The sequence below is a fragment of the Canis lupus genome, chromosome 20, assembly GCF_003254725.2.
Source record: "Canis lupus dingo isolate Sandy chromosome 20, ASM325472v2, whole genome shotgun sequence".
Lineage (NCBI taxonomy): Eukaryota > Metazoa > Chordata > Mammalia > Carnivora > Canidae > Canis > Canis lupus.
In genome coordinates this window covers 44,975,270-45,040,703 of record NC_064262.1, presented here as the reverse complement: position 1 = coordinate 45,040,703, position 65,434 = coordinate 44,975,270, and the positions used below count along the sequence as shown (strand labels likewise).

At 55.5% G+C, this 65,434-nt stretch overlaps 4 protein-coding genes across 11 annotated transcripts; all 4 read right to left on the bottom strand.

Annotated features, from left to right (window-relative positions):
- Positions 1–6,608: 6,608 nt before the first annotated feature.
- Positions 6,609–12,174, bottom strand: LOC112666955 (putative protein TPRXL). Its single transcript, XM_049097842.1, is given in 5 exon segments — positions 6,609–6,828; positions 9,063–9,175; positions 9,177–9,229; positions 9,231–9,383; positions 12,044–12,174. Coding segments are annotated over 5 exon segments (546 nt in total). The 5' UTR covers positions 12,131–12,174; the 3' UTR covers positions 6,609–6,688.
- Positions 12,175–12,966: 792 nt separating this feature from the next.
- Positions 12,967–27,714, bottom strand: IQCN (IQ motif containing N). Of its 8 annotated transcripts, XM_025458064.2 has the most exons (4): positions 27,591–27,714; positions 25,888–26,020; positions 21,013–24,729; positions 12,967–13,980 (listed from the first exon to the last, which is right to left on the bottom strand). In XM_025458064.2, exons 2-4 carry the CDS (start codon positions 25,969–25,971, stop codon positions 13,054–13,056), a joined length of 4,728 nt encoding a protein of 1,575 aa, XP_025313849.1. In that variant the 5' UTR covers positions 25,972–26,020; positions 27,591–27,714; the 3' UTR covers positions 12,967–13,053. The 8 variants fall into 8 exon arrangements, with proteins under 8 accessions (XP_025313849.1, XP_048954068.1, XP_048954070.1 ...); XM_049098111.1 differs by lacking the exons at positions 21,013–24,729; positions 25,888–26,020; positions 27,591–27,714 and adding an exon at positions 17,224–21,003 and having other exon boundaries at positions 12,967–17,184; XM_049098113.1 differs by lacking the exons at positions 21,013–24,729; positions 25,888–26,020; positions 27,591–27,714 and adding an exon at positions 17,731–21,003 and having other exon boundaries at positions 12,967–17,652.
- Positions 27,715–32,686: 4,972 nt separating this feature from the next.
- Positions 32,687–34,606, bottom strand: JUND (JunD proto-oncogene, AP-1 transcription factor subunit). The gene has a single exon (XM_025458065.3). It carries the CDS (start codon positions 34,440–34,442, stop codon positions 33,399–33,401), a length of 1,044 nt encoding a protein of 347 aa, XP_025313850.1. The 5' UTR covers positions 34,443–34,606; the 3' UTR covers positions 32,687–33,398.
- A 16,491-nt stretch (positions 34,607–51,097) lies between these two features.
- LSM4 (LSM4 homolog, U6 small nuclear RNA and mRNA degradation associated) lies at positions 51,098–64,297 on the bottom strand. Its single transcript, XM_025458067.3, has 5 exons — positions 64,073–64,297; positions 58,943–58,984; positions 56,651–56,749; positions 53,498–53,681; positions 51,098–51,737 (listed from the first exon to the last, which is right to left on the bottom strand). The coding sequence occupies exons 1-5, from the start codon at positions 64,073–64,075 to the stop codon at positions 51,646–51,648; spliced, it is 420 nt and encodes a 139-aa protein (XP_025313852.1). The 5' UTR covers positions 64,076–64,297; the 3' UTR covers positions 51,098–51,645.
- Between the last annotated feature and the right edge of the window lie 1,137 nt (positions 64,298–65,434).

The following is a 65,434-nucleotide window of genomic DNA, read 5'->3' as shown; positions in this document are numbered from 1 at the left end:
CCACTATCTTCATTTTATTAAAAAAATTTTTTGAGATTTTATTTTTAAAAGTAATCTCTATACCCAAAGTGGAGCTCGAACTCACAACCCCAAGGTCAAGAGTCACATAATCTACCAACTGAACCAGCAAGACACCCACCATTGTTCTCATTTTATAAACAAGAAAACTGAGACTCAGAGGCTAGGATATTGCCCAAGTTTGCTATTGATAAATACATCCTGAATTCTGAGCTTTGGGATCTCATTTTTTTTATTTAAAAGATTTTATTTATTTATTCATCAGAGATACACAGAGAGAGAGAGAGGCAGAGACACAGGCAGAGGGAGAAGCAGGCTCCATGCAGGGAGCCCGATGCGGGACTCGATCCTGGGGCTCCAGAATCATGCCCTAGGCCGAAGGCAAGCACTAAACCGCTGAGCCACCCAGGGATCCCGGATCTCATTTTTTTAAATAAAGATTTTATTTATTTATTTGAGAGAGAGAATGAGCAAGAGAGAGAACACAAGCAGGGGCAGAGGTAGAGGGAGAAGCAGACTCCTCTGCTGAATGGGATAGACTCCAGGTTCGATTTCAGGACCCTGGGATCATGACCTGAGCCCAAGGCAGATGCTTAACTGACTGAGTCACTCAGGCACTCCCCTGCTGCCTCATTTCTTGAAGGAAGCACTAAATAGGAGAAATTAAATGAGATGGTGTTGGCAATCATGCACTGAGTAAGCACTTGAGATGTTTGAAAATCAGACAGAATCAGGATGAGTTGATGAGTCAGCAACTCAACAGAACTTGAGTTTTTCCAGCTCAACAGAACTGGGTTTACTCCATGCCATGAGGTGTAGGAAAAGCATGCCTCAGTCTTCCTGTCTGTGAAATGGGATGAAAATGGTACCAATTACTTGGGATTCTTAATCATAAAAGGACAGACCCACATTTTCTGGTCACAAGCTGAGAGCTGTCAGTGGTACTAACCCCAGGACTTGGAATTCATGGCATTGTCGGGGGAGGGGTGCTGGGGGGAGGTCAAAGGAGCAAATGGGATGTGGAAGAGGTGGATCTCAGAGGGGCAGCCCACCCTTCTCCTGCTATGCCACTGAGCCTCACAAATTAATCTATCTCAGCAAACAGACAAAACAGTCAGATGGGAAAACCGAGGTCTAAGAAAATATGGCTAATTAGGGCCAGACCTAGGGCAAGGGGGTGCAGGGAAGAAGGTATGAGAAACACACATCTTTTGAGCCTCTACAGGGCATTTCTTCACAGAAGAAGAGGAAATGACTGGCTGAGAGTCACACAGCGAGGGGGCTGCTCGGTGTCCCCCATCCCCACTTAGCTCTGTGCACAGATCTGATCCTTCTAGGACCCAGGATACTTAACCGGTCCTCACTCCCACTCCCCCCCCTAACCTCCCAAGAGTGCCTGAGTTCTAATGTAGAAATCTAAGTGTTCAACACTAGGCATCCCTTGGGAGGGTTCCTGGTGGCTGGGAGGATGTGCAGGGAAAGCAGAGAGTGGGGTGTGTGGGTGCAGTGGCCCCTCCCAGAACAGAGGCCCACTTAGATGTCACCTGCCCACTGTCTTCTTGGGGAAGCTGAGTTCCAGATGGAGAAACCACTTGCCCACATTCATACTCACTCATTTATTCATTCCACAAATACAAAAAGATAGTTCCAGCACATAGTGCGAGAAAGAAAATTAAACCATGTAGGAGCATGGAGGGTGATGGGAGTGGGGGTCGAGAGGTCACTCTGATAATGTTGTCCAGGCCTAGATAGGACCCTTTCTGAAGAGGTAACTTGGGACTGAGACCTGAAAGTGAAGGAGCTAGCCAGGAGAGAGCTAGAAAAAAGAGCATACTAGGCAGAGGGAACAGCATGTGCAAAGGCCCCGACGTGGGACTGAGTAGGTGGGTTTGAGAAATAGCAGAGGGGCTGGAGTGGAGTGTGGGAGATGAGTGGGTGGGGAGTTGATGCCGGGCTTCGGGGGTTCAATAAGGAGCTGGGAGTTGATTACGGGAATGGACTGAGATCTTTTGAGAGATGTGATTTGTTTTATAGTTTTAGGAAGCCTCCTGCATCTGTCTCAGCAGAGGGGCTGTTGGGGGGGAGGGGCAGCATCTGGGTAGGTCATGGACTGTGGTGGGGCCCACGGGTGGATTTGGGAAGTGTTTTGGGGGCTGACACATGGGCCATGGCCATGGATGTTCAAGGGGATTCAAGGATAAGCCACGGTTATGATGAGTGATTAGTTGTTCACCAGATAACCAGTAGCCACGTAGTTACCTGGGTGGGTGAGGCCACCTGGGTGAGGAGGATTTGGGGGGGAAGCACCAAGATAAATAGGGCTAGGTTTAAACATCACCTGACCCCCAGCGGGCGCCAGTGGAGGCAGCTGGATGTTTGGGTCTGGGCTTGTGCAGAGCCAGGCAGATTTTAGGGTGAAACAGACAAGACAGGCCCTGTGGGGGGCGGTGCCCCCCCCATCTGGGCCAGGCCTTGGGTAAGGATCCAGCACTCTCAGAGCTGCCCTCGGGAGAGGGGAGGGTCCTCCCCGCCTCTCAGCTGCAGCATTAATCAATCTGCCACTCCAGACTAATTGCTTTCCCTGTTGAGAGGCTGGAGTGGGGACAGAAAGCCCTGGGAGAGTAGGAGGGGAAGAGGGGGGGCAGGCGGGGAGGAGGGGGAAGGGCTTGGAGGGAGGCTGAGAAGCTGCTTTCTGATTTGTCCATCTCGCCTGTCCCCAAGATCTCAAGATGTGCTAGCCCTGGCTGCGATGCCAAGTCCTGTCTCTAAGACAAACCCTAAACGGGTCCCTTGCCTGCTCCTCCCTGTCCCGTGGTTCCCAGCACCCCTAGAACAAAATCCACATCCCTCATAGCAGCTGCTGAGACCCTACATGCCCCCAGGCCCTCCAGGCAGGTGAGCTGCCTCTCACCTCTCACCTTCCTCCATCTCTCTCCTTTATCTCAACCTGCCTCAGCCCCCTCCAACCTGCCTCAGGGCCTTTGCATGAGCTGTGTCCTCTGGTGGGGAAAGCCCTTCCCCCAGCCCTCCTCCATCACTGGCTGCTTGTTTTCATCTACTCTTCAGCTTAAATGTCACCTCCTCAGAGAAGTCCTTCTTGCCAAACTGTGGGCAGTCTCATTTCTACTCACTCCTCCCCAAATTTTATCTTTTTTTCTTAGTTGAACATCAGTCTTCTGAACCCGTGAGCCTCTATGTCCCCCATTTCCAAAGTCAGGCCCCAAATGCAATAGGCGTTCCATGTACAAGTAGAATGACTGATGCTGTAAATTGAGTGCTTAGGGGGAGCTCTAGGGGATCCTCATTCTACAGAGGTGAGGCTCAGAGAGGGAGATGGCTGCCGGGGTTCACTGGGGCCACTGACCCGGGCCCCAGCACATCATGTTAAGAAGGAGGATCTTGGGTGGCTGAAGTGGTATGGGGGACTCAGCAGTGGGGTTCAGAGCACAGACAAGGGTCCTGGAGGCCCAGGTTCAAACCTCAGTTGGCCACTCACTTTGAGGGAGGACTAGCCTCTCTGTGCTTCAGTTTCCTCACGTGTAAACTGGGACTACCCTCATCCTTATTCTCCACCCACAGGCCTTGGGTAAGGATCCGGCACTCTCAGAGCTGGGGTGTGGATAAATGAGTCCACACACATGCGGGACCCTGCCGGCTGCAGGGGACCAGCTCATCCTGCCCTTCCTCAAACCGCACGACGTTAGCCCTTTTCCTTTATACAAACAGGGTCAGTCAGTCAGCCTGGGATTCAAAGTCAGCTCCTGCTGGCTTCTCTCTGCTTACTACCTCAGTTTCCTGGAATGAGGTCACTGGCCCTGCCCCAAAGGTGTGACGTCATGCCCTCCCTGGAGAAGGCACCCAAGCCCCCTCTCCTTGGGCAGTCAAAACCTTACACTCAGACCCAAAGGGACCCTGCTGCTCCCCGCTCTGCTCCCCTGATCCCGAAAGCAGTGGCTGCAGCCCCGGAGCTGGACAGCAGGGATGAGCCCCAGACTCCTGGTAACTGCTCTGTGCCTCAGTTTCCCTATCTGTAAGTAGGTCCCCAGGCAGCTCTGGGTGTTTCCATTAAGGGTGGTACTGTGAGCCCCTCCCGATGGCCTGGACAGCCCAGCCCACCCCCCCACACACCCCCACTCACCTCACTCAGCAGGAAGGAGAGCGCTGTTCCACTGCGCCTCATGCTGCAGGCATCTCTGAGCCCCGGGAGATAGATGTGAGACCCCTGAGGCCCTAAGAGCCCAGCGATACCCCAATAAGACTCCCCCTCGACGGGGAGCTCATCCCACACCCTGCGCCCTTCCTAGAGCTGCAGCTGCTCAGTCAGGGTAGCCTGGGCTGTACCGCAGACACCAGTGTGGGACGCCCACCCAGAACCTTGCAGGGGTGCCCTGGTGCCTTCACACACTCCCCAAGCCTCCTGCCGCGCTGCGTCAGGGTCAGCAGCCTTGGAGCATCAGGACCTTCAGGAAGAAATCCCGTGGCCCCTGGCTCCTAGCCCAGTTCTGATGGGTTCTGGGACCCCAGTCCACTCTCTGAGAACCGCCCTGCCCACCCCAAACTCACACAAGCTCCACTAGGCTCAGGCAAGCCTGGCACTCACTGCCACCGCTGAGTCCTGTCTGAGTCCCATGACCTCGTGACCTCGCTGAGGAGCCGAGGTGGGGAGGACTGGACCTGCCCAAATGGGCGGCCCAGGGTCCCCCCCTTCCCCCCATCCGTGGAGCCCCTTAACTATCTGAGTGCCAGGCTCAGACAGGACACACCCACATACCACCCTTGGGATGGAGCCAGGAGGTGGCAGGCTGAGTGACTGACGGGGGAGTGTGTGAGAGTGTCCCCAACATGGGTGTGAGAGTGGCCAGGAGTGTGACCAAGTGTATGTGTGTATGAAGGGGGAGGTAGGCTCAGGGTGGGCGGGTGTTAAGTCTAATTGTTCCTGTGCTTGTAAGAGAGGGAGAGAGATGGAAAAATGAAGAGCCAAAGAGAGAAAAAAGAAAGAAAGAAATGGAGAGACTCAAAGACAAAAAGAGAGAGATAAGGGAACAGAGAGACAGAGACAGAGGTAAGTGCAGATTTAAGGTAAGAATGGAAAGATTTTGCCAGTTCCGGGGCTGGGACACGGTGCTTCATAGAACAGCCCATGAGGTGTGGCCTCAGGAGTTTAGGGGTGGCCCTCTGGGGTCCCTGGAGGCTCCAGGAAAGTTGGTCACCACGCTGTGCCACCCCAGGCAGATAGATGACCCTCTCTGGCCAATGCACTCTTCACAAACAGCAGGGACTGGAACCATAGTGGAACCAGAGCCCCCAAGAGGGGCTGGGGGGGCGGGGGCAGTGGATGCTGTGGCCCAAGGGAAGGGCCTTGTGTGGTGTAGCCACCTCCTGAGCTACAACAAGTTAATGTTTCACCAGAATGGCTGCCTGCCCGGAAGGCCCCGCCGGTCCCTCTGCCCCCAAAAATCATTAAAGCATGACCCTCCTCCCCATGGCAGGCTTCATCCCCATGTGCTGTGTGACCTTGACCCCCCACCTCTGTCACCACCCATTTCATAGAAGGATAAGCCCAGCCTTGAGGGGACAGCTCCCGCCAGAGTCCCAGCCAAGGCACAACCTGGAGCCTCCTCGTCCCCACTCTGGTAGAGAAGCCTGGAAGATCCTGGGGACAGGGTCGGTGGGAAGCAGGAGGAACCCACTAACCCACCAAAGGTCCCTAAGCCCAGGCCTGCCCCTCCTTGCGCTATTTTCCCTCCTATGCAATGGGAGGGGAGAAAGTGGGGGCCCCGGGCTCAGACCCAAGGAAACAGAACTGAGACAATCAGGTGGGGGAGCCATTTGGACTCCCCATTCTCAGCCTGCTTCTGGTGCCTTCCTGCCTCCAAGCCTTTGCACAGGTTGTTCCTGCCCCAGGAAAGCCTTCTCCCCCTGCCGATCTGCCCTCCCAAAGACTTGAAGGAAGACCTACCAGATTGTGGAACTTACTGGCTGGTGATGTTTGGGCTAAAACCCCTAGCCAGTGCAGTGCCCCACTCACCTCTCCCTCACCCTACTCTGACTCCACTCACTTCTTTGTCGTTTCCCAAATATTTCAAGTTCTTCCTACCACAGGGCCTTTGTGCTTGCTGTGCCTGCTTCCTGGGACGCCCGTTCTCTCAACTTTCTCCAAGGAGGGTCCTTCCCACCTCTCAGGTCTTGGTTGAAATATCAAGCCCTCTCCACCCTCTCAAAAAACCTGCACACATAGGCCCTTGGGATGCGGCCACAGCCCCAATCTGTGACTCCATGACCCTCTGTGCCATCTGAAATGATGTCATTTGAGCCCCTGGCTATCGTCTGTCCCCACCTTTGAGACTATGGGCCCCATGAGGGTAGAGAAATGGTCCCCACTCTGACCCCAGCACATAGATGTTTGTCACAGGAGTCCATGACTCAGGAGGCCACAGAGGAACAGTAAGGGCTTTATTCTGGCAAGGCTAGCCCCTCCCAGGTGCGCCTGCTCCATCCAAGCGCCCCTCCTTCTCAGCCCCATGGAGATCACTCTGGTGGGTGATGGGCAAAAGATGAGCTTTGGCTCGCAGCTCCCTGGAGGAGGAACGCACACACGAGGACATTCAGGGCCTTGGGAGGGCCATCCCTGTAGCCCAGCCCCACCTCACCACGCTATCTCATGCCACTTCTAGGACTTAGACACACCCCGGTGGTGGCACCTGACAGCCATTAGCACAGCCCCAAGGAGCAAAACAGACACCAGCAGACACACAGCCACCACCACGCCTGGGTTCCTGTGCAATTCAGGGGCCCCAGTGTCACCTGGAGCTGAGGGAGGAGGCGAATCAGCCCTAGTCCCTGTCTTCCCAAGGCCAAAACACCCACCAGGGCCCAGAATTTTTCAGAGCCTCCTTCCCAGGAAGCCGTGCTCATTTCCCTCTCCTGTTGCAGCTGTCACTTTTTTAAAGCACATTTTTGTCCTTTTCATTTTGAGTATTATTTGCCAATAAGGCATTCGTTCCATTCTCTGTGTTTTTGCTGCCCTCGTTGGCCACTCTCAGGTGTTCTTGCAAAGTGAGAAAAATCTAGTCTAGAATTCTGTACCCAAATGCAGCAAACAAGCTGAGGACACATGCAAAAGTCAATGCTTTTCTGAAGATGGTTCATGCTCTGCGACTTCAAGCATGTCATCACCCTTTGGACATTTAGGAGACAACATATGGGGCAGCCCGGGTGGCTCAGCGGTCTAGCGCCTGCCTTTGGCCCAGGGCGCGATCCTGGAGACCCGGGATCGAATCCCACGTCGGGCTCCCGGTGCATGGAGCCTGCTTCTCCCTCTGCCTGTGTCTCTGCCTCTCTCTCTTTCTCTGTGTGACTATCATAAATAAAATTTAAAAAATATATATATATTTAAAAAAAAACTTTCAATCCTAGCATGCAACTCTTGATCTCGGGGTTGTGAGTCCGAGCCCTATGTGTGGGTAGAGGCTACTTAATAAATAGAAGTTTTCAGGGACACCTGGGTGGCTCAGAGGTTGAGTGTCGTCTGCCTTTGGCGCGGGGGGTGATCTCGGGGTCTTGGGATCAAGTCCTGCTGCATCGGGCTCCCTATGGGGAGCCTGCTTCTTCCTCTGCCAATGTCTCTGTTTCTCATGAATAAATGAATAAAATCTTTTAAAAAAAAATCTTTTTAGGGAGCCGGGTGGCTCAGCGGTTTAGCGCCGCCTTCGGCCCAGGGTCTGATCCTGGAGACCCGGAATCGAGTCCCACATCAGTGTCCCTGCATGGAGCCTGCTTCTCCCTCTCCCTGTGTGTGTGTGTGTGTGTGTGTGTGTCTCATGAATAAATAAATAAAATCTTTTTTAAAAAATTTTTTTAAAAATGGGGGGAAAAGGGCAGCCCCTGTGGCGCAGCGGTTTAGCGCCGCCCGCAGCCTAGGGCGTGATTCTGGTGACCCTGGATCGAGTCCCACGTCAGGCTCTCTGTATGATGCCTGCTTCTCCCTCTGCCTGTGTCTCTGCCTCTCTCTCTCTGTCTCTATGAATAAATAAATAATTTTTTTTTAAATGGGGGGAAAGACCATTCAATCAGCTTGTATTTGCATTCTGATTCCTTATCCTGTTTATTTTGTTCTTTTAGAAACAAGTGTAGGGATCCCTGGGTGGCGCAGCGGTTTGGCGCCTGCCTTTGGCCCAGGGCGCGATCCTGGAGACCTGGGATCGAATCCCACGTCGGGCTCCCGGTGCATGGAGCCTGCTTCTCCCTCTGCCTGTGTCTCTGCCTCTCTCTCTCTCTCTCTCTTTGTGACTATCATAAATAAATAAATAAATTAATTAATTAATTTAAAAAAAAAGAAAGAAAGAAAAGAAACAAGTGTATAGGGATCCCTGGGTGGCTCAGCGGTCTAGCGCCTGCCTTTGGCCCAGGGCGCGATCCTGGAGACCCGGGATCGAATCCCACGTCGGGCTCCCGGTGCATGGAGCCTGCTTCTCCCTCTGCCTGTGTCTCTGCCTCTCTCTCTCTGTGTGTGACTATCATAAATAAATAAAAAAAAATTAGAAACAAGTCTATAATTTAAAGATTTCATTTATTTATTCATGATATATATATTATATATATTATATATTATATATTATATATTATATATATATATATATATAGAGAGAGAGAGAGAGACAGAGACAGAGACAGAGAGAGGCAGAGACACAGGCAGAGGGAGAAGCAAGCTCCATGCAGGGAGCCCTACCTGGGACTTAGGCCCTCGGCCAAAGGCAGGCACTAAACGGCTGAGCCACTCAGGGATCCCCTAGAAACAAGTCTATAATTTACTCATAATCTGTCTCCCAACAAAGCTGTGTTTCCAGGATCTGATACACACTAGGTGCTCAATAAATGTGCATAGAATGAAGGCCTGAGGGCTTTAGGTGACACCGGGCAGAGGGTGGGGAGAAGCCCTTCTTCCACATATTCGCAGGTCTGTGTCTCTCCCTGGTGGCCGATCACAGAACTGCAGCCTGGTACCCCCAACCACTCCCCCAACCCCCAAACCTCTCAGCACTCACCAGGGCCAGTGGCCACAGAGGTCCCATCAGTGGTGTTGGAGGGCATGGAGGGGGGCTCTGTTCTGGGGCTGGGAGAAGAGGAGCTCCAATGCAGGGTCAAGTTGGTGGAAATTTGCGGAGTGGGAGGTAGTGGTGAGCTCTGAACTGGGGGAGCCAGAACTGGGAGGGGGTGACTGTTTCTGGTTGTGGGAAGGTGGGCGCCAACCCTGGACTTGTGGAGCTGGAGCTGGGCTGGATGGTGGGGTTTGCCTCTGAACTTGAAGACCTATGGGAGATCATGGAGTCTTCCCCTGAACTAGGGGCGCCGCTCCATTGAGTCTGCTAAAAAAGAAACAGGTCCAAAATGGAGTCACTTGTGCTAAGCTCCACATCAGCAAACCAAGACTTAATACCTGATCGAATTGGGGTTTCCACACCTCCCACCAAAGTATGACCTTTGCCCCATCGATCTGGATTGATCTGGTCAGCCCTTGGGAGATAATCTGCCCAACAGATGCCTCTCCTCTGCTTTCCCCCAAAGGAAGGTAAACTTGCCTTTGCTAGAAACTTCCCTTCTCTTCCTATAAGAGGCTATAAGAGGCTTCTGTTCTGTACAGCTCCTCAGAACTCCTTTGTATCTGCTAAGATGGGATGCTACCCAATTCATGAATCATCAATACAGTCATTTAGATCTTCATATTTTACTCCATTGAATTTTCTGTTTTAACAAGCCTGTCTCCAAACTTGGGGTTCTGGGATGGATGGTCGAGCCTGTCTCTGAACTCAGGGGTGCTGAAGTGGTTGGATGTTTCCACTGAACTGGAGGAGCTGTACCTTGGAAGTTGGCTTCTCCACCCCGCTCTCCAAGAGCACCAGCAAAAATAACCCAGGGAAGGAAACCACCATGGAGGGTATGAGGAGGAGATGGTCGGGAACGAGGGTGTGCAGCCCCAGCTCCGGCCCCAGCCCTGGCCCCAGCCCTTCTCTGGATGTCAACTTCCCTATTATCCCAGATAGCAAACACCTGCCTCTCAGCAAGACCTGGGGGATTTAGTGCACCATGCAAGTGCTCAGTGGAAAACAAGGCACCCTTGTCTGAAGTCCCACAGCCGGGGTTCCAGGCCAGGTCAGGCCCTCCCAGCCCCTATTCTTGTTTCAGGGCTCTAGAGGCCCTCTGAACCCAGGCAGCCTGCTGGGGAACTCTTTCTTTAAGTAAACCCCACCCTCCCAATGTGGGGCTTGAACGCATGACTCTGAGATTAGGAGTTGCACACTCCACCAACTGATCCAGCAAGGTCCCCCTGGGGAACTCACTTAAACTTTCTGGGACTCAGTTTCTTTGTCTGTCGAATGGATATCATCATGAGGCAGAGCCTCTGAGTGCTCACATAGGTTTGGCACCTAGTAGGTATTCAGTGGTGCTCATCTGCACGGATCCACCTCCGAGCTCTCGGGGGTGGGGTGGGGGTAGGAATCAGCCCTAATCTTCTTCACCAGATACCTGGAAGGTCCCCAAGGCTAAACTCAGAGTCCTTAATGAGGGCCTGGCTTAGAAGTCTGGGCTCTGGGAAGAATCAGAGGATTGGGTCTCTGGAAATCTACCCTGCTTTGTTCCAGCCACTCCCTGGCTCCTACCCCATCCCAGGCACTGAGCCCAGGAGCTAGACTGAGGGTGGGTAAATGTTTTACTTCCCAGTTCTGGGCTCCTAGGCATTTTAGCAGCTTGCCAGTTCATCCATCAACGGCTCCCTGCCCCACCCCATCCACTCTGCCCTGGGTGAGTCTGTATGCTTCCTCTTTTGCCTCACCCCAGGCATCAAAAATGCAGAAGTAACATCCAGTGCTGGCCCCAGGAGGGAGCTGGGTCTACACACAGACACCTCACCACCACCACCACCGCCACCGCCAGTTCTCTGTCCAATCTCCCAAGCTCTGTGGGGAATGACAGAGAAATCTAGAAGAGGCACCATGCACTGGCCTCATGGCATTCCCAGTTTACACATGGGGAACAGAGGCTCAGAATGGTACGAGTCTGGCCCCAGGTGACTGGGAAGATGGTAAGAGGGCCCCTTAATGACCTCCAAGGAGTCAAGGACCAAGAGGCCAGCCTCCCCAGACTGCTTCCCATCACTGAGGAATTTCTGCTGAAATCAGAAGATTACTCAGGGCCGCAGTGAACCCCCAGCCAAGCCAGGACCCTAGAGAGCCAAACTTTTCACGTGAATGGGAGAATAGCAGTGGGCCTTGAAAGAAGAGGCGGAGGAGGACACAAGCTCTGCTGAGCGCCCAGCACAGAGCCGGCAGGTGCGCATGAGCTACGGGAGACCTGACCGGAAGGTGAAGGAGGGGTCTTCCCAGGCACTGTGCCAGGAGTTTGCTTTGCCCAGAGAGTCCTAGACTCGGAGGCTGGCAAGAGCCAAGTCATCTGGTTCTAACCTGGGCCTGGCACAGCTGGGAGACTCGGCTTGCCTCCGCCTCGGTTTCCTGGGCTCCGCAACGAGGGTAAATGTGCCTTCTGAGCGAAGCCCTTGCCTGCAGGAAGAGTGCCATGTGTGGTGGTGTCCACTGGATATTCCAGATTTGGGGCTGGGACATGGGGTCAGAGAGAGCAATGGCCTAGTGGGAGATGGAGGGCGGGGGGAGGAGGATCCGAGCTAAACCATCCTGCACTCTGGGAACCATCCTAGGGAGCAGCAGATGGAAATTAAGTCAGGTGCCAAGAAAGTCTCCTGGGAGCCATAAATGCTTTGCGGCTGGGAAGTGAGCTCTCGTGTCCACCCCCCCCACCAATGCCCTGGGTTCCTCACTCCTTTCTCTGGGGGAGCTGGCTAAAAGAAACGGACTTTTGAAATCCAGCCCTTCAAGTTTTGGGGGGAGGTGGGGGGGGCGGGGTAGGCTGCCCAGTGTGGCCTGAAGGAGGGCTCCAGAAGCCAGGTGTGCAGCTGGGCCCCATGTCTGCTCCAGCTTCCTGGAAGCCAGGCCGCCTCCTTCCCTGTTCTTACCTCTGGAGGTGTCTGTGAAGAGAAATTCCCCAGCAGCAGCACCAGAGCCAGCAGCAGAAGTGGCGGGGGCAGCTGGGAGCCTGCCATTCCTGTGTGGGAAGGACAAAAGGCGGGCTCTTCACAGGTGTGTGGCCAGGTGCTCTTTACACCTGCAGGTGCACACGCACGCTGCTCTCGGCACGTGGGGCTGTGCACATGTGGGGCCTGGGGACGTGGGGCCTCTGGGCGCTGCTACTGTTGCATGGGATGCCACTCCCCGCCGGCTCTCCACCTGGACCCCCTACCTCTCCTAGAAACCACTAGAAACCACGGTCCACCCTGAAGCCCTCAAACTCTCCCTATCCCCTCAAGACCCTCCTGCCCCACCTGCTCCCCTGCCCCTTCACTCTGTGGCTCCCTCTGCAGCTGCCCCAAATCCATGCCACCACCCTCCTCTGCCCCTCCTCCTCCCAGGCTGCCCCCTCTGGAGTCGCCCCCTCCCTCTCTCTGTGCCCCATTATATGTGTGTCCCGAATCAGGAAGTGGCTGGATCCGCCTAGCATTTCTTGAACGAGGCACCCACGCATGCACCTGTAGGATTTTTCTAGGGCCAACAATCTCATGGCAGCCATTTTAGGCCAGCTTTCCCAACACTGGCTTCTGGAATGTACTGGGGACAGCTTTCATCTGGAACTGACTGGACTCCACCCCATTAGGCCCCAATAGACACAGTAATATATGTGGGGCCACATAGTTGGCTCTGAGCTCTGGAAGAGGCTGAGGGTTCCGATCCCAGCCACAGACCTCATGTACTAACTGCATGGCTGGAGGCAAAATTTAGGGCCTCTCCCATCCAGGATGCTCCAGACCCTCCCAATTCCCCTGCCCCCCCACCCCGCCAACCATGCCCAAGACACCTTCATGAACACAGGTGGACCAAGACCCAGGCTGTGGAGGGCTTTATTCATTAGACCCAGAGAGCCACACTGTCCCTCCCCTGGTGTCCCCCGCCCCACTAGTCAGCCGATGTTCTAGACACCTGGCCACTGCATGTGCTGCGAGCTGTCCCACGCTTCCGGCCCCAAGAGCGCATCCGTAGTGAGGGAGGCCCGGGTGCGATGGCCGCGCCAGGTGGCTTGAAGCATCTTGGCTGCCATCTGTTGCTGCTTCAGACGGCGGCGTACGCTGAAGCCTCTCCAGGCCGACTGGATGGCCGTGGCCGCCTTAATCCGGCGACGGGACAGCCGGGGGCTCCGGGAATTCATCTGGGTGGCGCAGCCCCACGGCAAGCCAGCCTGGACTATGGAGCCCCGGCCCATGCCGTGCACCACCCGAGTGGGCAGCGTGTGGCCACACATGTGGCACGTGCGGGGGCTGGAACCCACGAGCATCACCACGCTGGGCGGGCTCCCCAGCCTGGGACTCAGCGACTGGCAGAGGGCGCAGATGTGTGGCTGGCACGACTGGAAACAGCGGTGGTCGGATCCTGACCTGGTCCTGCTGCCCATTTTGCACCACATGGCCGGGAGCATGGTTTGCTGAGTCTCGGGCCGGCGAGTGAGGAAGCCTCGCCACACAGCCTGGATGGTGGTGGCGGCTCGAGAGAGCCGGGCCAAGTCCCGCCGCACACGGTAGCCGCGCCAGGCAGCCTGGATGATGACGGCCCACTGGTGCCACACCTTGACGGTACGGCGCACCAGGTAGCCACGTGCGCATGCCTGGATAGTGACCACAGCATGGATGATTATCTTCTCCACAGCCTGCATCGATGCCACCAGCTCCCCCGACTGTCTGGGATCCGCCGCTGCCTCTCTGCCCACGGTGTCCCATGGCACAGAAGCCCTGGCCAGATCCCACACGCCACCAGGGGCCACTGCGCTGCTCATGGGCCCGACCGCTACACTGGGGACGGCAGAGTTCCATGCTTGGCCACCAGCTATGCCAGCATCCACGGGGCCCTGGAGTACAGTGGGAGTCAGGGATGCCCTGTCACTGTCTACAGGAGCCCCGGCGCTACGGAAATCCAGAGACCCCTCCATCGACTCCTGGGCTAAAAGGGGCCTCCGGGAGCCGTCAGGAGAGGACTCATAGCCCAGAGACACCCTCCGAAGCCCTGGGTGCAGCCTAGAGGTGGCCGTGTTGTGTGCCACCTCAGTGGTGCGGATGATTGGTGTTACGACCGGTGGCGCACTCTTGGAGTGTTTGGGACTTTCCTGTGAGGACCTGTAGGTGTGCTCCTGCACTTCATGCAAGGGCACAACCTTGGCTATGTTACTGTCTAGCATGTCTGAGACGGAATAACCATGCATGGACCTATAGGATTTTCTAGAGCCAAGAAACTTGTGGTTGTTCTGAACCAGGTCCCCAGACACTGGCTTCTGGTGTGCCCTGGGGACAGCTGCTACCTGGAACCCATCAGATGCCATTCCACTAGTGCTGGATGGATAAAGTGACACATGGGAGGCCTTGTGGGTGGTTCCTGACCTCTGGGAAGTGCTTGGGGTCCCCATCCCAGTTATAGATCCTGGGTGCAAGCTGAATGCCGTAGGACTGCTATGGGCCAGCTTGGGTGACCCTGAAACTATAGTAGAAGCCCCCATATTATAGGCAGGGCTCTGGGGCACCTGAGTCACTGGGGGGTCCTGGGACATGATGTGAGTCACTGTGGGGCTCTGGGGTATGATGTGAGCCACCGAGGGGCTCTGGGGTATGATGTGAGCCGCTGGGGGGCTCTGGGGTATGATATGAACCACTGAGGGGCTCTGGGGTATGATGTGAGCCACCGAGGGGCTCTGAGGTATGATGTGAGCCACCGGGGGACTCTGGGGTATGATGTGAGCCACCGAGGGGCTCTGGGGTATGATGTGAGCCACCAAGGGGCTCTGGGGTATGATGTGAGCCATCGATGCCTGTTGAGCCAAGGGGGCACCAGGAGCCCTGACAGACTCCATGAGCACACTGGGGACCCTGCTACCAGTCACAAAGTGGGAGCTGGGGGGCCGCCAACTGGTTGCTGACCTCTGCTGCAGAGTTGGGGTGGCACTACCAGCCATGGAGTGGTTGGCAACATTCAGGGGCTGGGGAGGGACAGGAGCCATGCCACTGGTCAGAGATTCGGTCTGGTTGGGAACTACCTCCTCCAACAGTGGTCTTTGACTGTCGGGAAGGAATTCGTGGCTGTCATTAATGTCACCTGACAGGGGACTATGGAACATCCATGGGGTTGCATCAAGGACCATGGAGTCCCCACTGGATATGGACACCTGGGACAGACCCTTGTCCAGGCCCTCTGGCTTCATCACGGCCTGGTCATCTGTGGCCTCAAATGGCATCGTCTCAAGGGTGTGGTTCAACTGTGAGGCTCTTTGTAGAACTGTGGGCACTTGGTGTCCTCTCCTGGTTGTGTCACTAGCTTCCAAGCCCTGGGGATGAAGCTGAGCCAGGCTAGTGGTATGGGATGCCTGGAAGGGGGCTATAGACCCTTCTCCAGCCAGGGCTCCATGGTAAGGACGGGGAGTGATCCCAACCAGCATGGACCCCTGGGGAAGGCTCTGGGCCACATTTCTGACTGTGGAGGGCACACCGGCTGCGTTAGCTGTGGACCCCAGAACCAGTCCCTGATTCAGTTCTCCAGCCACAGATGTTGGAAACACACTAGAAGCCACAGACCCAGGAGAGACATTTGTGTCCGTCTCGTTTGACACTGAACCTGGGATTAGGCTTGGAGCAGTGAAACTAACTGAGGGTCTCATGGAGAGGTTTTGTCTCTTCCCACCACCCCCAGATGCTGCCGTCAGACTAGGGGGCTCCCTACTAGCCGCAGAACCTGGAGGAAAGCTCGGGGCCACAGCACTGGCCATGGGTTCTGGAGGAAGACCCTGGCCCATGCCGCTAATCACAGATCCCGGGGGAAGGCTGTGGCTGATACTACAGATCACAGACCCTGCGGGAAAGGTTGGAGCCACACCACTGATCACGTAACTGGGCGGAAGGCGGGGAGGCACACCACTGATCACCGGCCCTGGAGGCAGGCTCTGGCCCACGCCCCTGATCACAGACCCTGGGGGAAGGCTGGGGGCCACACCACTGGCCGCAGTAGCCGGGGCCAGGGCTGCGGGCATCCTGGTGGCTACAGAACCTGGCACCAGGCCGCTAGCTGTGCCCATCAGGGGCTCCTGGCTGAAAGCATCAGCTTGTTGGTAACCAGATGCCACAACTGTGGACACAGGAGGATGCTGGTGGTTCAAAGATACTGGTAGATCAACATTGACCTGAGACATGGTGGGGTCTGCGTTGGCTTGAGAAAACCTGAATGGCCTCATACCCAGTCTGTTGGGCACTGAAGCCCAAGAGAAACCAGGACCCACCTCTGTGGCTTGTTCGTGAATCAAAGGGGCCCCTGCCACGGAGGCTGGGAATGCAATGGGAGCCATGCCGCTGACTACTTGAAATTGGTTTGGGCCCATACCAGTCGTCACACTCCCCTGGCACACACTCCCTGTCATGCCTGGAGACATAGGTCCTGGAGACATACTGAGGAACATACCAGCAGCCAGGGTCCCCCGAGACATATTTGGGAACATGCTAGCAGCCATAGCGCCGGGGGAGATGCTTGCAGCCATGCCCCTGAACAGAGCCCCCGGAGATATACTGGTTCCTCGGTCTAGACAAGAGTCCTCTCCACTAGCACCGGATGTCTGGTAGATATTTGGGGCAGAGAGAGTGACAGCAGAATGTTCGGTTATGTTTGGGTGCCCCCCACTGACACTGAGTGGCTGATGAAATGCCAGGGGCACCTCATTGAACTCAGGGGCCTGGGGGTTTGAGGCCACCCCATCAACCATTACAGGCTCTTGACATAGAGCCGTCTCGGTGGCCACAGATGACTGGTTCAGATCTTGGCCCATGCTGCTAGTTGTAGGGGGACATGATGTACCCGCAGGGATTTCAGTCACAAATGATGGATGATGCAGGCTAGAGGCCACTGCATCCACCCTTGATGGTACATTTGAACCCACCTTAGGCATCCAATCTGACTGGCCAACAGTGCAACCAGCACCACCAATTACAGATGGCTGGAATAGGCTGAGGGGCCCTCTATTGGCCACAAATGGCTGGGCTAGGGTGGAGACCACCACACAGGCCACTGATGGCGGGCCTAGGCTGGGGGCCACCACACAGGCCACTGATGGCTGGCCTAGGCTGGGGGCTATCCCACCAATCATAGATGGGTGTGCTAGGCTGGGAGCCACTCCACCGGTCACTGCTGGCTGGCTTAGGCTGGAGGCCACCACACAGGCCATGGATGCCTGAGCTGGGCTGGGGGCCACTGCACCAGTCACTGGTGGCTGGGCTACGGTGGGGTCCACCCCATCAGTCATAGATGGCTTAACCAGGCTGGGGGTTACCCCACTGGTCACAGATGGCCGGGCGAGGCTAGGAGTCACCCCACTGGCCATAGATGCCTGAGCTAGGCTGGGGGCCACCCCACTGGTCACAGATGCCTGGACTAGGCTGGGGACAACCCCACTGGTCACAGATGCCTGGGCAAGACTGGGGGCCACCCCACTGGTCACAGATGGCCGAGCGAGGCTGGGGGTCACCCCACCAGTCATAGATGCCTGGGCAAGGCTGGGGGTCACCCCACTGGTCACAGATAGCTGGGTGAGGCTGGGAGCCACCCCACCAGTCATAGATGCCTGGGCGAGGCTGGGGGTCACCCCACCAGTCATAGATGCCTGGGCAAGGCTGGGGGCCACCCCACTGGTCACAGATGGCCGAGCGAGGCTGGGGGTCACCCCACCAGTCATAGATGCCTGGGCAAGGCTGGGGGTCACCCCACTGGTCACAGATAGCTGGGTGAGGCTGGGGGCCACCCCACCAGTCATAGATGCCTGGGCGAGGCTGGGGGCCACCCCACCAGTCATAGATGCCTGGGCAAGGCTGGGGGCCACCCCACTGGTCACAGATGGCCGGGCGAGGCTAGGAGTCACCCCACTGGCCATAGATGCCTGAGCTAGGCTGGGGGCCACCCCACTGGTCACAGATGCCTGGACTAGGCTGGGGACAACCCCACTGGTCACAGATGCCTGGGCAAGACTGGGGGCCACCCCACTGGTCACAGATGGCCGGGTGAGGCTGGGGGTCACCCCACCAGTCATAGATGCCTGGGCAAGGCTGGGGGTCACCCCACTGGTCACAGATAGCTGGGTGAGGCTGGGGGCCACCCCACCAGTCATAGATGCCTGGGCGAGGCTGGGGGTCACCCCACCAGTCATAGATACCTGGGCAAGGCTGGGGGCCACCCCACCAGTCATAAATGCCTGGGCAAGGCTGGGAGCCACCCCACTGGTCACAGATGGCTGGGCAAGGCTGGGGGTCACCCCACCGGTCATAGATCCTTGGGCAAGGCTGGGGGCCACCCCACTGGTCACAGATAGCTGGGTGAGGCTGGGGGTCACCCCACCAGTCATAGATGCCTGGGCGAGGCTGGGGGTCACCCCACCAGTCATAGATGCCTGGGCAAGGCTGGGAGCCACCCCACTGGTCACAGATGGCCGGGCAGGGCTGGGGGCCACCCCACTGGTCATAGATGGCTGGGCGAGCCTGGGGGTCACCCCACCAGTCATAGATCCCTGAGCTAGGCTGGGGGCCACCCCACCGGTCACAGATGCCTGGACGAGGTTGGGGGCCAACCCACCAGTCACAGATGGCCGGGCTAGGCTGGGGGATACCCCGCTGGTTGCAGATGCCTGGGTGAGGCTGGGAGCCACCCCATGGGTCACAGATGGCCAGGCGAGGCTAGGGGCCACCCCACGGGTCACAGATGGCCAGGTGAGGTTGGGGGTCACCCTGCCAGTCACAGATGCCTGAGATAGGCTGGGGGCCACCCTTCCAGTCACAGATGCCTGAGATAGACTGGGGGCCACTCTTCCAGTCACAGATGCCTGAGATAGACTGGGGGCCACCCTTCCAGTCACAGATGCCTGAGCTAAGCTAGGGACCACCCCACAAGTTATAGATGGCCGGGTTAAGCTAGGGGCGATCCCACTGGTCACCGATGGCTGTGCTAGGCTGGGGACCACCCCACCGGTCATAGATGCTTGTGCTAGGTTGGGGGCCACCGCATTGGTCACAGATGGCCGGGCTAGGTTTGTGGCTACCCCACCAGTGATAGATGTTTGGCCTAGGCTGAGGGTCACCTTACTAGCGATAGATGGCTCAGTTAGACTAGGGGTGACCTTACCAGACACAGGTAATTCAGATGGGCTGGGGGCAACCCTACTGACCGTAAGTGGCTGGCCTGGGTTTGGAGCCACCTTACTGACTACCGATGGCTGGGATAGGCTTGAGGTCAACCTAGTGGCCATGGATGTCTGCTCATGCGTGGTAGGGACATTATCCAAAGACAGACTTCTGGTCAGTCCTGTCCTGTAGGATTTCTGAGATAAGCTTTCCTTCAGACCCATGGAGCTTTGACCTGAGGACACATCCCCATCATCCTGATCATCTGAGCCCCAGTGGACACTCAGGGTCACGCGACCGGACACTGAGCTCTGGTGCAGAATGGGGATCAGCTTTGAGCCTGCAGAGGGCTGGTGGTAGAGGCGTGGGGTCGTGTGGCCCCGGCCCACTTTCTTAGTTTCTTCCCTATCTCTAGGCTTCTGGGGCCTCCCCACAGCCTCTCCAGAGAGGAGGGTATCTAGATTAATTTCCCCATCCAAGTTGGCCTCCCAGGACTCCTCCTCCACCAGGTCGACAGCAGTCAGACTGGCCACAGACATGCTGGAGAGGCTGAGCGAGCTGCAGCTAGGCAGGGAGCTCTGGGAATTACTCACATTCAGGCCATAGTCTGTGGAGCCTTGAGAGAGGCTTCCAGGCAGGTCATTGTCTGGACCCTGGGGCAAACTGGCCACCAGTTCAGTGAGTATATGGCCAGTCACTCGCTCCTGTGGGCAGTACGTACTGGCAACGGTGCCCTGGGTTCGATTCCTCTCCTGCCTAGGGACTGCCAAACGGGTAAGAGTATGTGCCAACTTATTGCCTGGGGGGGCTGGGAACACACTGGGATCAGCCTGAGTCTTGAAGGCCCAGCGATGACCAGGAACCATGGAGCCAGGCAAGAGACCCAGGGTGATGTCACAGGCCTTGGGGATCTGTGGTTGAGTCAGGGACATTTTGCTCATACTGGCAGCCCTCAGTGGACCTGGGGTCGACTTGTTGGTTCTCTCCCTGGTAGCCGCGGAGGCCCGTTTGTGATTTGGGGACGGGGTTTTCTGCGTGGTCTCCTCACGGGCCACAGAGGGCTGTTGTGACACCTTGGCAGCTGAGGATCGATACACACCGGGGGGCACCCTGTTGATCCCGGAGGGCTGACCCCAGCAAACAGATCTCCCGTAGGTAACGGTACACTGCTGGGAATGGGCAGCCCTCCCACCACCAGCGGCGCAGGGAAGTGTACCTGAGGCCCCCTTGCCCTCCCCGGTAGACGCCCACCGACGTGAGGCCACCCTGCTGACCACGTGTGGCTTATGGGCGCTTGGAACTGTGCCACCAGCCACCGATGGCTGGCTGGTGCTTGGGCCCACGCCATTGGCAATGAGCAGCTGCCACAGACTGGGGGGCAGCTGCAGGTGGGGTGGTTTGGGCAAATTAGGGCCCGTGTCACTCTCCATGGGGTTGAGATCTGATGCCAATTCACTGGTGCCTGGGGCCAGGCACGCATTTTCTCCACTGATCTCAGAGCTCAAATAAAGGTTTGGGGAGGCCCTGCTGGGCTCCACCTCCCATGACAGAGTGGGGTCCAGGGCAGCAATCAGGGGATACTGATGAATCGTGGTGATCACTCTACTAGCCAGGGAGGCACCCATAAAGACCACTGATGAGCAGGGTGACCTCCCGAGCATGGCCCCATCCCCCATCTCTTCCAAGAACCCGGCAGGCCAGCCTGTGACGAAGCCCTCCCAGGCCCCGTCCTGGGGAACCCTGACCTTGCTGGGCTGTGGTCTCACGGGGCCTAGGTTGGGCCCCCATGCGGCCGATGGGCTCCCCCTGTAGTCCACCTCCACCGGGGCGGGGACCATAGTCATCCTGCTTCCTGCGGTTTTCGAGGCGGCCTTGGGGAAGACTCCAGTCCTCAGCGCTGCCTGAGACAGAGACTGGCTCAGGACAGCGCCCAGCTCCCCCTGACATAGGGCTTGGTTCAGAGCAGCCCACTCCTCCTCTGTCAGGGCCTTGCTGAGCACGTCCGCCAGTTTACCCTGCTTGGCTTTAGTGAGTTCTGCCCGCAGCTCGCCGGGGGACAGGGTGCGCGACAGGGCGAGGCCCAGCTCGCCCCAGGACAGCACTTTCATCAGCGCTGCACCCAGCATGCCCTGGGGCAGGGCCTTGGCCATCGTGGCGCCCAGAACTTTCTTGGACAGAGCCTGGTTCAGGGCTGCCCTCACTTGCCCCTGGGAAAGGGCTTTTGCCAAGAGGGCACGGAGGTCCTCCTGGGAGCCCAGCTCGGCAGCCAGCTCCGCACACAGGGAGGCCAGCTGGGAGGTCGCCAGGTCTTCCTGGCAGGGTGTGGCAGGGCTGGCCATCGATGACTGGGTCCGGGTAGCCCCGCTATCGCCCCAGGATTCCACGTTACATGCGGGGTGTCCGGCAGACGCCAGCAGAGGCACTAGCATGCTCTGGGCCTCAGAGACCCCCTGGCGTGGGCCCTGGGTGGCTTTGCCTTGCGCACAGTCATGGGGCTGGATCTGGGTCAGTCTGTCCTCTGGTGTGGGTCGGGGCAGAGGGCCAAGAGCACCAACGTGCTGGCAGGGCTGGGTGGAGGCCTTGAACCCAGCCAGGAACGGCTGCGACTGGGTCTTGTTGCTGAGCTCAGCAGGTTGGTGGGCTGCGTAGAGGCACTTGGCTGTTTCTGTGACCAGCTGGGCCTGGGATTGCACCTTGGTCAGCCCGGTGGGCAGATGTGCCTGAGATTGGACCTTCATCACTCCTGTAGCCAGATGAGCCTGAGACTGTGCCTTGGTCAGACACGTGCCTAGATGTGCGAAGGACGGAGCCTTGGTCAGCTTGGCGGGCGAATGTGCCTGGGACAGGGCCTTGGACAGACAGGAGCCCAGGTGTGCCTGAGCCTGAGATGTGGTCAGCTCAACAGGTGGATGTCCCTGGGACAGGGCCTTGGCCAGCTTGGCCGATGGATGTGCCTGGGACAGGGTCTTGGCCAGACAGGTGCCCAGATGTGCCCGAGGCAAAGCCGCAGTCAGTTCGGCGAGCAGCTGTCCCTGGGACGAGGCTGCGGTTGAACAGGTGGCCAGCCGTTCCTGGGGCAGAGCTTTGGCCAGACATGTATCCAGATGTGTCTGGGGCAGGGCTTTGACTGGACATGTGGCCAACTGTGCCTGGGGCAGGACCACGGCTGTTTCTATGGGCATATACACCTGCGACTGAACCTTCACGACATCCGTCCTCAGGTGTGTCTGTAATGAGGACTTGCTCCTGTCCTCAGCCACTTTTGCCCAGGGTGAATCCCGGGGCATTCCAATGGCTATGGTGGTATTAGACATTGTTTCTGTTTTCACCTGCTTCTGGGAGACGGCCTTGAGTTTTTCAGCTTCCAAAGGTGGCCTCGCTGTAGCCTTGGGGGCCCCAGCTCCCAGATGTGAGGACAAGTATTTGACCTTTCCATTAGCCAGGTATGAGTGAGAAGAGATCTTGACCATGCCTGCTGTCTGCTTTGTGCTCACCACAGCCTTGGCCTTTGGTCCATTCAGATATGTGTGGGATGAGGTGTTGGGAATTCCAGCTGCTGCCACTGCTGGAGGCGAAGACTTCAGATTTCCAGCTGCTGCAGGTGGCAGGCAGAGGGTCCTGAGGATGGCAGCCATTGAGCGAAATTGGGCTGGGGTTTTGGTGACCATGGCTGCCAGACGCGTCTGAGGAGGGGTCTTGGTCACTGTGGCCCCTGGGAGTGTCTGAGATGGAGTCTTGGCCACACCAGCTGCTGGACACGTCTGCAGTGGGGTCTTGGTCATCGGGGCTGCCGGGCGCATCTGAGTTGGAGTCCTGGCCACAGCAGGCACTGGGCACGTCTGGGGAGGAGTCTTGGTCGTCGCGGCCACAGGCCTTGCCTGTGTTGTGGGCTTGATCATAGAGGCCAACAGGCATATCTGTGGTGAGATCTTGGCCATCATGGCTGCCGGTCGTGTCTGGGGTGCAGTGTTAGTCGTTGAGGCTGTTGGTCGCATCTGGATTGGGGTCTTGGACATCGGAGCTGCAGGGCATGGCTGGGGTGGGGTCTTGTTCACCATGGCCGCCAGGCATGACTGAAGTGGGCTCTTGATCATTGTGACTGGCTGGGATGCCTGAGGTGAGGTCTTGGCCATTGCAGCCACCGGGCATGTCTGGGGTGGGATCTTGGCCACTGGGGCTACCGGGTATGTCTGGGGTGGGGCCTTGGTTATTGTTACCAGGGGCACTGAGCACGGCTGGGGTGGAGTCTTGTTCATCATGGCTGCCAGGCATGACTGGAGTGGGGTCTTGGTCATCGCGGCTGCGGGGTATGTCTGGGGTGGGGTCTTGGTCATTGCAGCTGCTGGGTACATCTGGGTTGGGGTCTTGGTTATCCGGGACACTGGGTATATCTGGGGTGGGGTCTTGGCTATTGTTACCGTGGGCACTGGACATGGCTGGGGTGGGGTCTTGGTCACTGCAGCCACCGGATACATCTGAGGTGGGGTCTTGTTCATCACAGGTGCTGGGCCTGTTTGGGGTGGGGCTTTGAGGACCTCTGCTTCCATGTGGGCCTGGGTCTGGGTCTTGAGTGATCCATGAATGGCCTGAGCATACCTTCCACATGGTGGAGGCCCTGGGGCTCCTGCCTTGTTGACTCTGGCAGTTACTTGCTTGGCCTTCACCATGTCCCCTTCTACATGGACAAGGCAGGCATTTCTGACAGGTCTGGTCAGCAGGCATGGGTGGCACTTTGTGTCTAGACTCACTGGACATGGAAGTCTGATGGCAACGGTCTGGTGTGGCAGGAAGGTGACGCTGGGGCCCCTAGTGGCACAAGGAGCCTGCATGCCAGGCTGTAGAGTACTCTGGCTCTGGAGCAGGGCCAGCTGGTGGGTGTAGGCAGCCAGGCTGTCAGAGGAAGGGAACTGGGTCTCTTTGCTCACCATGACAGGCTGGGTCAGAGGGGGCTTGCCCTCTCCAGGATGCTGGAACCGCACCTGCTGGGGGGCATGGTAAGGGATGTCCCCCTCCTCCATGCTCACTTTTTTTTCCACCAACTTCCCGGACCGGAGGAGACGCCTAGTGTTGAAGCGTCGCCAGGCCTCCTGGATGGCTTTTGCTGCCATCATCTGGGAGATCAGCTTTTGCCGGAGCTGGTAGCCTCTCCAGTTGGCTTGGATGAGGGTGGCTGCACGGGAGAGCATCATGTCCATCTCATCCACCAGGACGTTCTTGAAGGCCTGGCTCTCAACCATAGCCCGTAGGTGTGGGATGTGACGAGACACCATCTTGTCCTTGTCATGCTGTTGCAGAAGGGTCTCCCTGGACACAAGTGGCTCGTGCTGAGGCTGTGGACTCAGTGTCCTTGCTCTGTCTTGGATATTAGAGACAGACTGGGGCTGGTAGAAGCTCTGCCCATCAGGTGACAACTGTAGCTGTGTTGCTTCCTGCATTGTCTTGGTTCCTTGGGTCAGCTCTGCCTGTGGAGGGGGGCAGAGAGGTGGTCAGAGAGTGGGACCATAGAGATGAGAGGTTTCCTGGCTGGAGCAAGCGCTCCAGTACCTACATCTTCTTGTTTCTGACACCTTGCAATCTTTCTCCTCTCCTCTGCAGGCCCCCCTCTCTCCCTCATCATCCTGTGGCTACTTCAGTGCTGGCAACAATGCACATTCTCAGCTGAAAGCCCAATCACCTTCTTGCTTTTTGAACTTCCTTTATATCTGGAACATACTGTGAATATAGCTCTGATCGCACTATTTGGGAAATTTCCTCTGTGTGTGTGTGTGTGTGTGTGTGTGTGTGTGTGTGTGTGTGTGTGTTATTTGCCTCTCCCTGTTTACTGTGAATTCATAGAGGGTAGGAACCAGGTCTGAGTCATTTCTGTGTCCTCATCTCAGTCAAAGGGCCTGGGTTCCAGACTGTGGACAGGTGAGTGTTGGGTGGGTGGCTATATTCATAAATGAATGATGGAGGGGATTGGAATTTGGGTAGATAGATACTGAATGGATATATCTGGATAAATGAATGGTGGATGGGTTAGAAAGATGGATAAAGGGTTGTGTGGAAGAATAAATAGGTAAATGAAGTAGACGAATGAATTGATGAATAGATCAATAAATAAGGAAATGGACACATGGATGGATGGACAGATGGGTAGGTGGATGGATGGATGGATGGATGGATGGATGGATGGATGGATGGATGAGTGGGTAAATGGATGAATGAGTGGATGGATGAATAAGCAGGAGGGGAAAGAAGGGTGGAATGGATGGATGGACAGACCAGTGAGTAGAGGATGGACGAGACCTGAGTAGATAAATGAGTGTGTGGATGGAGAGAGCTGAAGGAATTGGTGAAGAGATCAATGAATAAGAGGTGAACTGATGAATGGCTGGATGGATCAGTGCATGGATGGTGAATGATTAACAGGTAATGGGTAGATCACTGGCAGATGGGTGGGTAGAAGAATGACGGGATCACTATGGCTTCCAAAAGCACCTTGGCTCAGAGGGAATTGGGGTGGATACTGCCAAGCATCCTTGATATGTCACCTGAAGCATAACATGTTTGTTGGGCAGAAACCCACCCCCAACTTTTGGCTGAAACAGCCGATTCCCCTTTCCCAGCCATCTTCATACCTTGGAAGGCCATAGAGTTGGAGGAGGAACAGGAGGAGAAGGTGCAATCTCAGAAGCCAGCTTGTAAGAGGAAGCAGCCTTCATTCAGCCTTTCATCCCATGCAACGTACAGCAACACTGCCCTGGGCTGGCTCTGTTTTCAAGCCCAATGTGAGGAGACATATTAAAAGAAAAACAAAAATAAAAAACCCTAACATTTCAAAAAAAAGCCAAAAACTTTTAAGTCCACAAAAATGAATGCAAAAGGAATTTTACACTAGTGTTCTTTTATACGTAAAAGCGGATCAACTAGAAATAACCAACAAGGTGATTGCTAGGGAGTCAGTTACAAGTGCATAAAGGAGAGTGTTCAAGGATGTTCATCACTGTATTATTTATGAAGAGTAAAAACTAAAAATAACTTAGGAGGTGGCTTAAATTAAACAGGACATTCATACAGTTGTATGCTATCCGGCCATTAGAAATGGTGTCCAGATCCACAAAAATGGCTAAAATTGAAAGGGTGGACACATCATGACCAACTGGGGAAACTGTCAGTCTTGAAGGTAACTTGTCAATTCCACCCTAACATTTACATTTAAGAGGTACAAGTGTTCATACTCACCCCAAACCAGAAACCATCTAAAAATGCCCATTAACAGAAGACTTAAATTCAACCATATTAGTAATTGACATGATAAGAGATTAAAAACTTCAAGACAAAGATGATCAAAATAGATTTGTTTTAAAAGACCCCTGTGCTGCCTCCTTTCATGGTGAACATTCTAGCTTCACTTATTTGATGGCCTGAGTGTCCTGCCCCTTCCCAGTCTTCATCCCAGCCGCAAATGGGCTGGGCCCATTCAGAACAAGCATCAGTGTAATGGGCCTGAGACTGGTTCTCCAGGAGGCGGGCACAGTCATCGTCTCCACTTCACAGAGGAGGAGCCTGAGGCCCAGGGAAGCCAACATACTATATTTCATACTTCTTTACTTTATTTCTGATTTGCCTCCCCCATTGAACTATGAGCTGCCCATGGGTAGGGATGTCTGTCTCTTTTATTTGCTGTTGAATCCCCAATGCCTAGAACAGTGTACACAAGAGGTGCTCAATATGTTTATGGATAGATACATGGATGGATAGATGGATAGATGGATGGTTGAAAGAGGATGGATGGATGGATAGATGGATGGATGGACAGATGGATGAGAACCACTCAAGCTAAGTTCTGAAGAATTTAGGGAGAACAGCTTTAGGATCTGAACTGACCTATCCTAGAGTCTGCGGTTTCACCAGCCACATGGTTTAGTCCTTTCAGTGAACTCAACCAGAATGAGTGAACAAATAGACAACAAAGTGAGAGGAATGTGATTACAGGGGACAGGAAAAAGGATTAGGGGCCCCCAGACATGTAAGCCGAATGGCTGGCTTGGCGATTTTGAGTAAACCCCTCTGAGTCTCAGTTTCCTTATACAAGCTAAAACCACTTTCCCAGCCTCCCAGGGAAACATGGTAGGCTCTCCAGGCTAGGACCTCAGGCAGACAAACCCACCATCAGTTTTTACGGGGGTCCCAAGTGCCCCTGTTTTGAGGGGCTGAGAAGCTGACCCACTTTTTAAAGTGGCCTGGAGGGCCCAAGGGGACTCTGAGGATGCTGGGGGGCAGGGGAGAACAACCCAGCCTCCGTGTACCCCCCACCAAACCCTCCACCAGCCCCACTCACCTGCCCCTGAAGCTGAACCCACCAGCCCGAATGGCCAGCCTTGGGGCCCTGGTGCCACAATGGCTTTGTGACTCACGGCCAAGTTCCAGCCAATCCCCACCAGCTCCTGGGGGAAGAGAGTTCTAGAAGGCCGACCCAGGGATGCCTGGGTGGCTCAGTGGTTGAGCGTCTGCCTTCGGCTCAGGTCATGATCCTGGGGTCCTGGGATTTAGTCCCCCATCAGTCTCCCTGCAGGGAGCCTGCTTCTCCCTCTGCCTATGTGTCTGCCTCTCTCTGTGTCTCTCATGGATAAATAAATAAAATCTTAAAAAAAAAAAAATAGAAGGCAGACCCAGTGTTGGGGGCAAGACCTAGATCAGACTAAGGGTCTTGGTGGTTGCTACATACTGCCTGCCTGTCCTGAATAGAAAACTAGGGCTCTGAGCAGAGGGGGCCTCAAATTCTTCCCCTACATGTCTCAAGGCAAACTCAGTCTCACATACCTTGGGCATTTGTTGAACACCTAACTTTTTGTTTTTGTTTTTAAGATTTTATTTTTAAGGGCGCCTGGGTGGCTCAGTCGATTCAGCGTCTGCTTTCAGCTCAGGTCATTATCCCAGGGTCCTGGATCAAGTTCCCCATCAGGCTCCCTGCTCCACAGAGAGCCTGCCTCTCCCCCTCTGCCTCTGCCTCTGCCTCCGTCTCCTCCCTCTCTCTCTCTCATGAATAAATAAAATCTTTAAAAAATATATTTTAAGTAATCTCTACACCCAACAACCCCGAGATCCAGTCACATGCTCCACCAAGTGAGCCCTCCAGGTGCCTCTGAGGAACACCTAACTTTGCCTAGCGACACGGCTCAAATAATTTGGGGGTGTGAAACTGCTAGGAAGGAATCAAAGAGGGGGTGGATGGGCTGAGTCCTGCAGGAGGCGCAGGAGGCGAAGGAGTAATCTTAGGAGAGCTGGGGGAAGGGCACCACATGGCCCAAGGTGGGAACAGGATGGGCATGATTAGGGAACACGGGGGCTGAGGTGGTTGGAGGCAGGAGAAGAGGGCCAGGAGGTGGAATACTGAATTGGGAGGAACTCAGGAGTATGAGAGTTTGGGTTTTATCAGGAAGGCTCCGGGGAGCCTCGAGAGGGTCTAGAGCAAAGGAGGCACAGCTCTTATACTCTGGTTCACATCCTAAAAGGCCAGGTGGGTATCTGTGTCTGGCTCTGAGGATGGGCCATCCTTAGAACAGAGCTGGGCCCAAGGTCCCTTGGGATCCCCATATGGGCCTGGCAAAAGTGGGTATTGACTCTGAGCCACAGTCCTAAAGGCGAAAGTGAGGCCACCGTCCCCATCCACCTCCTGGGGCTGGGCTGATGCCTGGGCTGAATCACTGCTGGCCAGGCTGGGGCTGACACACACCTTGGCCTCAGCTCAGCAGGGTCCTGCCAAAGCCACACAGCCTGGCCCAGCAGCCTCAGCCTGGCTTCTCTGGGGAGCCACTGGGAGGCACCAGAGCAAGAGGCAAACAGGGACACCCAGCCCCACTCAGCAGAGGTCCCCTCTTCTTCTCCACGCTGTTGGTGTAGCTTCGGGCAAAACCGGGGACATGGCAGTTGGACAGGATCTATGTCCTTTGTTTCAGCAATGACAAGGACAGCTCCCATCCAGGCTTTCAGTGAGCTAAACACAAATCCAGTGGTCAGGGCAATAATGGTGGAAGCACAAAGCTCTGTGGGAACGCAAGAAGGCCCCAGCCCCGCTTGGGGGTTGTTGGGGGCCAGGAGGGCAACCGCAGCTGAGTTTGAGCAAAGGTCATTTGGGTAGCTGAGGGAAGAAGTGTTATCAGACTTGAAGCTGTGCAAAGGCCCTGAGGCCATAAATTAAGGAAACAGAGTTTTGATAGGGAGGTGCCTGGAAAGACATTGATCTTTCTGGGGCCAGATGCACTCAAGGACTTTTTTTCAGGAAGGTTTCAAGTAGGGAATCAGATCTGTGTTTTCCCAAAAGCCCCCGTGTCACATCCTTGTGAGAAGATAAGGCCTCCACTTAGACCCAAGGCTCCTGGGAGGCAGGCAACGGTCCAGGGTTCTAGCCACTACTCTGCCATTTAGCAGGAGTGGGATACAATACGATATATTTGGTCTTTGTCCCTGGTTCCTGGCACTCAGCTCCTAAAACTCTTGGAATCTTTGAGAGGGATGTTCCTTTCTTTTTTAAAATATTTATTTATTTATTTGTTTGTTTATTTGAGAGAGTGTGCGAGAGGGCAACTGGGAGGGGCAGAGAGAGAGGGTGAGAATAATCTCAAGCAAACTCTGAGCTAAGTGTGGATCCCAATGTGGGGCTGGATCTGAGGATTCTGAGATCATGACCTGAGCCGAAATCCAGTTGGATACCTAATCCACTGTGCCAGCCAGGTGCTCTGTAAGTATCTTTTGTATGTTAGTAAGATGCATGGTGGCTGGGGACCAGGATGGTGGCTGGTCCCCAGAAAAGCGGAGCCATTAGAGGGTTGGAGGTTTGTCCCACCTCCCAGAGAGGACAGGGGCTGGAGATTGAACTAATTACCACAGGCCAATGATTCAACCAATCATGCCTGTGGAATGAAACCACTGGGGTTAGGACAACTGGATGGCTCAGCAGTAGAACGTCTGCCTTTGGCTCAGGACCTGATCTTGGAGTCCCAGGATCGAGTCCCACATCAGGCTCCCTGCAGGGAACCTGCTTCTCCCTCTGCCTATGTCTCTACCTCTCTCTCAGTCTCTCATGAATAAATAAAATCTTTGAAAGAAGAAAAGAAAAGAAAAGAAAAGAAAAGAAAAGAAAAGGAAAGAAAAGAAAAGAAAAGGAAAGAAAAGAAGAAAAGAAAAGAAAAGAAAACCACCGGGGTTCAGAGAGCTTCCGGCTTGGTGAATATATGGAGGTGCTGAGAGGGTGGTGCACCCAGATGGGGCATGGAAGCTCCAGGCCCTTCTCTGTACCTTTCCCCATGCATCTCTTCCACCTGGCTGCTCCTGAGTGGTATCCTTTATAATAAACCAGTAATAGTAAATAAAGCACTTTTCTAAGCTCTGTGAGCTCTTCCAGCAATTTATCAAAACTGGAGTGGAGGGATCCCTGGGTGGCGCAGCGGTTTGGTGCCTGCCTTTGGCCCAGGGCGCGATCCTGGAGACCCGGGATCGAATCCCACGTCAGGCTCCCGGTGCATGGAGCCTGCTTCTCCCTCTGCCTGTGTCTCTGCCTCTCTCTCTCTCTGTAACTATCATAAATAAATAAAAATTAAAAAAAAATAAAAATATTAAAAAAAAAAAAAAAAAAAAACTGGAGTGGAGTGTGGAAACCCTTGGTTGAGGGCTTGTTGTTCAGAACCTGAGATTTCCGAATGGCATCTGAGTGGCAATGGTGTGGTGGGACTAAACCCTTCACCTGTAGGGTCTGCACAAGCACAAACTCCAGGTAGTGTCAGAACTGAATTGTAGGACACCTGGTTGGTGTCTAGAAAATTGAACTGGTTGGCATGGGGACCCCCCCCCCCCTCCGCCGCAACACACTTGGCATTGGGATTATGAGTAAAACAGTTCGGGGGAATTGCACGGATCTCCCAACGTCCTGGGCCTCCCCTTCTCTATACATTGGGGGTGCACAGGGAGCACAAGTATCATTATTATCCATCCACCAAACTGATACGGGAGCTGTTACCTGGACATGAACATACCCATTTCCAAAGCACAGAAGGTAGAGGGGGCAGGGGAAGAGGACTTGGTTGAGGCTATACAGCGGCAGACTGGCACCCAAGTTGGGACTCGGTCTCCTGAAGACTGAAGCTCTGCTCCCCCATACTGTGGTTCTTGGTCTCCTGTGTCAAGACACCCCCACTTCAGCTTGGGCCTCTCACTGCTGGGTCCCCTTCAGAAACATCTGCCTGAAGGCGGTGAGGTCACATGGCTAAAAACCAAACCCCAAAGCAGTTCTTGAAGCCTTGAACAGTAGGCAGCCAGGGTGATCAGAAGAGGAAACAGGTAGGTGGTGAGGCCCCACCTTTTCAATGGCAGAGGGACTACGGGTACACGCTGCTCCTTCTTTGCATCCCTGCTTCCCCATCTGTAAAACAGGCACAATTCACCCACCTTTCCAGGTAGGACTGGTATACTGCTGGTGCTCCACACATGCCCACCAGCTGGACTTGCCCTGTGTCCTTGGCCACCAATGCCTAAGTCCCTTCTGGGCCCAAGTGAGGCAGAAGCCCAAGGCCCGGAGTCTTTTGCTCAACAACAGCAAGGGCCAGAGTAGGCAGGGGAAGAAGGCAGCCTGGCCATCCAGCTGGAAGTGAGAGGCCTAAGGTCCAAATGTCCCTGCAAACTCCTAAAAATTTCAGGCTGTGAGACCTTCAATCACTCAACCTCTCTGAACATTAGTTTCCTTAAAATGGGAGACTAGGCTGTTGGAGAGGAAGAGGTCTTCGGGGAGTACTTGGAAAATCTGGATTCCAAGTCTGTGCCCTAAAAGGAAGGTCCCACAGAATGTAGACACACCTCCAGTCCTGGAGGCAGACTGCCTAAGTCGGATCCAACCTGGGCCACCTTCCTTCTGGTCCTGAGGCTCAGCATCCCCCATTCGCCAGCCAATAGTAAAAGCTTACACTGAGCACCGACTGTGAGCACCTGTAAGCCAAGCACTGCTCTGTGAACAAAGTGTTAATCCTCCAACTTTATGGGGCAAGCTTACAACTGTTCTGCCCATTTTACAGACAGGGTAACGGAGGCCCAGAGGTTCAAATTTCTGCCTTTTCCTACCTGCCTCGGATTGTCCTCTTTGCATCTTCTAGCCTCTCTTCCCCCAAGGTGACACCCGGGGGCTCGCTACTTCCAAACGCCAGTTGGAGATCCTAATGTCCCCCACCTAACCTGGACATTAGTCGGCCCCAGGCCCAGGAGCGCCTAGATGGCGCTCGCCGCGCGCCAGATGTGCGAGGCCCCTCCCGTACGCCCGCTCTCCTCCTCTAGCAGGGGCGGAGAGAGGAGGGGGAAGGAGGCAGGGGAGGGGGGAGGGGGAGCGTGCGAGCCAGGCCCTGCCCAGCCCATCAGGCCCCGGCGGGGGAAGAAGGAGGCAGAGAGCCGAGCTGGCGTAACGAGACTTTACTGAAAACAGAAAACCGGGCGAACCAAGGATTACAAACAGGAATGTGGACTCGTAGCAAAACAAAACAAAACAACAGAACAAAAAGGGCGGGAGGAGGGATGTCGGAAGGACGGAAGGGAGGGAGCAAGAGCAAGGAAAGGGAAGGGAGTTCTTTTTTTTTTTTCTTCTTCCCATTTCTTTAAAAAACCAACACAAGAAAAAACACACACACACAACCAACGTTTGTTCCCAAGTAGAAACATAAATAGGGCAGAATCGAACACTCTGTTCTTCTCTCTTCCAAAGGCAAAAAAAAAAAAAAAAGTAAAAGGAAAGGCAGGGCTTGAGGCTGCGCCCCCTCGGAGTCCCCTTCGGCGGCGGTGTGTACAAAGGGGCGGCCGGGGCGCGCGGGTTTGTGCAACACTGGGTGGCCGCGCTCGGGGAACAGAGGCAGCGCGAGGGCGGGGGGGTCATGCGCTTGCCCCCCCAGGAGCAGGGGGTCCAGCTTGTCGAGTCTGAGGCGCCCTCTCCGAGTCCTGGGCACCCCCGGGGGGGGGGTCCTCCGGGACCGCGCCCTCTCGGAATCCTGGCACCCCGGGGGTGAGGGGGGGTGTCCCCGGGGCCGCGCCCTCTCCGAGTCCGGGGCGCCCACGCCCCCCCCACGCGAGCCCGCCTCCCGGGGAGGGGGGCCGCGCATGCGCCCCGCGCGCGGGCTCAGTACGCGGACACCTGGTGCTGGGGCAGCAGCTGGCAGCCGCTGTTGACGTGGCTGAGGACCTTCTGCTTGAGCTGCGCCACCTGCTCGCGCAGCAGGCTCGCTGTGGACGCCAGCTCCGTGTTCTGGCTCTTGAGCGTCTTCACTTTCTCCTCGAGGCGCGAGATGCGCTCCAGCTTGCGCTTGCGGCACTTAGAGGCAGCGATGCGGTTGCGCAGCCGCTTGCGCTCCGCCTTAATGCGCTCCTGCGTGTCCATGTCGATGGGCGACAACGGCGGGCTCTCGCCGAAGCTTGGCACGTCGGGCACCGTCTGCGGCTCATCCTTGAGCGCGGTCAGGCGGGGCGGCCCCAGCGCGCCTGGGGGCGGTGGCGGAGGGAAGGGCACAGGCTCCGCGGCGAAGGCGACCGTCGCAGCACCCCCCGAACCCCCGGTGCCGCCCGCGTAGCTGCTCAGGTTCGCGTAGACGGGCGCCTCGGGCGTGGCTGCCGCTGGGGCCAGTTCGCCAGGAGGCGCGGCGCCCGCAGCCGTGCCCGAGGGTCCTCCGGCGGCCGCGGCTGCCGAGGCCGCGCCCGTGCCCAGCTGGTTCTGCTTGTGCAAGTCTTCCAGGGCCTTGACGAAGCCCTCGGCAAACTCCTGCTCCTCGCTGGCCGCCACCTTGGGGTAGAGGAACTGAGTGCTCGTCGGCGTGGTGGTGACCAGCCCGTTGGACTGGATGATTAGGCGCTCGAGCTCGGGCGAGGCGAGCTTGAGCAGCCCCAGGTCGGGCGAGGAGAGTAGGCCGTCGGGGGGCGCCGTGCCTGGGGCGCCGTCGGTGCGCAGGGGGGCCGGGGGCGGCGCGGCCGCGGGCTTGAGCGCCGCCGCCACCTGCTCGCTCAGGCTCAGCGTCAGCGCGTCTTTCTTCATCATGCTGCCAGTCGCCGCCGTCGGGGGCGCCCCGGGAAACAGGCGACCCGGGGACGCGAAGCTACCACCGCCGCCACTGCTACTGACGCCGCCGCCCAGGCCGCTCAGCGCCTCATCGCCGTAGAAGGGTGTTTCCATCCTCCGCCTCCCCCGCCGCGCCGGCCCGGGGGGAGGGGGGGAGTGGCCGCGGCCGCCCGGGGGGCCTGCGCCCCCCCGTCCGCTCGGCCCTGCGCCCGCCCCGGCCGAGGCCGCTGCGCCCGGCCCTCCGCTGGCGGCGGCTCCTGCGCCGCGCAGTTCGCGCGCCCTCTTATAGCCTCGGCCCAGTGCGATGAGCTCACTGCCCCCGCTCGCCATTGGGTGTGGGTGACGTCGCTCATTTGCATGGTGGGGCGGGGCCAAACCACCGACGCCCCCCTGGCGCCGTTGCCCCGGTGACGCGCGGTAAACCGCACAACAGCGCGCTGCCTTGTGGGTTGACGTCATGGAGGCGGGCCCCACTCCTGGACCCGGTTACCCCGCCCCGGGAGCGCAGTGTACGACCAATGCCCCCAGCGCTGCCTCCCGCCAAGGCACGTCCCGGGTGGCGTGATGAGCCCGGCCACCAGCCTCCTGCCCGTCCCAAAGCCCCGCCCCGTATCCGCGCGTGGGGCCCCGGCTGGGCGGGGGTGGGGGCGGTGCCGGCCTCCGGGGACCGGCGGGGGATGGGGCCCGGATGGATAAATAACTCCCTGGCACCTCCCGCTCCACTACGTCTACAAGTGCCTTCCTCAGCGCACCTCTGCCCTGGCTCCGCACGGGCTGGGGGCAGAAAACTTTAGGGAGCTAGCTGTTCCCGGTGGATCCCTGGGCGTTTGGGCCAGATCGGCCTCTGTCTCACCCCTACCCCCGAATCTCCGGTGGTGTGTTTGCCCCAGAAAGACGAGGGAGGGAAAAGGAAAACTGCCAGAAGTTGCTGGAAGCGCTTTGATCCTGATACTTTTCACTGAGGATTCTGAAAGTATGGAGTCTGGCTTCCTGACCTACAGATGGGAAACTGAGGCTCGGCAAGGTGTGACCAGGCCAGACCTCTTATCCACCTGGTAGAACCCTGGCCTCTTGCTCCTGGGCAGCCGCCTATATTTTTACTCTGCATCTGCCAGGGTGTGCTGTGGGTCCTGAGGTGAAGGTGGTTGCCTGTAGGTCCCCACAGTTTCCTCCTTAGCAGCCCTCCCCTTCCTGGTTGTTAGGCAGGAATCCTAGCTGGTAATTGTTACCTACTTAATACTGTTTTGTCAGTGCTCCAAGGGCCTCCCTAAAGGCTGGCTGGAGATGGACTATGAGGGAGGAGGAAGGGAACAACCTGTCCCAATGCTCCCTAGGGATTCTTGGGACATCTGGGTCTAGCTGACAGCCCCTTCACATGACCCCTCCATGGCTCCCACCACACTCAGAATGGAGCCAGTTTCTCAGCCAGATGGTGGAGGCTAAGGCCCCTTCTTCCACTGACCCCCATCTAACCTTTCACCTTCTCTGAGCCTTGGCTTCTGGGCCCACTGATGCCTCAGGGTCTTTGCATATGCTATGTCCTCTGTGTGATGCTCCCTTCCCCAGTGCAAACTTGGGGTTAGAGGCCCCTCCCACTCACCTTATTTCCATTATAGCCTGGGAAGCATTCAGAATGACTGGGTGGACCCAAAGATCCTGGAGGGCAGGGACCTTGTCTATCCTGAACTTGCTGGGTCTCCAGCATCCTGTACAGCACTTGACTTGGCATAAACAAGAACACTGCGTGGCCTGGTTGCAGTGGCAGTTTCTGGCCTAGGTTTGTCTGACTTGCCTGTGGGCATGAATGTTCCCAGCCCCCAACCCCCCTCTTCTACTTCCCAGCCTCACCTGGCCCTGCCCCTAACTGGGCTGTGGAGCAAGAAGGCAATGAAGGAAACTGTCACCATGAGCAAGAGACCTGGCCTGGTGGGCAGTGACCCAGGGGTGTGAGTATGTGTCTATGTACACACAAATGTCTGTGCCTGTGTGTGTTCATGTATGGATCCCTGTACCCAGATGTGTTCACACATGAGGGTGGGGTCTATGTGCCTGTGTGGGTGGGCATGTAGATCTGTGTGCCTGTGTGTGTATACATATATGTATACTGGTGGATGTGGATGTGTCCATTTGTGTGTTTCCAGGCACGTAGGTCACTGAGTCCTCCAGACCTGCCCTCGCAAGGTGGGATGCAGCCCCCAGCCTGTTGCTAGCCTTGCCCTGGGACCCCTCTCTGGGCCTACGCAATGGGGCTCGATCGGAGCAGATGGGGCCATGCATCTCCCCAGGGCAGGACATGAGTGGGTGGCCTAAGGAGCCTCCGCCCTGACCTTGGGCCTTCACCTTGACAAGTGGGTGAACGGTCTGGTGAACTCTGGGCAGAACCTGCCTTAGCTGAAAAACTAACCAGCAAACAGACCTTGGGATATGGAGGCACAGGGAGCCCAAGGCCCGTTACCCCTCTGAGTCTCCGTTTCCTCCTCATGAAAATGGAGTGAGTAATCTCACCCACCTCTTGGAATCTTGTGGGGTTTGTTTTATTTTATTTTATTTTTTAATTAAGTAAACTCTAACTCCATTATGGGGCTAGAACGCACAGCCCTGAGATCAAGAGTCATATGCTCTACTCACTGAGCCGGCCAGGTGCATAGAGTATTGTGATTTGTATTGGATGTGAAGAAATAGTAAGAGCTCATAATTGTTTTCTCTTACGTGTTTTACGTTATTATAATTAGGCCAACCTTAACTGTGTATGTTTGTTTGGCCAGGAGTGCCCTTCCTTATCCTCCAGGCAAAATTCCTACTCATTCTTCAAAACCCAGTGTCTCCTCCTCCAAGGAGCCTACCCTAACTATCCGGCCTAGAGGTCCCCTAAGTAGCCCCTCCCCCCCATGCCGGGCTGAGCCTGCCCACTGTCTTTGTTGGCCTCTATCTCTCCTAGTTGCGGGAGGGGAGGAAGAGAGGACCTGTCTTAGCCCCTAAAGTATGGGGAGCTGCCCTGAGCAGACTCTGCCGGCAACACTTTTCAAGGCCTGGCTCATTTGGTCCCCACTGCTGTGTACTTGCTCTTCCCTCTGATCCAACACCTTTTCCTGCCCTCTCCTTCCTCCTAGCCAAGGAGCCGTCTGGGACACCCCAGTCCTGCTCTATCATTTGGATCAACCCTATCCCCACCTCGCCAGGCAAGTTGAGGGAGCCCTAAATCCACCAACCAGTCACAGGCAGTGAATTAGGGATAACTCCCATTCTGTCATTCATTCATTCCTTGTACACAGGGACACCTGGGTGGCTCAGGCACCCTTTGCCTTTGGTTCAGGGTGTGATCCTGGAGTCCCAGGATTGAGTCCCACATCGGGCTTCCTCCATGGAGCCTGCTTCTCTCTCTGCCTGTGTCTCTGCCTCTCTTTCTCTCTCTGTGTCGCTCATGAATAAATAAAATATTTTTTAAAAATTCCCTGTCCACTGACTGAGCACCTATTATGAGCCAAGTGATGGGGACACACATGGATGTCACAAACACCATCACTCTCCCAGCACACGATCTGAAGGAGGAATCTAACACAACTTCAAGGAGAATGTGCCCCCTCCACGGATGGAGGTATGTCTTAGTGTTGGGTAATCAGGAGCTAATGCTGAATGAAGGAGGAGCTGGAGCAAATCGAACATCCTAGACAGTGGGACATCTACAGTGGGACATCTCCGACAATGGGCAGTGCAAAAGCCCTGGGGCAAGACACCAGCTGGCCACATTGATGGAGAGAGCAGGTGGGGCTGGATTGGGTGAGCCAGGGGAAGCCAGGGGGAGAGAAGGAAGGCAAGGGTGCAGGGCTTCCATGGGAGACTGGGTGGTATTTGTCCCGAGTAGTGGAAGTGGCCCAGGGAGACGGGATTGAGGGAGAAGTCAGCAACAGGGCTCAGCCTAGATTTTCGCCCTTACTCTCCCAGCAGCTCCACAAGTCTCAGGACATTAACTCACTTCCCACAGCAGCGTCCAGGGAGGGCGTGCGGCCCGCCGGGGTCCACACAGCCCAGGCCCCGTCTGAAAATTCAGCCAGTCCCCAGTAGTACCCTCGGTGGGGAAGGGAAGCTGAAACTAACCCTCCACCCCTTTCCCAGCGAGGAGGGTTCCAGTCTCCACCGCTCTGGGGCCTCTCAAGAGCCAGGAGATTATTACCCTTCTTGTTTAACTTTTTTTTTTTTTAATTTTTATTTATGATAGTCACAGAGAGAGAGAGAAAGGCAGAGACACAGGCAGAGGGAGAAGCAGGCTCCATGCACCGGGAGCCCGACGTGGGATTCGATCCCGGGTCTCCAGGATCGCGCCCTGGGCCAAAGGCAGGCGCCAAACCGCTGCGCCACCCAGGGATCCCTACCCTTCTTGTTTAAAACAACCTGCAACTCGGTTTCATGTTTGGTCTTTACTTGAAGACCCAGGGAACTCCAAGCTAGTGGATGAAACGGAAAGCCCCAAAGAAAGAATAAAGGAGTTAAGCAGGAAGCAGAAAGGGGTGAGGCGGATGGAACCTCTCAAGGGGAGGTAGGCGGGGGGCTGCGCGCAGGACGCCGCGGGGCTCGGTAGGGCTTCTGGGGAATGTCCTGCGGCGCCTGGGTCCCCGGGCTGGGGGGGGGCGGGGCTTGAAGGGGCCGTCCCCGGGTGGCGGGACCCCGCAGGGGGCCGGGGGAGGGGCGCCGGCGGGGGGCTGGGGGGCGCGTCTGGCCTCCGCGCATTCCTAGGGATCAGGTTACCGGCCGAGGCGGCGGCCCCTCCCCTCCCGCCGCTCCCCTCCAGCCCCGCTTCCGCCCTCGCCGGGAGCAGGAACCACAGCCACCTCCCCCGTCCAGTGCAGGTGCTCGGCGGGCCGCAGGGAGGGGACCCACACCCCGTCCTCCGGGCGGGCACTGGCGTTTTCCAGTCTCCCAAGACCATTTTACGGACGAGGAAACGCGTCGTCAGCTCCCTTCAGCAGCTGATGCAGCCAGACCGACGGAGCCTGCTTTACGACCGGTGGCCCTGTTGACTGCACCCGGAGGCTGCAGTGTCCCCAGCTTCCCGCAGGCCCGGAAGAGCCGCGCAGCCCAGAGTTCCTTGATTGACCGTCCAGAGTGAGCCCGGAAGGGCGCCCGAGCAAGGAGAAAACAACTCACACCACGTTCCCCCACCCCCGGCCGGGCCAGAGCCCTGCCCTTGCCCCATGTAATGTGCATCTGCTGTATACCCAGGCCCAGGTTAGGCCCTTTCCTAGGCGGACTTGGGGAAACCTGAAGGTTGGGGGTGGGAGGGTGGTGAGTTCACTAAATTAAGTTCAGAAGCTGATTTGCTTTGCTTTTGTTTTTCTTTTGGCCAACCTCCAGCACCATCATTCAGCCATTCCATCACCCTCTGTGGAGCACCTACTGTGTTGTGTGCAGGGCCTCTGTGGTAGGCCAGGGTTTTCCACCATCCCTCATCACCTCCTCAGTTGATGCTCCCCTATGGGCCAGGAAATACCCACCACAATGAAGAAGTCCGCTTTAGGCTGATGTCACAATTTCTCCTTTAGGTCGACCCCCTTTTCTGTTTTTACTTAAGTAAATATATTTCAAAAGGGAAACTTAATGTCACCACCAAGAATGGAAAACCAGTTTATCTTGCCATAAATAGAAAGAAATTGAAAAAACGATGAAATGAGAGCAAAACCCAGGAATTCCTTCCTCGGGGACACTCTGGGCCAGGCCCAGAGCGGGAATGTCTAAATATCCAGAAAGCGTTAAAAGCAGGGAAGCCCCAAGCCAAGCCAAAGAAGGGTGCAGGAGAGGCCACGGGAATCCACTTTGTGGTTTTGTTTCTGAGGGCCCCAGCACACAGTAGGTGCTCAATAATGTGCCAAGCCTTGGCAGTGAGCACCTACTATGCGTGGGGTTTACCTGCATCCACCAGCATCCTTTCAGGGCCTTCGAGTTTATAGACCCATTTCCAGGGTCACAAATGAAGGTGGTGGTGGTGGCAGGTAGCAGGGACCCCACAGGGCCTCTCTGGGGAGACTTCAGTTTGGTTCAGATAAATGGAAGCTCCCCGCTTCCGCCTCAAGACCTTGGGGCTGTCCCCACCCTCAGTCCTGTGGCTCCTGACAGGCTTCTGCAATGAACTATGGGCCCCTGACGTCCTGCTCAGGCTGCCCAGGGATTGGGGGGGGAGGGGGGCGGAATGTGTACATCAATGAATATGAATTAAATAAGTAAATGAATTAATGAGTGGATGGTGTAATGGATGATTTGACTATGTAATAAATGGATGAGTGAATTAATGGAGAGGATGCATCCATGTGATCAAAATGGGAAACCCACTCCCCACATTTTTCCTTAATATCCCCACACCAGCACTGCAAGGAGGGACATCTGTTCACATTTTTCAGAGGGACAAACTGAGGTTCTGAGCAAAGCGTGGCTCCCTGCCCCCCATTTTCAGAGGGCAGATTGGAATACAGGCAGCCTGCTCTCTGTGAGCTGCAGGACAGGGGGGCGAGTAAGAGAGCGGGGGCCCAGTGGGGGAGTAGATGGAATGGGGGCCAGGCAGGCAGCAGACAGCAGGGAAGCGGTGGTGGCTGGGCCTCCAGGGCGGGAGGAGTAGCCAGAGTCCCAGTTGATTAGGAAAGGTTCCAAGGAAAGAGTAGGTTTGGGGGGCCTCCCAGCACTCACGGAGACACACACCAGCCCTGCGTCTCGCGGGCGTGGGGAGGCAGAGACACCCCTCCCAACACTCAGAACCTGAGGCCACCACCGTGTACTCCCTCGCTCGCCGCTTCCCCCCTTCCCCGCCACCGCCTCTCCTCGGGAGGAAGTGGTGAGGGTGCGGGGGAGGGCCCCCCATTCTCACTTCCCCTGGGGCAGGGCGGGGCCTACAGGGTCCCCTCCCCCGCCGCGATAGGGGGGCGACGGGAGTGGGGGCTGGGAGCCCCAAGAGCCAGGGCTCGGCCCGGGGCGCTGCGGCCCCTCGTTGGGTGACCTCTCTAAGTTCTCTGGGTTTCGATGGTTCTCATCTGAAAAATGGGGGGAAGAAACTGGACCTTGAAACAATGGATTGCTGGGGGAGAGGACCCCGCCCCACCCCCGAGGAGACAAGCCGGACAAGGACACTCCCAGGCCCGGAGGGGTCACGGCCGGGCCGGAGGGAGAGAGGTCGCTGTAAACACGACTTGGACCGGGGCGGGAGGCGCATTCCAGGCGGAGCGAACGGCGCCGGCGAAGGCCTGGAGGCTGCTCGGGACCTCCCGCCTCGCGGGGCGGCCGGGCCTGCCCGGGACCTGCAGCTCGCCGTCCCCCCCAGCCTGGCCCCTCCTCTGGCGGGGGTGGGGGAAGGATCTGGAGCCTCCGCGCGGCCCGCAGCAGCCGCAGAGTTAACCCGGCGCGGCGGCCCGGCCGGTGGCGAGGGGGGCGGGTGGCGTCAGCGCCGACGTCAAGGCGAGGCGGGGCCGTGTAGACTCTGGCGCCGGGCCGGTGCCCCACGCCGCGCTAGAAGCCGTGGGTGTGGTGGTAGGCAGGGTCCGCCCTCCAGCTGCCCCCGCGCGGCGCAGAGAGGGGAAACTGAGGCACGGAGAGGCGAGAGGCCTCGCAGACGGCTCCGGGTTCCTGTCCCTCTGCCCCAGGCCGCTCCGGCCCCCACCGTCGCCCTTTCCCCATGGCTCACTTTCGCTGGTGACTAGGGTCACCCGGCTGCGACTGCGACCAACCGGTCTTTTGTGTTTTGTTTTGTATTCCGGCACGTAGACAAATCCCTGCAACATCGCCCAGTTAAGTGCCAGACATCCCAGAGCTGTGCCCTGCCCTGGCAAGCCAGCCCACCTTCGTGGGCCTCAGTTTCCTCAACCGGGCAATGAAGGAAAGCTGACCTTGGGCTGCGGGGGTCACCGCCTGGCCTTTGGGAAGGGGTGGGGTGGGAGGCGGTTCCCATGCCGAGGGGCGTGGTGGAGGGGAGACAACCAAGAGGTGAGAGGTACGAGTGGGAGGACACCGGCGAGGCGGGATTCGAATCCACGGCTGGCTCCTCCCCCCCCCCCCCCCGCTTTTGTCCTCCTTCACCTCTGCCCCCACTCGTCCTTCCCCCTCCTAACCCCTCCTGTCTCTCGGATTCCCCTCGCCCTCCCTTCCCCCCACCGGCCCAGCTCCGCGCCCCTGCGGGGCCGCTAATTAAATGCAGAGCTGGGGGGAGGGGGCGGCTCGCGGTTAACCCCTTCCCGCCCGGCCCTGGAGGGCTTCCCGGAGCCAAGGAGCGGAAGCGCCAAAGCCGCTCAACTCCTCTCCGCCCCTGACTTGAGGCCCCAAGACAAGCCCATTTGATGGACGGGTAGGTAGAGGTTAAGGGGCCAGGCCCAAGGTTCTAGGCAAGCCCGGATTAATCGCCTCCAGATAGGAGGGCCAGAGCCTAGAAATAGCTGTGAGCGAAGGGAGATTGGGGTGGGGGCGGGGGGCGGGGGAGAGAAAGGCGGCTGGAGACAGAGGAAGAGAGAGCAGGGAATGAGGGAAGGAAAGTTCGGTGGAGCAAGAGAGAAACAGCCAGAGACCAGAGAGAGTGAGATAAACGAGTTAAGGGACACCCGCTGGAGAGGGCAAGAGACAGCAGGGAGACAAGAAGAGAGAGAGACATGAAAGTATTTTCAATGGGATTCTCAATCCTTGGCTGGGGACTAGAACTAACTAGACTCTGGTCTCCTTGGACACAGAAAAGGTGACCCCATACATAACTACGAGGGACACAGAGTGACAGTGTCCCAGGGCAGCACAGTTGGAACGGTGGGTGAACACCAAGGTGGCCCTGAACACCGTGAGCACGTGGGTCAGGTGGAGAGGACCCAGACCCAGCCGGTCCACTGCCTGGCTCCCCCTTCCCTCCCCACGTGGTCCTCTGCCATGGTGGGCCTGGGGAAACTGAAGATCTGAGAGGCACCCAACATTCTCAGGGTGGGAACAACTGAAAACAATAGGTAATAGAATGTCAAGCAGTGACAGGGGCTATGAGGGACTCTCTGGCAAATGTGTAGAGGGTCAGTGACAGATAAAGGGGCACCATGAGGGGGTGCCAGGGAAGGTTGAGTTCTTGAAAGCTGGAACAGCACAAACCAAGGCCCTGGGGTAGGAATGTATGGTATGCAGGTGGAAATTCAAAGAGGAGGCCTGGAGTGGGGTGAGGAGAGGGGAGATGGGGAGAAGGTAAAGTAGGACGGTCACAGGGGCACCCAGGTCACCAGCAGCTGGGGTGGGGGGTAGGTGGAGTCCTTGCCAGCCCGGAAGGACCCCGTGACCACCCTCCCTGATGTTCCAGAGGATGCAGTGGAGTCTCGGGAGCATAAGGGCTGCCTAGAGTCCCAGGGACCTATCTTCTGTCCTTTGTGGGTGCCACCCAGGCCTCCCCTTGCCCTCTGTGGCTCCCTGCTCTGGTCTGTTACCCCCTAGCTCTGCCGCTCCTATGGCTCAGATTCCCAGAACTTGCCCATGGTGTTCCCTCGCCTGCAGTACCTGCCTGCAGTCATTCCCCGGCCCCCTCCCAAACAGAGCTCAAAGACCCTCCCTATGCTGGCTCTCCTACCTCCTGGGCCCCTCTCCCCACCTCTGCGAAGAGGGCATGGAGGCTCAGGAGACAGGGCTGAGGGGAATGGGGGAAGGTGGACAGTGTGGTCCTTGAGCCTGGGTAAAAATCGCTGCCCCCTCTGCCCCTGCCCCCTTAGAGGAGGCATGACGGTGGCTGCAGTGACGCGGGATGTGCCAGGAGGAGCATCCGGCAGGGCCTGCGTTGTCATGGTGACGCTGACTCAGAGGCAGAGGCAGGTAGCAGCATCTAGTACCAGCCAGCCCGCCCCTGTGCTCCTGGCACCCTGCCCAACCCCCACCCTTCAGCCTCCGCTCTGGGGACCTCTCCTGAAACTGGAGAAGGGTGGGTGAGACCCCAGGGCAGCTGGATAAATTCCTCCACCCACCCCCACCCAATCACCTGCTGGAAGGTGGGAGATGCTATTTTATCACACTAACCTGATTCAGGACACCCATCTTCCCATTCTTCTGTTTATAAGGCCATCCATCCACCCACCCACCCACTCATCTGTCCATCCCTCTGTTTACCCATCCGCCCATTATTCATGGAGCACCTACTGTGAGTCCACATTGCTCTCAGCACAGGACAGTTGTCCCTTGCTCCAGGAGTAAGGGGATCCTTCTTTGATGCAGGTGAGGGGATGCAGGTGAGGACAAGGCCTCTGTGACCCCTTGGGCCCAGGCCTTGAGAAGTTGAGGGCCCTTCTCTACCTCCTGCTCACAGTCTCTGTCCTCTACCATTATCTGTGTCACTGTCTCTCTGTCTCAGAGTACAGTCCAGACCCTTCCCCAGCCCTGACCCAGGCCCTAAAGCCACTGTGTATCCCCCTTCCTTTTTTCCCCCTCACTTGTCTACTCCAGCCACATCTGCCTCTGTTTTTCCTCCAACACACCAGCTCATTCCCACCTCAGGGCCTTTGCATATACTGTTCTCCCTTTCTGGAAAAATCTGAAGTTCTTTACCTGGCATTTGTCTTGTTTATTTCTTGATCTCCTTATTATCTGTCTCTACCCCCATCTTCAGAGCATAAAGACCTAAGAGATGGCCCGTGGTTCCTTTGGTGGCCCATCTACCTATCTCTGCCTTCATTTTACCCACTGTGAAATGAGCAAATGGGAATGGTGTTCCCGATAAGACCTTACACAGGGGGTTGGGGGGAGAGATTAAGCCCTTAGAACTGTGCCTGGCACAGAGTAAGTGCTCAGCAAACACTTTCTTGGAAATAGTCCAGATGTCCATGAGCTGATGAAGGATAAACAAAAAATGGTCTGGCTGTACAATGGAATATTGCTCAGCCATAAAAAGGAACAAAGCTCTGACACATACTACACCATGGATGAACCTTGGAAACATCATGCTCAGTGAGAGAAGCCAGACATGAAAGGAGGCCACCTGTTGCAGGATCCTATCTATCTATCTATCTATCTATCTATCTATCTATCTATCTATCATTTATTTATTTTTTTGTAGGATCCCATTTATATGAAATGTCTAGAAGAGGCCAATCCATAGAAACAGAAAGCAGATCAGTCGTTGCTCGGGCTGAAGGACAGGGTGGAGGGTGACTGCTGATGGGGACAGAGTTTCTTTTTGGGGTGGTCAAAATGTTCTGGAACTAAACAGAGGTGTTGGGGCACCTGGCTGGCTCAGTGGTCGAGCGTCTGCCTTCAGCTCAGGGCGTGATCCTGGAGTCCCAGGATCGAGTCCCGCATCAGGCTCCCTGCATGGAGCCTGCTTCTCCCTCTGCCTGTGTCTCTGCCTCTCTCTCTGTGTCTCTCATGAATAAATAAATAAAATCTTAAAAAAAAAAAAAAAACTAAAAACCAAGAAAAAAATAAAAATAAACAAAAAACCCCAGAGGTGCTGGTTTCACAATACTGTGAGGTATTAAATGGCACTGAATTGTTCACTTTTAAATAGTTAATTCTGTGTTAGTGAATCTTACCTCAATAATAATTTTAAAAAGAACATTGGGTAAAAATTAAGGGAATATAAATAAAATGTGTACTTTAGTTAATAATGATTAGCCTATGGGATCCCTGGGTGGCGCAGCGGTTTGGCGCCTGCCTTTGGCCCAGGGCGCGATCCTGGAGATCCGGGATCGAATCCCACGTCAGGCTCCCGGTGCATGGAGCCTGCTTCTCCCTCTGTCTGTGTCTCTGCCTCTCTCTCTGTGTGTGTGACTATCATAAATAAATAAAAAATTAAAAAAAAAAATAATGATTAGCCTACTGCATCTTCAAGATGCCCAGCACGCACCTGCCCCCAGGCCTTCGCACCTGCTGTTCCATTTCGCTTGTCGCTTGGAGGCTTCAGGTAAGGGAGAAGCTGGATCAGACCCGGGCTGAGCCGCAGTCTGACTTCATTTGCCCCACCGCCCATTCCCCTCCTCTAATCACAGGAAAGGTCAAGGTGTTTGGTGGTTAGGGATGATGTTGAGGACATTTGGGTGCCTTGGAGGGTCAGTCTGCACCCTCTGGGGGAAGGAAAAGGATCCACAAGCTAGTGGGGTTCTGCAGCAAGTGGGCCAGGAGACACAAAAGATTTCCATCCAGCTGGGGGCCCTGTTCTGTTTCCAGCCACCTCATGAACACAAACAGCAAGAGGAATTTTTTTTAATTTTTAAGGAAAATTGCTGAGTAATGAAGATCTCCCTGGACAGCATCACTATGCCCCAGTCTCCCTTTCCAGGAACTGAGTCTTCTTGGGGTTTTGGAATAGACAGCCTTTCCAGAAGGTTCTGGGGAAACCGTGTCTGAGTCTCTCCATGGTGACAGGGAGGGAGGGAAAGAGGGAGGCCACCTCACCAATCATCCACACGCACTTGGGCATTTGGGGACACCCCTCCAGCCTTGCTTGCCAGGGATGCTCAACATGCTAGAGGGACACAGTGTGGAGGGACAGGCTCCGGGGGGTGCTTACAGGGACAGTTTTCAAAGGAACAGAGAAGGGAATGAGGGAGGGGAAGACGCAGGAGAACGCACTAAGTATTTTTAGGCACTGAATGCAGCCCTTAAATATTTCCACGGCCACTCCCGAGGGTGAGCAGGGTGACTATTTCAGTGCCTGGTTCCAGTGGAGGCGGGGCGGGCAAGGGTGAGTCACCACTGGGTGGCTGGACCCAGACTGGGAGGGGGGCTCTGAGGGCAGGACCGGGGGCCTTCAAGGTGACCGCTCACCAGCCAGGGCCAGGCATCAGTACTGGCCTCTGGGGCATGGAGGACAGTGGCCTGGCCACTTACCACGGTGCAGGCCAAGTGGCACCATCAGCCGGGTCCTCCCAGACGGTGAGCAGCTCAGGCTGGGCTCAAGGCTTACAGAGATGGAGAGATTCCCAGGGGAGGTTTCACACACTCTACAGGTGGTCAGTGAAGAATGAAGCAGCCCCCCCCCCCCCCACCGTGTGTAAAGTACACATGGAGCGGGCAGCCCAGGTGGCTCAGCGATTTAGCACCTGCCTTCAGCCCAGGGCCTGGTCCTGGAGTCCCGGGATCAAGTCCCGCGTCAGGCTCCCTGTATGGAGCCTGCTTCTCCAACTCTGCCTGTGCCTCTGAGCCTCTCTCTGTGTGTGTCTCTCATGAATAAATAAATAAATAAATAAAATCTTAAAAAAAAAAAAGAAGTACACATTGAGCACCTGCTGTACATCAAGCCTCCTCCTCCCCCATGTAATCCTCCCAAAAATGCTTGTGAAGTAGAGGCCACTATTCTCCCCTCTGACCAACAAGGAAACTGAGGCACATTGGGGTAAAACTTGCCAGGCACTTTGTGTGTCTGGAACCCTGTCCCTCAGTTGAGGCTACAGTCAGGGGAATACATTTTAAAGCAGGTGCTGACCTCATCTGCTGCCCCCCCGCCACCCAGGTGTCCCTTATCTCCTGGGTCTACACCAGACACAGGTGAACTAAGAGAAGGTAAATAGATCCTCCAAGTTCAAGGACAGGACAAAACAGGCAGGAGCTCTGAGGGGGCTCTGGAGCTGTGTGACCTGGGGCAGATGGCTCACTCTCTCTGTGCCTGAGTGTAGGCTCTGGGCCACGGTAGGCTGTTAGGATCATGCTGGGTCTGATGACTCCTGACCTCATCTCTGCCCATCTGGAGCAGGGCCACAGAAGCTCAGGGGCTTTTTGCTTGCAGTTCCCTCCAACTGTTCCCTGCTCCCTTCCCATGGACAGTGGCTTATTGACCTTTAGGAGTTGGTCTGAACATGACCCTCTCAGCGAGGCCGTCCCTTCCGTTCTGGAAAACTCTCACCCCAGCTTCTTGGGCTTCCTGCACAAAGAGGAGTCCATCTGCCTGGGCCCTCATGGCATCCCTGCCTCTTCTCTCACCACCTCTGTGACCTCTACCCTGGCTGAGCCCCCAGCCCCACCTCCTCATGATCTCCCAGCTTCCACCCTTGTCTCAATCTGTTCCAGAACCTTCTGAGCTTCCCATCTTGCTCAGGGCCTGCATCTGCCTTGTTTCCTATCCCCTCACTTTGTTCCCGTCACCACTCTGTGTAGGGCCTTGGGACTCATACTGGCTGTTCCCTTATCTGAAATGCTCTTCTAGATGGCTGGCTCCCTTGCCTTCCTTAAGCTCTTTTCTTGAATGTCACCTTCTGGCCTGCCCTGACCACCTCTTTCTCCCACTCCTGCTCTCTTCTTTCTCCCCACCTGATGCATTCGGCTTGTTTGTAGCTAGCTCACCCTGTGGATGATAAGGGTCACTGGGCCAGGACTCTGCCTAATTCATGCTGAGTCTCCAGCACCTGGGATGGGGCTGTGGCCCCAGTTCCTCCACCTCCAAACCAGCCCCCTGTTCACTGAGGCGAGTGGCTTCTCCCACAGAGGTCCTCTAAGTAGACATCAAGCCATCTCCTATACCTTCGTCCTCAGAGAGACAGCGGAGGACACCAGGACATGCACTGAGCCGCTGGAGATACACACACTGCTGATACCGGGACAGGCTGGGCCCCAGGGTCCAGATGGGTGGGTGGGAAGGACACCTGCCATCATGCCCACGTGGATTCAGTGGCGGGGCTTCCTGGCAGAGCTGCTTTTGGAGCAGCAGGTGAGGTCCAGCAGAGGAGGAATCAGGGGAGATGTGTGCAGGAAGGGATGACGCAGGAAGCAAGACAGATGCCCTCCCACTACCACCAAGTGGGGCTGCTGCTCCTGGTTGCTGGCTGCATCCAGGTCCCCAAAAGGGGCTCTTGGCCTCTGGTCAGACAAGAGGGGGCTAGGGCCATAAAGACTGGCCCTGCAGAGCCTGGGTCCCAGGCTGTCACACCTCTGCTCGGGTGGGAGCTGGGGCAAACTCCAGGGGTAGGAGGTCCCTGGTTCCTGGGAACCACCTACGTTTAAGAAGTTCTGCATGCCCAGAGTCATGCACCAGTCAGCTGATGAGGGCTCCCACCCCAGTGGACAGCCATCAGAAAGGCAGAAAGATCGAGGCTCAGTGTTTAGGAACTACAGCGCTTTTGGTTTCTTTTCTTATTGAGGGGGCTGAGGTTCATTTCTCAAAACCAACCAGGAAGAAGACTAAAAAACGGGGCTGTCCCGACAGCCAGATCAGAAGGACAGAACCTTCCGGAAGCCCACCACATCTAAGGGCCCGGGCTGGCTCACGTCACCGGCAGCCGAGGAGGGGCCTGGGCCACCAGCCCCGGCTGCCTGGCTGGAAAGGTCAGGGTCGGCTGGCGTGTCTGGCTACACACGCGGCTGCGATTACGCACGGAGGCTCACGCAGGCTCACGCAAGCTCAGCGGGGCCATGGTGGGCCGGGGTTGGGGGTGGGGGCGCGCGGGGGCCCAAGACCCTGAACTGCGAAGGGGCGGTAGAATGGGCGGTAGAACGAAAGCATTCTACAGCAGAGCTAAGTTAGAGAGGAAAAACCAAAGCTCCAGAAGCAGGAAGGGGCGGGGCCACCAAAGGACTGGCCTTTCGCAGCCTTGCTGGACACCTGACCCTGGCTTTTATCAAAGCCTCGCCAGCCCAGGGCCCCCAGGGCCATGGGGGAGGGGAGCTGGGGACGCAGGTAAATCCTTTCCCGCCAGTCCCTCCCTTCTTGCTCCTGCCTCATGTCTCGCCTCCAACCCCCCAACCCCCCAACCTCCCCTCAGCAGCCCACGTCTCAGAGGGAGGGCATTTCTTCCGGCCTGGGGCTTGTCAGAGGCCCCCAGGTCCCACTGAGACTCCATGCCCTGTCCCCAACCTGTGCCAGAGTGCTGCTTTGACACTAGGTATTCAGGCTGCAACAGGTACCACAAGCAGTACCTGGGGGAAATGCAGTGATGGGGCGGGGGCAGGGGAAGAGCACATTCTGCTCTTGGCTAGCATCTGGCAGCTCCAACAAGTGGAGGTCTCTGGCAACACCTTTCATTCTGATCACCCCTCAGAACAGGTCTCAACACAGTGACAATTAGAACCGGCTCCCACGGGAACCAGCTGGTGCCCCGTCTTGCCTCCCAGCACCAGGCTGTCCTGCAGCTCCCCTCACTTACAATAAAAAAGGAAAGTCAGTCCATGGACAGACAAGGTTACAGAAACATTTTGCCAAAGTGCTGGCTCAATGTCCCAGGCAAATCACCATGGTGTGGACAGGTGGTGCCCCAACTTGGGAGAGGAGGAAGAGCCTCATGAAAAGCTTCTGAGCACATTCCTTGAGGCAGGCGCTTGTCACAACTTCTCACTGAACTCGGGTGTGAATCGTCCTTACAAAGCAGTGATGGGGTCAGGACATTGGTCCCAAGGATGGCCTGCATGGGTGATCACACTGGCTCTTGCCTGGGACTTCCCCACTCTGCCTCCCTCCCCCATCAATTCTTTACAAAGGGGCAGGGATTACAGGGAAACATGGTGCAGGAGGGCCATTCCCACTGCCCAGATAACAGCCTCATCTTTCTTTCTTTAAGATTTTATTTATTAGAGAGAGAGAGAGATCACGAGCAGAGGAAGAAAGGCAGAGGGAGCAGGCTCCCTACCAATCCCAAGATCATAACCTGAGCCAGAAGCACACACTTAACCGATTGAGCCACCTAGAACCCCAGCCTCATCTTTGTTAAAATGACATCAAGGGACACGGAACCAGTGCCCTGTTGAAATACTTCCCCTTGGCGAGACAGGAAGCAACCCTCGAAAGGAAACTTCTCTTACAGGGCTGTGATTTCCTGAGGATACCACACTCTAGATGTGCCTAGTGGCTCAAAAGGAATTATGAATTGCAGTTTGTAGTTGTATTTGTTTTTATTTTTGTAACACAAACAGGGAGGGCAGAGGCAAAGGGGGCGGGGCCCAGCAATGTCCCAGGAACAGCTTCTGTGGTATATGTTCATACAGATTTGTTTTCAAAAGGCAATCCTGAGGTCCATGTTTCAGGAAACTCCCAAGGCTGTCAATCTCAGTGCAAACAGCTTAAAATAAAAACCTCCGGTCTGTTCACCACACGAGGATCCAACTCAAAATGCAAAACAAGCCTGTTTGGAAAGTGCCGCCCTTAAAACAAGAGCGAGGGCTTTAAAGACACATTAAACACAGAATCTTCCAGGAATCAAGTTGGCTGCAGCTTCACAAAACCAAAAACACTGAATAACATACCCAACTGTAGAACTGCTGGCTTTAAAAAAGGGGGGGTGGGTGACTTTATGTAAAAAGGATCACCTGCCTCTTCTCTTTGTTCTGAACACACTTGTGAACTGGAGAGTAGAAACACAGCCTCAGGGAGTGGCAGCAGATGCTTAGTAGTGGCTCAGTCTCTGGGGGACAGAGAGGCGGCTCACTGTTTGCCCGCCTGTCTGCCTGGCTTCTTTTCCGGCTGACCTCTGCCTGTGCCTGGGATCCCACCTCGGCCCCGGCCACCAAACACACCTGTGAGACAGAGGAGGGGGCTATAGCAAAAGTGGGTTTGGAAGCCCAGCTGAGAACATGGGGTGGTGTTCCAGAAAGTTCTCAATGTTGATAAGCAACAAGAGGATGCCAGGGTGGCTAAGTCAGCTCTAAGTCAACACTGGGGCTTGGGGTAGGCTTCCTGGGAGAAAGCCTGGGGCCAGCATAGGGGGCAGACACCAGAAGGACAAAGCCAGATGGTTTCCAGGAGGAGGGGAACAAGAGCCAGAAAAGGGGTAGGACTTAGCCCAGGGGGCAGGGCACAGGCCCCCAGCTGAGGACCCAAGCTTCCCCCTTTCTCCAGCACTGTCCACATCCACTAGCCAGGGAGAGAAACAATTAGGAGATTCTGTGTGTCCCGCCTAGGGGTGGGGACAGGGGAGCCCCCTGCCCTCTAACCTCTGCTAGCCAGTAATGGGGCTCTGCTTTTAAGATTTTTCACGTGGAGTCCAAGGTAGGAACTGTGTAGGAGGCTGAGTAGTCAGGAATGGAACACACCCCCACTTAGGGAGGACCAGGGCGGATGGGGACACAGAATGGTACACATGGTCCCCCTTCTACCACAAACATGCAGTGGGCCCTGTAGGGATGGAGACCCACCCTAACCTCACCTCCCATGGGGCAAGGCCAGCTTTACCACACAGGGTGAGATTTCCACCTGCTGCCGAGGGCCCCATGGTCTCTCTCTTCAGTGACCCAAGCAATCACCCCTCCCTTCCTCTCTGCTCCTCTAGGCAGTTCACTCAACAGTGGTGGCCCCTGGCACGAAGAGCCTGGCCCTCAGGTATGGAAAAGGCCCTGCTAGGCCTTGGCAACCTCCCCACCTGGAGCGCCCTCCTGACCTCCTCCCTCTGGCTCACCCCTGACTGTCACGGGAGCCTCATCTCAGGGCCGGGTCTTGTATCCTTCCTGGCCCTGCCTATGAGCCCCCACTGGGGAGCCTGGGCCTGGCATATGGAAGGCCCCTACAGATGGAAGAGACAAAGCCAGGGCCCTCCAAGAAGAGGAGGGGGTTTGGGGGGTTGGGAGGGTCTGCAGATGGCCTCTAGGCTCAGGCCCCAGCTGACTGCACAACAAACTGAAGTTTATGCCAGATTTATCATCTCAGTGGTGGTGGTGGGGGAGTTGAGTGAGGGGAGTCTATCAAAGAGGGATGAACTCAGGCTTGTGAAAAGGAGTGACAGCAGGCAAGGGGCTTCTGCCAGGCCCTAAGCCGGGATCCTCACCAGCAGCCTGGTGAGGCAGGAATTACCAGACTCTCTTTGCAGAGGGGAAATGAGCCAGGGAGGTGCCACACCATGCCCAGAGCTCCTGCCAGGAGACATAGGCAGGGATCAGATGAAGGCTCAAGCCCCAGGTGGGCACCACATTGGTCTGCTGGGCTGGACCCAGAGTTCAGGAGCACTGGGGATCACTGCTGGATGGAAGGGCCCAGGTGGGTGGGGGAATCAGCACTGTTCACCAGAACTATACCAGGCTTCCTCGGTGGGGGCTGTGGGGCCAGGGCAGGCAGCAAACAGCAGCATCAGCCACACCAGAGGAGCCCCATGAGTCATAACCCCAGCTCTATGTAGGGGGCTCAGAGCCAGGCCTGTGGCACCATGACAGCACCACCCAAGAATGTCAACACTGGGACAGGATGGCTGCCATGTGCTGCAGTCACCCTTCGGTGGCAAGGCCTGGGCAGACTCTGGCCTAGCCTGCTGGTGGGAGGGGATGGATGAGGGGAGAGAAAGGCCTACCTCGCCCAGCACCCCCCATGCCTCGGCCCTTCTGCTGCTTCTGCTGCTGCAGGCCACCGCGGCCACGGCCCTTGGCCACCACCTCCTCCTTGACCATGTCGATGATCTCATCAGGGATACGCAGGTACTTGATGGTGCTGCCACGGATGTAGCACTCGGGCATCCGCCAAAACTTGTCCCCATCCTGGGCGAGAAAAGGGTGAGTCTCAGATCTCAGTGGGTTTTGGTGGGGAGGAGGGGGGGTATCTGTGCAAGGTGTGTGCTGATGGCTAGGGCACATCTGTCCCCTCAGGCCCCGTTCCCATTTGGGCCACAGTCTGCACCTGCATCACCCCTGCAAAGTTCTCAGTCCTGGACTTCACATGCGGGTGGGAGAGCTGCCTTCCAGTGGACTCTTTCCAGACTCTTGGTATCCTTTTACACAGTAAAGGTCAGGGAGTCACAAAAGATAGCTTCCTCATTCTCAGCCTATCCTCCAGTGTGGGATGGGGTTTGTTACCTGCAGCCCAAGGGAGGTTTGTTACCTCCCTCCAAAGAAGGCCGGGGACCTACACACCAGGCACTGCCGCAGCCCAGCTCCTCCACCCTCCTGCCTCTAGCCTTTCAGAACCTACCTTCTGGAACCCTCTCTATGTGCCCTGACTCATTCATTCATCCACTTATCTCCTGACAGGCTCTGGGCTGGGTGTGGGACATAGGTAAGTAGGATAGAGACTCTGTGACCAGGGCGGGAGGTAGGTGGGGAGGCAAAGCCTGGGGCTGGCCAGAGGCAGCAACCAATGATGCTAGTTTTTAGGGGAGCTAATTAAGGCTGGAGAGATTAGGAGGCTTGCAAAGTCACAGATTCCAGAGCATTGCCAACCCTGCAGGTCCTAGGACGTCAACTGCCTCCCCCTCAACCCCCACCCTCATGTACCCTGTGATCAGCACAAGGCCTTCCTCCACACCCCCTCCTGCTGCCCTTGGGCAGGAGCCCGGGGCCTCTTCCTTCAGATTAGTTCTCCAGCCCCACCCCTGGTGCCCTGAGCCAGAAGTCTTGGCAGCCCTCTCCTTTCCCCACATCCCTAGAAATCAGACCAAGACACTTCCCTGCTTAGAACCCAATCAGGGCCCCCTTGGCCCAAGGACAAGGTCCAAACTCCTCAGTGTGGCTCCCAAGGGCCTGAGATCCAGCCCCACCCTGGCTGCCCTCTCTCAGCTCTCGATGACTCGCCTCCAGATGGAAATTTCTGGAACACACACAGTGAGCTTCTTGCCCCCAGCACTTTGCACATGCTGTTCCCACTTTCCTGTATCTGGCTAACTCTGACCCCCAAAAGGCCTGGCTTCCCAGCCTCACGTCAGCAGTGCCTGGGTCAGGTTGGTCTGGCCCAGCGGAGACACTCAACACGATAAAGTTCAAGGGTCAACTCTTCCTAGGGATATGCACAAGCCCCCAACCCACACAGGAACCCCATGAGGCCTTGGGGCACTCCTTTCCCAGGAAGGACAGGCAAGGGGCCAAGTCTGTAGGGATGCAAAGATACAGCCTGACATTAACAGAACAATTCCACGGAAGCTCAGGGCTGGGGCTGGCTGCTCAGGACTTGGCTCTCCCCTAGCCAAGGACAGGCTGGGCCCAGCACACTCCCTGCAGGACCAGAGCTTACTCTGCGTTCCATGGCAAGAGCTGAGCAGTCTGAGCTAAAACTACCCTAGCTTTCCAGTGCTTTCTCAGCTCCTGGGATGTCTGCATCCTACCCATGTTGCCTGCTGCCCAAGGAAGGTGCTGCTACCGCCTTTTTACAGATGAGGATGCTGGACAGCCCAAGTGACACTGAACCTCATACCAGCCTCTCCTTCCAACCAGCAGGTCATAGAAGGGGACCACCCAGGAGGAGTGACATGTCCAATCTCTGCTGGCTACAGAAGTCTACTGACCTTGCTCTGAGAACAGGTGGTGGCTTCCAGGTCCCAGAGGTGGACACAGACCTACTGGCCATGTTCTTGGCTATGCACTGTGGCAGTGTGTGCTACAGCCATGCTGAAATTGTCTGGACATCTGCTGCCAGAAGTGTGGCAAGAAAACCAGGAGGAAGTTTCTAGTGGAAGACCTCCCACAATGTACCATCACAAGAAGCAGAGCACAGAGCCATAGATGAGGGGAGACGGTCATGCTTACCAGTTTGGCTGTTGGGGTGTGAACCATCCAGGAGGATGGACTAGAGGTGAGATGGGCTGCCTAGTTCTCTGCTGTACTCTGGTACGGCCAAGCCTCAGGGGCACCTGCCCCCGGCTCAAGACAGCCCCATCTCGGCTGGGCCTCCCTGCACCTTACTCCCCAATAACATAGGGGGCTGTCGCCGACAGGGGGATGGAGACTAGAATCAAGGCACAAGGAAAGCCCTAGCAGACCCCAGCACAAATTAGCAGGAGGGAGCCCTGCCTTCACCACCGTCATCATTCTCATTGCTCTGTACTCATCCTGAGGGCTGGGAAGGCCTGTGACCCTAGAGGATTGTTCCCCCAGCCCTGGCCCACCCAGTGGTGCTCTTGGCCCTGCACTTCCTGATTTCAGGCCTTGGGAGACAAAGTCTCCTGGGCCACAGGGCCACAGGGCCACCCTCGCCCCCTGGTGGCCTGGATATCCCATGGCCACACCACCCTGGCCTGCTGGGCAGGTGATATCCACAAGCCAGGACTAAAGACAGCAGAAGCTGACAAGAAAGGTCAGGCCTGCCTTGGAGGCCACCCCTGCTCGTACACTATGGATTAGTAGCCAGAAGGGCCCCCCAGCCTAAGTCCTTCTTGTTTAGGACTGGTATCAAGGATGAGGGGATAGGGCAGCTTCTCCATAGGTGCAAAGTACAGGTACAAAGTCCAGGGAGACTCAGAGGCCTGCCCTTCTGTCCCCTCCACCCAGCTCACAGTCCCTCAGGCCCTGCCCTTCATAAGCCCCACCTCTTCCATAAGCCTCACCCTGGAAGGATGACCTGGCTGAGGTATGCCCCTCCTCAGTCCTCCCACAAGGGCAGCGAGGGGCCTTCACTCCACTGAGGATGCTGAGGTAAGCCCCAGATCCATGTGGGCACTTGGTGTCCATGCCCCTCCCCCCACCAGCCTGGCCCTGCGTGACCAGGTGTGCCAGAGGGACCCTGGGCACAGGGCACTCACCCTGGATGTGCAGATCACCTCTCGAAGGTTAATGTTCATCCAGTTATCACAGCTCACCAGGTGCCCATTGTATGTCTCCCCATTTTTGAGTTCCACCAACTGGAGAGAAATGGCCCCAAGTAAGCCATGAGCTCCAAGGGAAGGGCAGCCCTACCCCTAAGAGGTGGGTGACTATTGCCTGGCCTCATTCAGACGTGGGACCTCGTGGGACCTCGTGGGACCTCGTGGGACCCAGTGGCCATAGCACATGGTGCCTAATACTGTTCTCCCCTCCACTGCCCCCAGTGGCCCATCTTACAGGTGACATGCTCTGCATCCTCTGTACATTTTGCTGGGCCTCTATGATGAAATCATTTTTTTTTTGTGCAAACAAAAAGCAGAAAAATCCTCTACAAATCTTCAAAGGAAAGAGCGAAGTTAGGGTAACAGTGGCACTGATTCAGAACAGCCATGAAGGCACATTTTAGTTGGTCCAAGCAGGTGCCCCGGAGGCAGGTGTTCTTTGACAGCACATGTGTGAGCTTTGATGGTCTGGAAATACTTTTTCAATCCAATAATTGCTTGTCTATTTAAATTTGTTCTGGTAAAATACACAAGTAGCATATCATTCTGAAGATATACTGAGATTTAAAAAAGACTCAGGTCTTTTTTAACTCAGTTATCTGTCTGAGAGAAATAAAGGCAAATTTCCATGCAAAAATGAGTGCACAAATGCTTTTTGCAACCAAAATATTCATAAATAGATAAAAAGCAGAAACAACTCAAATGTCCATCATTAGCGGACAAATGGATACGCAAAATGTGGTATGTCCATACAGTGGACAGGGCCATCAGGAATTAAACCCTGACACATGCTACAATGTGGCTGAATCTCAGAAAACATCATGCACAGTGAAAGAAGCCAGACACAAAAGGCCACACAGCATATGATCCCATTTATAGGAAATGTTTAGAACAGGCAAATCCATAGAGTCAAAAAGTAGATTAGTGGTTACCAGGAGCTAGGGAAAAGGGATGGGGACTGCTAATGGCAATGGGGTTTCCTTCTGGGGTAATGGAATTGTTCTGGAACTACATCGAGGTGGTGGTTTACAACACTGCAAATGTACTGAATACCCCTGAGTTGTACTCGTTAAAAGGCTGAACGGTAAGGGTGCCTGCTGGCTCAGTCAGAAGAGCATGTGACTCTTGATCTCAGGGTCATGAATTTGAGCCCCATGTTGGGTGTAGAGATCACTTAAATAAAAGAATAAATAAAAACTTAAAAAGAAAAAAAAAGGTAGAGGGATCCCTGGGTGGCGCAGCGGTTTGGCGCCTGCCTTTGGCCCAGGGCGCGATCCTGGAGACCCGGGATCGAATCCCACATCGGGCTCCCGGTGCATGGAGCCTGCTTCTCCCTCTGCCTTTGTCTCTGCGCCTCTCTCTCTCTCTGTGTGGCTATCATAAATAAATAAAAATTAAAAAAAAAAAATTAAAAAAAAAAAGAAAAAAAAAGGTAGAACTGTATGGTCTGTGAATTATATCTGAATAAAAAACAGAAAGCAAACAGAACGTATTGACACTGTATCATTAAGGGCAAAAGTCGTTTAGGGAATAAGATGTTATGTGATCCCATCTATGTTTTAAAAAAAAAAAATCAGGGCAGCCCGGTGGCTCAGCAGTTTAGTGCTGCCTTCAGCCCAGGGCCTGATCCTGGAGACCCGGGACCGAGTCCCACATCAGGCTCCCGGCATGGAGCCTGCTTCTCTCTCAGTCTGTGTCTCTGCCTCTCTCTCTCTCTCTCTCTCTCTCTCTGTGTTTCTCATGAATAAATAAATAAAATCTTAAAAAAAAAAATAACATTCATGTTTCTACACAGATGTTAAGCCTGGATGTGCAAGGTGCTTGGCTGGCTCAGTCAGTGGAGCATGCAACTCCTGATCTTGGCTTTGTTGAGTTCAAGCCCTATGTTGGGCATGGAACTTACTTTAAAGAAAAAAAAAAAAAAAAAAAAGGTCTGAATGTGCACATATCAAGGATATGGTTAATTTGCTGGCAAGGTTAATGGAAGAGGAGCTTCTAGTTTCTACTTATGTTTGACATTTTTAATAAGCATGTATTACTTTTATAAGCAGCAAAACTAAGAACAGGTCCCGACACACGTAGGTGGGGAAAGAGCACGGGCTGCTATCTCTTGAGCAGACAGGAAGCAGGTTCAGCTGGAGGCACCTCACCCTTTGCCCAGTGTCCCCATCCCTGTTCTGAGACTGGTCCCCACCGAAACTCACTGCCCCTCAACAGGCAGCTACTCACCATGGGATGATTCTGAGCCGTCTTCAGCAGCGACAAAGGAAGCTGTAAGACAAAGGCATCTAATTTGTCAGATCAGTGCCAAGGAGCCCTGGCCCTGGCAGGACTGGGATTCCAATCTCACGAATCTCCCAGCTTATCACAGCGCTGGGGGTGCAGGAGCACCTGTCCCTCACCCCCACAGAAAGTGCATGCTCCTAACTCTGCCCAGCCCAGGACACATACCTTCCTTCTTCCCAGGTTAGTAAATAAAGCCTTGAACACTCCCCCACATCCAATCTCAGAGGCAGCAGTCATCTGGTCTTGATGCTGACCCTTCTGGGCATTTCCTTCTAACTCGTGTTGCATATATTCACACCCTTGACAGGAAAGGCTATGGCCTTCCATGCTTATCATTAGTGCCACAGCATACAGGTCCTTCTGCTGTTTGCCTTTTTTGCTCAACTGATGTCTCTGAGATGCACCCACATTAATACATGTAGATCTTTTGGGGTGCCTGGGTGGCTCAGTCAGTTAAGTATCTGACTTCAGCTCTGGTGGTGATCTTGGAGTCCTGGGATCCAGCCCCATGCTCGGCAGTGGAGAATCTGCTGGTTCCTCTCACTTTGCCCCTCCCCCCGACTCATGCGCAGGTACCCCCTCTTTCATACAAATAAATAAAATCTTAAAAAAAAAAAAAAAGGATTCCTGGGTGGCTCAGTGGTTTAGCACCTGCCTTCAGCCCAGGGCGTGATCCTGGAGACCCGGGATCGAGTCCCACGTCAGGCTCCCTACATGGAGCCTGCTTCTCCCTCTGCCTGTGTCTCTGCCTCTCTCTCCCTCTCTCTATCTCATGAATAAATATATAAAATCTTAAAAAAAAAAAAAAAAACATGAAGGGTGCTTGGGTGGCTCAGTTAAGAATCTGCCTTTAGGGATCCCTGGGTGGCGCAGCGGTTTGGCGCCTGCCTTTGGCCTGGGGCTGATCCTGGAGACCCGGGATCGAATCCCACGTCAGGCTCCCGGTGCATGGAGCCTGCTTCTCCCTCTGCCTGTGTCTCTGCCTCCCTCTCTCTCTCTCTCTCTCTCTCTATGTGACTATCATAAAAAAAAAAAAAAAAAAGAATCTGCCTTTAGGGATCCCTGGGTGGCGCAGCGGTTTGGCGCCTGCCTTTGGCCCGGGGCTGATCCTGGAGACCCGGGATCGAGTCCCACATCGGGCTCCCGGTGCATGGAGCCTGCTTTTCCCTCTGCCTGTGTCTCTGCCTCTCTGTCTCTCTCTGTGTGACTATCATGAATAAATAAATAAAATCTAAAAAAAAAAAAAAAAAAAGAATCTGCCTTTAGCTCAGGTCATAATCCTAGTGTCCTAGGACTGAGCCCTGCAATCTCAGCAGGAAGTCTGTTCTCCCTCTCCTTTTTCCCCTCCTCAAATAAATAAATAAAATCTTTAAGAAAATATATGCAGCTCTTTCATTTTCATTCTTGTATATGGTTATTGTCACACCCACTTTACAGATGGGGATACTGAGTCTTAGACACTGAGGAATTTGCCTGGCACTATAGAGCTAGTAAGAGATAGAGCCTGGCTTGATCCCACCTGCCAGAAGTCAATTCATGCTGAGCCCACGCCTCAAGGGGCAGCCCCGACTGGGCCAAGAGTGATCTTGCCAGGCAGTGGGGAGTCAACCCTGATCTAAGGTGGCTACCTCTGAGCTGAGGTTTCAGAGAAATTCATCAGGTAAGGGGAAGAAACATTCCAGAAAAAAAAAAAAAAAAATCTGTCGTTACTACAAGTGATGGCATATACAAGATGCGTTTTTTTAAAAACTCACCCACTGTAAAGTCAGCTTTCAAGATACTAAAAAATCATTTCATTTTGGGAACACAAATCATGACCCATACACTGGGGCCAGTCTCCAGGAAGGCCATTCCAGTGGTAGCGCTTGAGTGACTACTCATCCAGCAAAGCTGAATGAAGGTTCTGGTCTGAGTGAGGGTCCTACAGATGAGACATTGCCTCAGGCAGGATGGTAGCTTCACTGCTCCTTGTCCTGGCTTCCTTGGGATTCTTAGTCAGCCCAAACCCCAGAAGCTCGCTGCAGGGGAGTCTCGGCCTGCCCTCACACTCCTACCTAGTGCAGGGCAGCTGCTTCTCTAGGTGGTGGGGACTGGAGGCTAGAAGTGGTCCTCAACCCCCACAGGATGGCTTCCATGGAGAGGCTGGAGGGGAATTCCCACATCCCACAGCCTTTCCAGAGAACAGCAGCCTAGGAGCGGTCCAGTGCCGGCAGGAAGCCAGGCCCAAGCCCACTTCCTGCACTGGCTTCCTGGAAGGGCAAGATAAAAAGGAAGAAAGGGCCACGTGGAGAAGGCGTGGCTGCTCAAAGGAGGACAGGCGAGCAGGCCAGGGCTTGACCTAGCCAACCTGCAGCTCCTGCCCTCTCATTTGGACTTCATCTGTGCGATGGTACCCGGGTACAGAGAGCCACGGAAAAGCAGGAGGATCTAACACACGGGGGCCATGAGCCTCGGCCGCTGTTTACTAGGTGAAGTCTCAGGCTTTCTCGAGCAAGCCTGTTTTCTTGTGTCAAAGATGGGAATGTGGACCAGGATGGCAATGACACCCTTGGGTCTTCCTTCCAGATCACCCAAGAGGGGACAGAGCAAGGTTGGGCCTGGAAGGCAAGAATAAAGACAGACTCAGCACTGAGAGACAGAGAGGTATAGCCAAGGTCCCCCTAGATGAAGGACTAGCAGCCAGAGCAGGAGGGACCTTCCCAGGGACACCACAGCAAGATCCTGGGGAAGCCCACGAAAAGTAAGCTGAAGCCTGTCACCAGGAAACCCACAGGAGTCCTTTTATGGCATGTGCAGCTTCTATGCCCCTGCTGGCCTCTCTTTTGTCCCAGCAACTGGCAGCACAGTCCTGGAGAACCCCAGCTTCCCTGTCACGGGCAGTGCCCTATTCAGAAAGCAGCAGAGAGGACATCTAAGACACAGAAGTGATCCACACCTGCTCCCAACACTCCCCTGCACATCCACTCCCCAAAGGAGTCACAAGGCCAAGCCAGCTCCAGCCAAAGTGGCCCATTCGGTTTCCAGCAAGCCACACCCAGTCCAGCTTTCTGACCTTTGTTCCTGCAGTTCCCTTGGCCTCAGCAGTCCTTCCTCAGGCTGGTGGCTGCTCACATATCACCTCTCACCTAGCTTAGCCAGGCCCTCATAATAACCTCATCTGGGGATCAAGATTTCCACCTGGGCCACCCCCTGCTGCTTCCATTCTAGGACACAGCCAGTCTCTAATTATCTTGTTTATTATGTCTCTCTGGCTAGACTGGAAAATTCAGAGGGTGTGGACTTTGTCCAACACCGAGCTCAGGGCCAGGCACTCGAGAGGGACTCAGTAAATATTTGCTGAACAAATACACAAGAAAATGCATACACCATCCGGGGAGGCACATGGTGTGGTTGGGATGCCTGCCCCACCCCACAGATAAGAAAAGGAGAGGCGGCATTGGGAGGGACAGCTCTCTACGGCTGCAAAGGCTGGGAGCAGGGTCCACATCTTGCCATTTTTGAGATTCTCATCCCCAAACTGCTGGAGACAGAGGCAAGAGGAAGGGGAAGATCCCTGAGAACTTTAAAAAACTTGGTGGGGAAGAAATTTTTGAAGGTGCCAAGGGAGATGGGACAAGCCAGGACACCATTCCAGGGAAGACAGGGCCACCTGGAGTTGGGAAAGTCAAAAGCTTCTGGAAAAAGCATCCTTTCCCCTGGCCTTTTTCAGAATGTCTGGAATCTGGTTCTCAGGTCTAGACCAATCTAAGATTAGACCCGATGGCTTCCTGAGGCTCCCAATTCAGGAAGCTGTTACGGACTCCCCCTTGCCCCCCTATACCCTCAGATCCCTGCTTCCGGCCCCACTATAACCCACGGGGAACTGGGAGTGTGTCATGCCTTGTCCCTTCCTGGACATTCTTCAGGCTGAAAAAAAATATGTTCTTTGCACAAGCACTGTTCTAGGCTCTAGGAACATACTGGGGGATAAAATCCAAAGATCCAGGGAGCTTAAGGAAGAAGGAATTTTCCAGTTCCACCCCTCCTCTCAGGCCACCTCTGCCCTCCAGCAGAGAGGAACACACTACACTCCCTTCTCTCATTTCCTGCACCAGTGAGCAGTACTTAGTGCAACCCTCAGCTGAGAAACATGCAGGGACCCTGAGGGACTCTGGTGCTGATGGGCCAGGTACTCTCCTAGGCCTGCTCTGAATTTGTGTGGTCTTGTTTCCCTGTCTATACATTAAAAAAAAAAAAAAAAAAAGTAAGCTCTACTCCACGAGCAACGTGTGGCTTGAACTCACTACCACGACATCAAGAGTGGCAGGCTCTGTAACTGAGCCAGCCGGACGCACCTCCCTGTCTGGACACTGAAGGCAGGAGACACTCTGACTTAAATCCAGAACTTTCAGGATCTGATAACAGCATGATCCAGAAGAGGCTTCTCACCAGGACCTCAATTTCTCTTCAGTGAAATGGGAGAGTGCAGTTAGTCCACTCCAGGCTCAAAATGCTTCCCCTTCTCCGGAAACGACACCCTGTGTGATCCAGGGAGAAGACAAAGCCCCCTCTCTGGGTCTATTTTTTTCAGCCTTAAAACGAGAGGCGTAGAAGATCGTGCTAACATTCTAAGGGCCTTGCAAATCTTGACATTCTCAAACTGGTTTAGTTTGAGAACTCAGATCGGGCCCCCTCGGGTCGCTCCCACTTCCCAATATGTGAAGCTAGATTGGGTCGGATGCACTCGGAGCCACTCCCCTGCCCGAACTCCCTCTGCAGCATTCACCGAGCCCTTTAGCGGGTCTCTCAGGCCCCAGTATCCCCATCTGCAAAATGGGAAGACTGCAGCGAGGCTGACCTAGGATTACACGTTCGTCCAAGTCTATTCCCCCCGAGACTGACAGGCTGGATGCTCTGGGAGACCTCCCTGCCCTCTCCGGCCTCAGTGTGCCCGTCACGGGCCGAGGCGGCAGAACCGAGGCCCTGACAGCACGCTAGCTCCGCGTCGCCCCTGCCTGCAGCGCCCGCCCCGAGGGCCCTCGGCCGCCGCGTTCCCAGCCTCCCGAAGAGACCTCGCCGGCGCCCTGCCCTCACCATGGTGTCGGCGGGGAGCGGGCTCGCCGACCACTTCCGCCGCCGCCGCCGCCACTCACGCGCCGCCGGTAGCCGCCCTGCCGCGCGCCACTAGGCTGAAATGAAGTGGCAGCGACACGAACCAATCAGCGTGGGGCTCGAGGGACGAGCAGCCAATCCACGCGGAGTAGGGGGGGTCGGCTAGACAACGACGGGCGAGGTTGGCTGTGTTCTCGCCGGCCAAATGAGAGGCCGTAAAGTGTCGACGTGAGTGCTGAAAACGGGGGCGGAACCGCGTGCGCCAGCGCAGGGGGCCTTATGGGTAAAGGCGCATGCGCGGGTGAAACTCTCTCAGCCCTCCTGGGCTCCGCGCTGTGGGCAAAGCCGGATATTGCTGCAATTTGCAAAGGAAGAAATCGAGGCTCCGTGGTTATTGGGTTGTGCCTAATGTCTCCCTTAGGGCTCCTACACTTTTGATTTTCGTTATTGTAGTTGATCCTTATCCAAGGCATGTCCTTTGGTTAGGTTGGAATCCTGACTGTGCCCCTCTGAGCCTCAGTTTGCCCCTCTGAAAATTGGCCTCGTGATAGTGTCTACCCTCGGTTGTAGTAAGGATGAAAGGAGTTAAGCTAGGTAAAAGCACTTAGTACCCAGGCGTGTGATAAATATTTATTGAGCACCTGCTAGGTGTCTGTTCCTGGAAACACAGAGTGAACAAACCAGACGAAACTGGCCCTCCTGGGACTTAGGAGCCCGTTGAGAAGACAGGTGGCAAGGAAAAAAAATAGGCAAATGTGTTAGTTTCCTTGGGCTGCCATACAAATTACCATAGACTGGGTGGCTTAAAACAGCAGAATTTGGGGCACCTGGGTGGCTCAGTCTGTTAAGCATCTGACTTCTGCTCAGGTCATGATCCCAGGGTCCTGGGACCAAGCCCTGTGTGGGGCTCTGCTCAGTGGAGAGCCTCTGTGGTTCTCCATCTCCTCCTCCCCTCCCCACTGCTTGTGCTCTCTCTCTCTCTTGCTTGCTATCTCAAATAAACAAGATCTTAAAAAAAAAAAATAGAGCTTTATTCATAAGTCTGAAATCAAGGTATCAGTAGGGTTGATTGCTTCTGGAGATTCTTAGTGGCTATTTGTCCCATTCATCTTTTCCAACTTCTGGTGTTTGTCAGCAATCCTCATAGTTCTTGGCACCCAGAAATATTGATTTCTGCCACTGTCTTCACATGGCTTTCTTTGTGAGTCTCATTATCTCAAGTCTTCTCTCTTTTTCTTTTTAAAAGATTTTATTTATTCATGAGAGACACACACACAGAGAGAGAGGCAGAGACACAGGCACAGGGAGAAGCAGGCTCCCTGCAGGGAGCCCGATGTGGGACTC

Excerpts from the sequence above, each read along its gene's own strand:
- IQCN (XM_049098111.1), bottom strand. The coding sequence starts at position 20,943 with ATGGGGGATGGGGCCATGCTCGGGAGGTCACCCTGCTCATCAGTGGTC. Across the intron at positions 17,185-17,223 it reads TTGGTGGGATAGCCCCCAGC|CTAGGCCCGCCATCAGTGGC; the intron begins CTAGGCCAGCCA and ends GTGGCCCCCAGC.
- JUND (XM_025458065.3), bottom strand. The coding sequence starts at position 34,442 with ATGGAAACACCCTTCTACGGCGATGAGGCGCTGAGCGGCCTGGGCGGC.
- LSM4 (XM_025458067.3), bottom strand. Across the intron at positions 53,682-56,650 it reads AGGTGATCTGCACATCCAGG|GATGGGGACAAGTTTTGGCG; the intron begins GTGAGTGCCCTG and ends TTTCTCGCCCAG. Across the intron at positions 51,738-53,497 it reads CATGGGGGGTGCTGGGCGAG|GTGTGTTTGGTGGCCGGGGC; the intron begins GTAGGCCTTTCT and ends TCTGTCTCACAG.